The sequence below is a fragment of the Cricetulus griseus genome, chromosome 2, assembly GCF_003668045.3.
Source record: "Cricetulus griseus strain 17A/GY chromosome 2, alternate assembly CriGri-PICRH-1.0, whole genome shotgun sequence".
Lineage (NCBI taxonomy): Eukaryota > Metazoa > Chordata > Mammalia > Rodentia > Cricetidae > Cricetulus > Cricetulus griseus.
In genome coordinates, this window is record NC_048595.1 from 407,571,765 (window position 1) to 407,643,853 (window position 72,089).

At 37.4% G+C, this 72,089-nt stretch overlaps 1 long non-coding RNA gene across 2 annotated transcripts; it reads left to right on the forward strand.

Annotated features, from left to right (window-relative positions):
• The first annotated feature begins 24,183 nt into the window (after positions 1 to 24,183).
• On the forward strand, positions 24,184 to 27,955 carry LOC103158736. Of its 2 annotated transcripts, none has more exons than XR_003481490.2 (2): positions 24,184 to 24,262; positions 27,457 to 27,955. It is a non-coding gene; the product is annotated as an uncharacterized LOC103158736 (long non-coding RNA). The 2 variants fall into 2 exon arrangements; XR_003481491.2 differs by having other exon boundaries at positions 27,565 to 27,955.
• Positions 27,956 to 72,089: the final 44,134 nt, after the last annotated feature.

Below are 72,089 nucleotides of genomic sequence, written 5' to 3' on the forward strand. Positions count from 1 at the left end.
ATGAAATGATGAAATTCAGTGCTAAATTTCAAACCATTTTGAATGGGTTCATCTAGACCCAGAAAGACAAACACCACATGTTCTTTCTCTTAAGTGGATCTTTGCTTCAAATATTTAGATTTGTATTTTACTTGAAGTACTTACAGAAGGCATGAAAATAGAAAGAGTTCTCCCTAATATAGTGGGGAGAACTTAAGGAAAGGAGAATAACAGAATACAGGTGTCATTAAGAGAGAGATGGGAGTAATGACAGAAGGCTTACATACGGAGGAATAGTGAGTGTGGAAGAGGAAGAGTAGGGGAAGATATCTAAGATGAAACTGTTTGAAAAAGGGTATACAGAAATCTATATTTTATGAGGATCCAAAACCATACACTTATACAGAATTTAAATGTATGAATGTTTCTCAGGGAACACTGTTGAATCAAAAGCCTGTTGCTGAGTGTAGAACACCTTCTTTAGAGATAGTAGTCAGGGAATCCACAGAGACTCTCAAAACAATTCAGGTTCTTGCTTGTGGTTGCCCACCCAAACTTGATGGCAACAATCTTGCTGAAGACATCTCAAATTTGGATCACAGGAAAATCAAACTGTTACAGATCCACAAGCTTCCCCTATACCAGATAACTTTCCTAATCCTGGAAGGGATTTATAAGCTTATGGGCTAAAAACAAAACAAAACAAACAAACAAACAAAAATGGCCTTCAGTCTTACCCTAGTGTGAACCCTGTAAACTACAATAATTATCAACATTTCAGGATATACCAATGGGTATAATAGTTGCATGAATATTATGGAAATAACTAATCACTTTCTGATTAGAGCTAAGTGTCCAACTTTTTGCTTATCTCTTGGTGATAAAGAAACAAAGACAATATAAAAGAATCTTGTGGTGGTTTGAAAGAAAATGCCCCCCATAGGCTGATAGGAAGTGACATTTTTGAGAGTGTTAAGAGATTGTGGCATTGTTGGAGTAGGTGTGGCCTTGTTGGAGGAAGTGTGTCCCTTGGGATGTGACTTGTTGTTTCAGAAGCACAAGTCAGGTCCAGTGGCATTCTCTTTCTGATGGCTGCAGGTTTATATGTAGAGCTCTCAAGCTCCTTCTACAGCACCATGTCTGCCTGTGTGCAGCCATGCTTCCACCATGATGACAATGGACTAAACCTCTGAAACTAAGCTGGCCCCAATTAAATGCTTTCCTTTATAAAGGTTTCTCTGGTCATTGTGTCTCTTCACAGCAATAGGACATTGACTAAGACAAATACAGTATGAAAAAATACAGTGTGCAACATATTATAAGACTTCCTGGATCACAGATTTACTTTTAAAACATGTTGCTCAATAACATGATAAAATTTAGTAAATTTTACCTTCATTAAACTGATAAATTTACTTTTTACCATCTACATGTGTTTGCATTTGCCTGCATATAGGGAAGTTATGCCTTGTCAATGTGTTGCTTGCTTCTGTTCTTTTAATGTAGCTCTCATATATTTGTATTCAAAGGCAAAATACAGTCAATTCTGCATGTGAAAAGAACTTGAAGTAATTTCCTTTCACCCAGCCTGTTTTGAATTTTAATATTCTCTCTAAGGGTGCTGGGTTCATTTCTTTCATGTTCATTGCCTAATCTTTTGCTACTCTCTTAGTGCCCCAGTGGAGGCAGATGGCTAGAATTTGGATTTGCCAGCATCTTTGTCAGAAGACTCTTGGAGAGCAGTAATGGGAGATCAGAGTTCAGGAAGAAGAAAGAAGACTTCTGTAAATAAATGTCTCCAGAGAATGTTGATTTGCTTCTACTATTTCAGCATCTGCCAGGAATTTCTCCAAGAATCTAACTTCCACTCAAAGTATCAACAGTCACATTTTTTGTTATAGTAACAACACTACTTACTTATGTCCCTCCAGCCCAGGGTAGCTTTCTGTTGATTAATTTTCTTGGGTTTTGTTGATGTCTAGATTGCTTTCTCACTCTTGATTAGAATCTCAGCTTCTTTTGTTAACAAAAACAACCATTTTCTCCATTCAATTACATTAAGTCTTAAACACAGTGACTGCCTTTTATTTCCTTTATTGGTCTTTAAGTAATAGTCTACATTGTATTTTAATACTGATTTGCATATCTGATTCCTCTAGGGTATTACCAATCACAAAGATTTAACAAATACATGGAATTATATTTCTGAAGGAATTTGGTAAAGTTTTATTTTAATGGAAAGTTAGAGCACAATCAAAAACCTTAATTAGAAATGTGACAATTTGCAATAAACGTAAGAGCAGCCATTTAATGCTACCCAGCTGGAATTTATCTCTACATGACACTGATTGAGGGTAAAACCACAGCACAACTGACCTACTCCTACACTAAACTACCCCAAATCCTCTTGGGATAAATAGCAGTCATAACGTTTGACATAGGTGAAAATATAGTACTCAGAGCAGAACAGTAATATAACAACTGCAAAAGCCTGTAATTTATACCACACTTTGTAAAATGCAGACATTCTGTGATGGTTTCCATGGCAACCATGCATACAGAGAAAAGTAAGATTACAGATGAAAATCAGCCATGACTGAAATAACGAAAGCATAAAGGGTAATTCTGAAAATCTGGGGAGGGAGATTTTTTTTAAATGAAGGATTATAATTGAAATCAGAATATAAAATATGTACTTGTTATTATAACCTGTCAATAATGTAATTAATAAGAAACACTACTAGATGAAGCAAAACTAAGTATTATTCAACACAAGCAAAATTTATATCTATAATACATGGAACTCTACAAGAACCCAATTCTCAGCCTCAATTCCAAGTGAAGAAGCAAACTTCTGGGATCTCAATATTCCCCCTGACTCCCAGATACTAGTCTCTTTCAGTTCTCCCAGAGACACGTGTCAACAAAGCTCAAGTTTGGCCTTTCTGCAGTTATTATTATACACCTTGGAAAACTAAAGGTTAATTTAACAGGGTGAGTGATCTAGAATTTATTGCTTTCATGTATCATCTTCCTGTTAAAAAGCCTGGCCTTCAATAATGCTGTAATTCTCCTATGGCATAAAATAAAGGACAAAGTAGAAGACAAAATAAAGCACATACATTAATCTAAATTAATTAACACTCTTTAAGGTTCTGTTTACTTGCTTTACCAGATTAGCACTAAAACAACTTAGCAATAAATAATGTTAACAACATCATGTGAGTATTTATGAAATAAAATTTAGACTAAGGAAAAGAATCAAACAAAGTAAATAAAAATATAGTTAAGTGATTGAAATGAAGCTATTTAAGATTTGAGACTGAGGATGTAGCTAAGCACTGATCACTTATTTAGGCTCTGGAAGCATGATCCAGGAACAAGGTTTAATAAGACAAATATAAAAATAAACAAAAATATAAACTTGACTCCCTCATCACAAAACATGAATTACAAACTAAATTTTGTCTTACCACAGAATAGAACTGTACCTGCATGCCAAGAGAATTTCAGTGTCCAAAGGCAGACACTGATCTTGCTGAAGGAGATGTAAGAAAAAGGTTGCCCAGATAAGGAACTTTACATAAGTGTAGTCTGTTGAGATGAAAGGCAAAAGGAACTGCACATAAGCACTGCACTCTGGTTACTAAAGCTGTTTCCCATGTGGAAGTTAAAAACTGATGCAGCTATACTCTGTAGGTCATCCCCAGCTTACAGCGTCCATTCAATACATAGCTGTTTGATGTTTTTGATGCTAAAGCAACAAAGTAAGTAGAAACTAAACTTCAGATTCTGAATTTTGACCACTTCCTCAGTTATGAGGCTTAGCATGACACTCCTTGGCACTGCTGAGCAGTGTGAGTGAGCCAATGTATTCAATCATCCAGAGTCAGGACAGTGATCAAGACACACACTCCTCAGTAACCTGTGACACATTCTGGAACATTGGTCTTAATCTTCATTTTATACTATCACCTTATGAAAAGTTTACAAGTTATAGATCATATTATATGTGCACTGAAATTAAACAGTAAGTGTATGTATGTTAAATAGCAATAGCCAATTTCTCATTATTAAAGTAGGCATTTACAAACCAGTACATGAAGCAGGCAAGATTGATCCATGTCATAATGAACTCTACCAATATCAGCATGAGCCATATTTAAAATAATACAAATACATATAAATATTTGCTACTTACTGACTCATTTGTACTTTATTTTCTTATTTGGTGATAGTGGAGGTTGAACCTAGATGTGGTGGTTTAAACAGGAATGTCCTGCATATTTGATTGTTTGGCCGTTAAGGAGTGGTGCTACCTGAGAGGAATCAGGAGGTGTAGCCTTGATGGAGGCAGTATGTCACTAGAGGTGGGCTGTGGGAATTTCAAAAGCTGAAGCCAGAACCAGGGCCTCTTTCTTTCTGCTGCCTGCAGACCCAGATGTAGAACTCTCAGATTCTTTTTCAGCACCATGTCTGCCTGCATGCCACTTTGCTCCCTGCTATAATGATAGTGTACTTAACCTCTGAAACCATAACCAAGCCCCAATTAAATGCTTTCCCTTATGAGTTGCTTTGGTCATGGTGTCTCTGCACAGCAATAGAAAAGTGACCAAGACAACAGGTTCTCATGCATATGAGGCAAGAACTCTGCCACAGAGATATACTCCAGCTCACATATATTTAGAGATATGTTTATATATGTGTGTGTGTGTGTGTGTGTGTGTGTGTGTGTGTGTGTGTGTGTTGTAAAGTGAAATGTCCAGAATGAACACTGACTGAAGGTGTTCAGATCTTTATTTCTGTTATTAAGGCAGGTGGAAGGACTCTCCTCTACACAGAGCTCTGAAATAGGAGCTAAGCTCTATTAATCATGGTTAAATACAACTAAGTACTAATGAGTTCTATTAGATTTGTTAGCTCTGTGCTGAGCTTCCAAAGAGTTTTTATAGTTTAGGTTTATGGTTAAAACTCTTAAGCTGGGCCATTAGATAGATGTCTTCTTTTTTCACAGTAAATGTGTAAGTAATATTTTATTTATATGTCAACCTGATTATTTTTTCTTTCCTTACATTTTCATACATACATATGCTATGGATTGATCAAATTTGCCTTTTTTTATGTCTTCTCCTTCCTCCCCAAATCCCTTCCCAATCCTCAAAAATCCCACTTCTGCTTTCAGTTCCTTTATTTTCTTTCATTGAAAATCCATTCTTTCCTCATACACTATATCCTGAATAGTTTTCCCCTTTTCTACTCCCCAAGTTTTTCCCCACCTTCCTTCCCCTACAGATCCTCTCTTTTTCTGTCTCTCATCAGAAAAGAATAGACTTCTAAGAGATAACAACCAAACATGACAAAATAAGTAAAAATGAGATGTAACATAAACTATCATATCAAGGCTGGACAAAGCAACCCAACAGAAAGAAAAGAGCAGGAGAAAAATGCACAGGAATCAGAGAACCACTTGTTCACCCACTCAGGAGTCCCACAAAAATACTAAGTTGAAATCCCTAATATATACACAGAGAACCTGGCAAAGATCCCTGCATGACCTATGCTTGGTGAGTTCATATGATCCTTGTTGATGTATGAGTTGATTTAGAGGGTCTTGTTCTCCTGGTGTACATCATCCCCTTTAGCTCTTACACACTTTCTTCTTACTCCTCTATGGAGTTCCCTGAGGTCTAAAGAGAGGGATTTGAGGAAGCCATCCCATTTAGAATCATGTGTTCCCAGGGTCTTGCTCTGTTTAATGTCTATCTGTGTGTCTCTGTGTCTGTTTCCATCTTCTGCAGGAAGAAGCTTCTCTGATTATGTCTGAATAAGGCACTGATCTATGAGTATAGCAGAATATCATATATAGGAGTTGTTTTGTTGATTTTTTTCTTTTAAGACCAGTAATGTTTGATATTACTCTAGGTTTCTGGGCTATCTAGTCTATGGTTCTTGGACACTCATATAGTGTTGGATATGAGTTCCATTTTTGGAGTGGACCATAACTAAAAGCAAACATTAACTAGCCACTACCGCGAGTTCAGTGCCACTGTTGTCCCAGAATATCTTGCAGACAGGAAGGATTGTAAGCCAAAGGTTTGTGGCAAGGTTGATGTTTATGTTTCTCCTTTGGTGGCCTTCAATGTACTTTCTTGCTCCAAAGACACTGGACTGTAGAGGTAAAGGCTTCATATTTGAGTTTTCATTGTTTTAGTGTTTCTTATGAACCACTAAAACTGTTAAGTTGCATCATTAGATAGACCTCTTCATATGTGTGGCAGCCTAATGCATGGAGCTGTTACCAAAGCAGAGCTTTTACTGGCAACCAACTAGACAGCAGGATGCAATTATGACTGAAGACACACTTCAGTCAGCATGGAAATCAGCATTCCATGTAAGACAAATCCTTTGCCTTCAAGAGAGGAAAGTTTTCCTCTAGTAGCCCCAAAAAGCATGAAAGATTATGTTGAATAAATGTGTGTGTGTGTGTGTGTGTGTGTGTGTGTGTGTGTGTGTGTGTGTGTGTGTGTGTGTGTAATAGCTGCTTATGCTACATATCATGTAAGTCAGGGAAAAATACAAATCTATTTTATATTTGCCATAAAACATCTCTGACAAAACTTGGTTAATAAGATGTCTCCTCTCACCACTTAGAAACTCTTATTTTTCCAGCTGTCAGGGTCAAATATATTTCAAAAATAGCCTCCTTCCTCCACAGATGTAACTTTGCCCTTCATAATGAGTATAAACTGTGTGTATTGATAGTCTAAGCTTCTAAAACTTTCTTTACTAAAAAGAAACACTTGAGATTTGTTTGCTAAAAATTCTGCTTCTCCATCTCTGCCCCAAAGCATCCAACACAGAGCTTCAGTGTTGGTGTCATCCATTTGTTAAGAAATTCTTCAACTGATATGTTGTGATCAGGGAAACTTGTAAACACTGGTGTAGTTTAAAAATCAAATGTATTATAAAATGCAATATTGGCATTCTAATCATAGCTAGAAAAAAATAGTTACTCACCAATCTAACTTCCTTGCCCTCTCATTTTTCTAGCTAGCACAAAAGATATAATCTCAACTTCACTAACCAAAACTTTAATTGTACCAAACACAATATTGAGCAACAAATAGCATGTAGCAAACATTCCCATGATTCTCTTCAATCCACTCTTGTATGCATCCATTTTTTCACCCAACCCTCTAGAGGTAGCTGTAATTATTTTTGCTGATGCCTCAGAGACAAATACTCCATCTTTGTCCTTGTATAATTCCTCTTACAGCTCCATGTCTCATGCACAGTTGGAGAACAAAAAAATATCTATGGAATGAATTGGTTCAGGCTAACCTGCTAACCACTATTCCAGTTTTGTCTACAGATTTACTATTTTGATTAATTGCTTTCATTTTTTCATTCCCAATAGATTGTACACAATGAAGTGTATTCCATATAATGTAAAGTGGAGAGTAAATGGAAAAATACTCTCATACACAAATAAAAATTAAACTAGTCAGTGGAACTAAATGGAAGTTAAACTAAAATTTAAAAGAGTTGAGGAATTTGAAACAGCTTTCCAAAATTGCTTTTCTATATCATTCAAATATGTTGACTACATTGTTCTAATCTGTTATATTTCTGAGTAACACAGTATCTTTAGGTAGGCACTGAGACTTTTCCTTGAATAGAAACCATCATTAGTGCAAGTCTAATTTAGTTCCTTGCTGAAGGTGATACAGGTAGCTCATTTATTCCTCATAGTAAGAAGTCCTTTTCACTGCTCCAGCATCTTCCCATGATCTTGAAAGTGCAGTGAATAATGGGACCTGGAGAATGGGGTCAGGTCAGGCAGAAATAGACAGATTATTTTTCAAGTAACATACAACCCACTCCTTGGGAGAAAAATTGTATCAGTGAAGTAAAAATAAACTAGTTTCCTCCTTTTTAGTAACTGGTGGATGTAGGAAGATTGCTTGACAACTATATTTTTGCACATGAAGATGGGAATTAAGCATTTCTCTATTAGTGATACACTCACAAATGTATTTTACTATGTTCTATTGAAGGTTTTAACATCCCTGGGAATTTCTGAAGAGAGAAATCAGACACCAGGAAGGTGGCTCTATGTTCTGAGAAAAAGCAGCAAACAAATTCTCTTAGAACATTTGTTCACCACTTTTGCCCATTTCTATATAACCTGCCAATAACTCATTTCTCCTTTGTATCCTTGGGTTTGTGAAGTTGTAAAGTATATGTTAAACACTTGAATGGCTGCATATAAACTCATTCCTATAATTTAATAAAAAGTTTGAATGAATATTTAATCCTATTCCTGTTTTCTATAATTTAACTGAATTATGCAGATCCTAATATCAGTGGGATGGGATTGGGTTAGGAATTAAATCATAAAATGAATTAAATTAAGTGTAGTGCTATCACCTTGTAGTTGTCATTTCTTATGCTGAGATATGGGCATAATTAATTAAGAATTTAAAAATTAGATTAAGAAATTAAATTAAATTTTAAAATCATATTTAGACTTTTAAATATGTATTTCTAATTCTTCCAAGTATGAGTGTACATACTTTAATGGGCTTTTTATTTTTTACAGAAATTGTAGTTAGATTTTCTGTACTAAGCCAAGAGATAGGCCATATAAGGCAGAAAAGAATAGAGGCAGAAGGTAGTCTATCCAGTGTTGGCATGTCATAATGAGCCAGCTGCAGTGTGCATGAGACAGTCCTGCTCAGGAGGGTTTCTCTAAATTGCAGCATCACTCACCCTGATTACTATAACCTGATCAAGAGCCACTAACATAAACTAAATTTATCCCAATTTAGAATTAGATGGAAAAATCTTATTGAGATGAAATTACTCCCATGGAGATTCTAAAAACAACCTTGTGGAAGACTGGGTTAACTATGATGGACCAGCAACTTGAGTTTTGTACTTCCTTGCTAGCTAGCCAATCATTTGTAATGAAGAAATGAGAAGTAGTTACTCCAAATTCCTCATGACTTGTCTGAGTTAGGGGGACTTCTTCATTTGTGCTAGCTTCTCCTAAAATACATGTGCTAAAAGAAAGATCCACTTAATAATTTTCTACACAGAAATTTAACATCAACAAAGACTTTTGTAACCAATGAATTTACCTCAAAAGTTGTCAGTCTAATTACAATTAAGGAAGAATGTTATCATATTGCTAAAATATACTTTTTAAAAAATTTGTCTTTTATTAAATTTGTTCTTAAATAATTTCATACATATACATAATGCTTATGATGACTCTCACCCAGCCTGCCTAACACCCCTGTAAGCCACCACTCTCTTCCTCTTGAATCATTGTTCATTAAGGATTTGCAGTGACCCTTTGGAACCTACACAGCAGTGGGCACATAACTGAACACAGGGATTCCTAATCTCCCAGAATCTCTCAATATGTAGTTGAGAGGGCTGGTTTTGTGTGAAACCAAGACAAAACTACAGGTGTTCTGAGTTAATGATTATACTGTATCAATCCCAAATAACTGCTTATTTTATTAATGTGATATCTATTCTTTCCCCAAAAAATAGTCAATATACCCTTTGGAATTATAGATCTGTTTCAACGTTTTCTTTTCTCAGCTCTGTCTCATCTTTACTTCCCTTACTTGTCACCTTTCCTTGTGTGCGTTTATTTATAAAGAGTGAAACAACACAATTTAAAGTAGCTATAAATAGATAAAGCAGTAAAGAATAATGAAGTTGTGAAGTTCATCCTTCAAGTTTCAGAAAACATAACATCATTATTAATCATAATAAATATGTAGGCTCATGGAATTTCAGTGAGAATGTGGAAATAAAACCATGCACACAAAACCCATTGATTACAACAAGGATGATAATGACAGTCAGTGGAGAAATACTTTAGTTTCAGAAAACAATTCTAAGACAACTTGAACCACAAAAACAAATGAGGCTGAACTTCTGCTTCATACTATGTCCAAAACGTAACTGAAAATTGACAAAGAATATAAACATATGAGTTAAAACTTTTCAAAACTTTCAGAGGAAAACAAATGGAAAATCATCTTATTGTTAGATCTAAAATTAAAATTGTCATAACCTTAGATCTATCAGTGAGTTTTTAGGCTTGAACCAGAGCAGAACAATATCAACTAATTGCAAAATTGAAGTTTTAAAAACATCAGAAAGTTCAGCAAACAAAAAAATATTATTAAGAATTTTAAATGCTCAACTAAAGAATTGGAGAGAACATTTGCAAACCATATAACTAATAAGGACCAAGAATATAAAAAGAACAAAGTAATATCGCCAAGCCATCAAGTTAAGTGTTTAGCTGATTTAGTTATTCTTGAAGAGGTTTTATTGTTTGTTTTCTGATTGGAGAATTGTTTGACTAATTTTAAACTTTGATAAAAGTTTTCACTTAGTCACTCAGGTAACCTACAACTCAGGATTCTCCTGTCCCTGCCTCCTGAGGGTTGGCATTATAGACTTACTGTAATAGATCTTTCTACCCTAGACATTTTTGGCAATTAATTAGGAAAACTTGAGTTTATAGTATATAAGAATAATAATTTTCATATTTTAATATTAAGTTAGTATTTAAAAAAATAATTGTGGCAGCACTAAATGGAAGTATCTCTGACCATTCTATTCTGTAATAATAAGGAAAATTTAACTATGGAAGGATGTTCACTGTATAAGAAACTCAATAATGCACCTTAAATATTTACAAAAGTGTGTCTTGAGAAAGGTGCTGCACAATATTGTAAAGGAATTCTGAGCATTGTTTGGCTATTCTAGAAATTATCTTATTATTTGAATGTTAATCAAATCAGGATGTAGCAGAGAAAGTATTTTGTTTACCTCTCTCTCTCTCTCTCTCTCTCTCTCTCTCTCTCTCTCTCTCTCTTTGGTTTTTCGAGACAGGGTTTCTCTGTGTAGCTTTGGAGCCTATCCTGGCACTCGCTCTGGAGACCAGGCTGGCCTTGAACTCACAGCAATCCACCTGCCTCTGCCTCCTGAGTGCTGGGATTAAGGGCGTGCGCCACCAACGCCCGGCTAGAGAAAGTATTTTGGAAAGCAAAAACTTTGTAAGGTGCATTTTGAAATAATTAGCCAAATTTCACATTTGATACTTCAGATACTGGTAAAATTCATTTACAAGTATATTTCAACTTGAATAAGAAAACTGCTTCAATTTTTAATTTTAACTTTCAAATTACTTTATGTCATAAAAATACTGAATACATGGTATTATTAAATCAGTAGTATAAGCATCACCTGTTTCAGAAGCACACATATTAAAAGTAAGTCTTCTCTTTGGCATGTCATGTAACAAACAAAGTTTGAGTATTACCATGACAGGTTCTCTATTCTCATAACATGTGTGTACAGTATATTTCATATTTAAGCAATAACTGGATTTTACCATTGTAAGATATGTGTATGATTACTTTTATTCTCTTTGATTTTTCATATTTTAACTAATTACTATAGTTTTGAGTTTTTCTGATTTACTGTTCTTTCATGGGTATCATTATGTATGAATATCTAGTAGCTTTTCTTATTAACTATATCTCCAATTGCATTTTTAAAGAGCAATAACAGTGTCATACAGATGCCCCCCTTCTTACACATGCCAAATGAGCATATTAAATAAAATAGTGTCTTTTACACAGAAAATGTATTAATGCAGTTTTCTCATTTTGATGGTTCTTAAGTATTTTTTTTTAGAAATGAGGGCAATAACAGGTTGCTGCATTTAAAGTATTTTATTATATTCTAATTGTGATTAAGGAGTGTATTTGCAGTTCACCTTATGGGCATAGATTAAAGATGTGAAGTAGCCCACAAGAGACCTCATTAGCATGGTGATTACAAGTTAATCAGTACTAAAAAGACCACAGAAATAATGAAACAGAAAAACAAATTTTTGATGCATTCATTATTAGATTTTCGTGGCTTTTAAAGGTTTAAAATTATCAGGCTAATGTTTGTGGCTTTCATCTCTCTGCATTATGCTATCCTAAGGGAATAGTTCTGTGCTTTAGGGTAAAACCACTGAGGGAGAGGCCTCATTGGGTCATTATTTTATTGCAGTTTTTTTTCAAACCAATAAACATTTAGGAAATGAGTACCGGATCAAGATGCACTATTAGACACTGTGGTGAACATACATACAAACAAGACTGCAGGTTGAACACAGGAAAACACATTAAACAAAGCAAATATGCTATGTGAAACAAAGCAACTTTAGATGGGGACATGTGAGAAAAATTGGAAACAGTAGAACTCAACGTAAATCTTGAAGAATAAGATCTTAGAAGACAGCATAAAATGGCATTTCAGGAAAAAATCATGAAAGACATAAAACATAACTTTGTGAGATAAACAAAGTGGAACTGAGAGAGAGAGAGAGAGAGAGAGAGAGAGAGAGAGAGAGAGAGAGAGAGTGGCTCAGTGCTTCAGAGTGAGTATCGCCCTTGAGTACCTGAGTGCAATTCCCAACATCTATGTCAAGTGGTTCACATTTTCCTGTAATTCCAGAGGATTCAACCCCTCTGACCTCTGTGCAGCCACATATGTATATATCCATTTGCATAGAAACACATACATGTACATGATTAAAACCTAAAACAAATTATTAAAAATAAATATAAAAACAAAAAGAGATAAGACTTTTTACAAAATCTGGGCTCATGATAGAAATCATCAATCCAATGACAAGGAGTTATGGTTTTCCTTTCCATACATTGTGTAGTCTAAAGGAAAGTATTTTTGAATAAGCAAGTTGTATTTCACTTCGAGATGTTTTAAAAAAAATCACATGCTTGTTTAAATATTGAAAAGTAGGATGTGAAATTCCCAAAAGCCCAATAAAAACTTATGTTACAAATTTTGGAAAGTAGAAGGAAATAAAGCTAGCTCCTTTTTGCACCATCTAAAGTGCTTTAAGTCTTTTGACCCCTAGAAATGACAGATGAGGAGATATGTTAGTAGATTACATTTGGTTTTTAAAAGTACACTATGGCACATGAAAACAAAATGTAAAGATGTATGCATTGGGACTGGGTTCTGTAAGTCAACATACTGAGTGATTGTGGTTTTCTGTAGTAGTCTCCATCTGTTGCATTAAGTTTACTTGATGAGAATAAAGACTGCACTTATCTCTGTGTGTAGGGACAAGACTCCCACACTTAAAATTCAGGGAATATTGTGGAAGGGGAGATAGAAAGACTGTAAGAGACAGAGGATCAGGGAGTTTGCTATAAGATTGTGTCTCCTAATAATGTCAGAAGCTACACCTATAGTTTCACCAGCATGACTGCCTAAACATGAGCTCAACAAGGACACCACCAACAAACATGCCAAACTACATGGGGAAAAGCCCATGAAACATCAACCCTACCCAAAGAACTACAGGCAATTAAGTAAGACTAGGAGAGACAGCAGTGGTCTTCCCGAGGAAAGAGTGTGTCAGTTGGTTGACCAGTACCAATGGCTAGTTCTGAAAACACACATACTGGTAACATTATATGGACTCATGAACTCAATAAGGTTGTGTGTGTGTGTGTGTGTGTGTGTGTGTGTGTGTGATATATATATATATATATATATAATATATATATATATATATATATATATGCATACAGTAACAGTTGATGAAAAAAGAGGCCTTGAATTTAAAGGTGGGCAGGGAAAGTTATATAGGAGAATTTATACGGAGGAAAGGGAAGAAACAGATGTTATAATTAAAACACAACCTCAATAATAAAAAAGAACAAAACAAAAATGGTGTGAAGAATATAGGCATTGTGCAACTGCCCCGTTCTAATACTTGCAGTCTACATTTTATACATTTCCCAGAGGATTTTCATATTCACTATTGTCTCATTAGTGTAAAATGTGTACTAATATTATTAGCATCCTACCTTAGTGAAACAAATTAGATGATTATTCCCCAAATTAATAACCAGCTTGCCCAGTCAGACCGAACATCAAGCTCCCCTATAAATCTGACTACTCTCATATATCCATGTTTAACCCCAAATTTATCCAAATGGCCATAAAAAAAGGAATAGAACAACAGTGTCCTAAATGGTACTCCTCACATACCACAACATTTCTGTCAATACCATCCACCAAGACTTCATTGGGATCACGGGAAAGATAGATATAAACTTGATCTCTAGGTCCTTTGCCTGGTGTGAAATATTTGAAGTAACATTGAACAAAAAGTTTCTCTGGGGTAAATGGTGCTGAATACATAAAATAATTTCTTTTCTTTTGGAGAGATGTCCATCAGAGACGATTAAAATTTTTGAATCCCTTTTCCATGGCACACTCCCACGAAACATAGAACTTGTACCACTATGAAAGTTTGGAAAAATTTTGGCTTGAGTCCAAAGGAATTAGTGAAATACCAGTCTGCTCAACAAATTGATATAATCTTTATGATACATTCCATGGAATGTACCTGCAGTGATAGCCTTTCGATGAATCACCTTGAAAGTTAGCCAGAAATATTGATTTGTGAGTAAAGTACTGAAAAACACTCTTGACTGCATACCTAAACCATTTCTTGTAACTAACCATCTCAACAATGCAATCAGTGTCTTCTTCCCCTGTGATTGATTGGGACTATCTCCATTGGGTCTGCATACCATGTAAAAAATATATTATTCCTTAATGTTTAAGTAGAAAGTCAAAGACTATTATCACCTTATAGACAGCCACAGAGAACAGATAGGATTTATAAAAATCAATTTCCCAATGAGGAAATTGAGGCTTAAAAGGTTTAATAACAAATATAGTCAAACAGTGTGATACTAACAGCAAGGACATGAACTCACTCTCTATGCTGAATTATTCCCTAACTATACCACAAGGTGAACAGTGGAAAACACCTTCAGACACTCATAGCCTGCCATATCTTCAACTTTGTAAATAAAAAGAATACTGTCTTTCTTGACAAGAGAAAGTATCAAAAGGAGCAGGGACTCTTTAGAGAACAGGAAAATTGATATGTTTGTCCCAAGCAATTTTTAAGACACAGGAAAATCCCTCATCTTAGTCATGGATTTGATGCTATAATCCACCCAGTTCTGTTACCTAACAGGTCAGTTTCCACTCCTAATCTACTTCTTACTACAGAGCACCAAATAAAAACTACGGTTAGGGAAATTAGAGATACAGGTTTCTTTGAGTTGTCACCAATGCATAAATTATTCCCACACCAGAAAAATGCTTATTTCTTAACTTAATCTAAGATCCTGACCACTGAGACACTAGGGGTTTCGTACTTCATTTGGAACCCAACTACACTTGGATATTATCAGTGTGTGAACCAGTAAAGTATAATAGAACTCTGAGAAAGTACACTGTGAAGTCACTTCACATTATACAGAAGATAGCCTATGTGCCAGTCATCATAGAGTTAAAATATGCACATGGAAATGTTAAATATTCTTACTCTGCAAATAACCTTCTATGTCAGATAGTCACCAAGACTCCATGGATTCAATGGCTGACCGGCACTCCAGGGGACCCAGCATACAGTAGTACAGAGAGCTATAATTTATTACAGCAAATGGATACTAAGAAAGATGAAAAGCCACACATGTAAAGTCCAGGGACGATCAGCCACATGCTTCCCTGAGGCCTCTCCCTAGAGTAAACCAGATGCTGTTAATTCTGCACAAACACGTTTGTGACAAGGTGTCTGGAGTGTTTCCAAGCAGAGAAGCTCATTAGAAACCCAAGGCCCAGAGTGGTTATTCCCATGGGCAGGCAGTCTGCACCTGGCAAGTATCAAAATCCCAGATTCTGAGAAAGTAAGCAAGAGCTCTAAACAAGCCATTTGCTTAGACTTAGGGAAATCTGTTGTTAGGGTTAGGCAGAACAATTTATCAGTGAGCTACTCTTACCTGTTAATGACAGGAAATCGAAATTCCCAGATGTCACACAAGGCCAATCTTGTAAACAGGACTAAAGGTAATCAGCTTCACACCTGTTACATTAAAAGTTTGGCACAACTTTCTCTGAGAAAAAAATATGAGAAGACAGAGCTGCATGCCGGCACATCAGGAATCATGGAGAATAGCATTAAGCCTTTCTTGTTGATTAAAGAAAAGAACCTATAATGTTTCCCTTTCTTCTGGACTCATATAGTAAAATACCATGACAGCTAAGAGGTTATTTTTTAATATATATGAGCATACAAAATTGTTCTTTTGCCTAATGAATGGGCTAGAGGTCAAAATTGAGATGATAAGAAAGGTGTAGCTGCACAAAGCTGTTTTTAATAATGTGCAATATATTTTGGTCTCTAGTCATTATAAAATTCCATCTGTGTTCAAAATGAGGGGGGAAACATGAGGATTTTAATAATCTCATTTCAGTATGGTTCTTCAGCAGGAATGTAGCAGAGCTTTCCATATGTTTATATGTTCTCATTTGTCCCCTTACAAATGAGAAATCATACTTAAAAATAATTTTCTTCTAATGTGTTCTTTGAAATGTTTATATATACATATATATATAGATACAGATATAGATATAGATGATAGAAAGATGGATAGATAGATGGCAGATATTCTGCATTCTGATCAAACTCACCCATTACCTCTCTTTTTCCCCTTGCACACCTACAATTTCACCTTCTTCCAAACATTCCCCTCTCTGAAATTCTTGTCTTTTTGCTGTTTATTTTTGTTTTGTCACCTACTGATGTGAGCATGGGTGTCAATATATCTACTGGAGCATGGGCAAGTTACCAGTTATCAGTTGCTATTAATTGTCAATAGCTCTTCGGGGAGGGACAGGGCTCCAGGAACCTCTCCACCATCTATGATTAAATGTTGAAGAATGGGTTTCTGAAGATGCTATGTGGTTAATTGTAGCTTCTGTGAGCTCGAGAACTTCTGGGATGAATAATATTGGCCAATACAGACCCATATATTTGAATGCTTGAGAAGTGGCATTAGGATGAGTGGGCCTTGTTGAAATTGATGTGGCCTTGCGGAAAGAGGTGTGTCACTTTAGGGTTTCTAACGCTCAAGTAAGGCCCAATGTCTCACTCTGCCTGCTGCCTGCAGATCTAGATGTAGAGCTCTCAGGTACCTCTTCAGTACCATATCTGCCCCACTATGATGATAACGCACTAAACCTCTCAGCCTGTAAACCAATGAAATGTTTTCTTTTATAAGAGTTGCCATGATCACAGTGTCTCTTCACAGTAATAGGTACTGACTGATACCAATTCCATGGTCATGCTATACCCAGAAAATGTATCACAGCCCTCCCCTGAATCATGGGCTTCTGCTTTCTTTTGGCACAGTCTTGCTACATTCTTTGAGAGTTGGAGAGGGTAACACTGATATGCCCTTTAGGACTGAGCACTAGACAATGATTCATTCTCAACATCCTCACCAGCCTGTGAGTTGCTTCATTAACCACAGTTTGCTGGAAAAGGCTGAGAACAGCACTAGCCTATGGTTATAAACATATATTTAGGGGCAGCTTGACAGCATGTCCATTTAGCAAAAAGAAATAGTTGGTACCTCACTAGGACCTATGACCTCTCTAGTCTTTGACTAGGTACACAGAGCCAGGAACAACCCCTTCTGTGGAATAATCATCAAATTGAATTAGAAAGCATCTGGTTACTACTGTAACACTTATGCTGCCGTTGAACCAGTGAGCACATCTTATGTGACATTTCGATTTGGGAGTATTCAAGGTCCACATCTTAGTAGAACCAATAATGTCCTGTCTTTCTACCCCAGCTGCCTTCATTGACATCTTTTAGTACTACGAAAGATAGCCAGGAGTGAGACTTCCAGACTAATTCCAGTATGATTTCTCTGTGTACTGCGATCATAGTATTTATTTTCATCAACAGGGTCTTACCATCTGGTTCAGGTGAGCCCCAAGAGCAACAGCATTAATCTGTGAGAAATCACGCTTTCTTGATTCAGTGATGTGTTTTCGCTCGTTACTATTCACGACTTTCTATAGCACTGCACATCCCTTTGTATTGATGCACAGTGGCGTATTTACCCAAGCATCAATTTCTACATGTCAGACTGTCCTAGGTGAAATGGGATAAGAAACATCCAACTGTCAGGGACCTGACATTTTGTGGGAAAAAAAGAAAAGAATAAAAGCAAAGAAATCAGGTTGTTATAAGAAGCAGCAAGTAACATGGAAAAATACACAGTGTGACAGGCAAAACAGAAGTGCTTTACCTATGAAGACAGATAAAGATCTGAGCATGCACTGAAACTTTACCAATGTAAATGAGCTCAATGGAAGACCTGGAGGTAGTGAGCTCTAAGAAGCATCATCAGTCACAGCAAAGACAGGCAGCCCATGGGAGTACTGATCCCGGACAAGGATACGTCATATGTTTGGATGCCGGTTTACAAACATTTAATGATGTTGAATCCAGAGAATGACTTAAACCTTAAAAAAATCACTCTGGGAACAAATCAACATTATGTGAAGAGGCACGTGTACCAAAGGTCACTGTAACAATGCAAGTGAAGAATAGAGACTTAATGTGAAATCAACACAAAAGAGTTGGAATTAGCTGGTCACACATGGAAAATACATGGAAAAAGAGCAAATAGTAGTGTCATTCTTGCTCCAAGTGGTCAAGCTATGAATTGCAACGCATAGATTCAGCTAGATTACTTATTTGCAAAAACATTTTTATAAATCTGTCGTTTGCAATAAAAATTATTTTTCCCTTTATTTATATATTAATCATATATTTTGTTCACATGTTTTTTAAAACATGTATTTGATCTGTCACTTTTTGTTTGTCTGAGTAACAAATTTCCAAAATTCATCATGCATTTTTTTCCATTAAATTTGTGGCTTTATTTTTAGGTTGGTATTAAATTTGTTTTTTTTTGAATAAAATATGAATAATGAGTATCTATTCTTCCACTTCCCCAGTTACTGCATACTCACACCAAAGCAATTTATAAGATAATTTGTATTTTATACACTAATTCTGACTTCACTTTTATTTGATATTTAGCATCATTTTATTTGGGCCTCTTACTGCACTTTGCATTTATTCCCATTTATCTTCCTAAACATATTTAGTATCAAATAATTTTCTCAAATACTGGACCTTTATACTGTAATACTGAATATGAAAATTATGTCCTCATCTTTACAGGTTTTACAGTTATTAATTTCTACATGTCAGACTGTCCTAGGTAAAATGATCACGATTTCTGGGCTGTCTCACCTACACCTATGCTAACTGTTGGCTCTATTGTGCTGCCCTGGAGGGATGCAGGGCCTGCTCTCCTGAGTGTTGCCACTGGTGGGAGTGGCACTCTGTAAATATTCTTGAGTCAGAACTGAACCCTGGTTTTATCTATTTCTAGACAATGATGTTTTGACATTGTCTATTCTACTCTGGACTTGCCAAACTCTCCTTCTAAACTGCAGATGTGTGTATTAACCAATTCTTTTTACATTATTCATTCCTTTTTTATGTTATTTCAAAGTCAAAATGTCATTAGTGCTTATGAGTCAGATGTTATCTTTGTGTTATCAGATGCTATCTTCTCACCTCCATGAGAAGTTTTATACCATCAGAAAAATCTACATATTCCACACTAGCCAAATATTCAAGCAAGACAAAAGTATAAAATTAGTAAGAATTGTCTATTTTTGCCCTGTTTTCTCTGCTTTAATCTATGATATTTTCTAATGACCCTAGCCTTCATCCTTTCTTTCTCTGTTTATCCCTTTTGGTTTTAGCTTCAGCATTTACTTCCTCTGATATTTAGGAGAGGCCACCACTCCTTAAGAGCCAGCATTGTTTCAGCAGATGGCTGAATTTCCACCCACTGTACACAAACTAAGGTAAGAACACTCCACCCTGACTGACTCCTTAGAACGCAATAGGTACCAATGGCCACGGTCAACATTAAACAATACCCCCTTGATAGATACGGGGCATTTACTGCTCCAGAAAAAGAATATACAACATTCAATGTCACAAATTACATTCATCACCCAGTGGTAAAGTAACATCAAACTGATTCAAATGTTTAACAGTTTAACAGTACTGTGTGCTAGGATTTATTATTGACTAAATATCTAATGTCCCAAATTGGATCAGTGTAGGAGTGTGAAGGATGGTAGTGGTTGCTATGTTTGTTGTGTTTTATATGGAAATTTGATTTGAACCTGCAGGAATGAAGGAAGAAGCCAGAACAGAGAAAGCTGCCCTTAGAAAGGTGGTCATAGGTCTTCATAAGCTAGGGACAGTTACAGTTAATACTGCTCTCCTGGCATCATTAATACTGACTAGTTCTACTCTCTACCCCATTCTTATCCAATAGAAAGACATTGGATTAATGATGAAAATATCTATCCAGGCTATCCAATTTGACAGCTACTAACTCTTCAACAGTGACTGAGGGCAATAACTCATTATTATTTAACTTAAGTTTAACTTTAACTAACCACATATACCTAGTGATTGCTGTTTAGAATGAGACCCTAAATTGTAATGGCTTAAATAATACATCATATAGTCATCATAAGGGTAGATAGATGCATTCTGTAGACAGAAAACCTAATGAAAAGAGAAAGAGAGGAAGCAACCAGAGGAAGGAGAAGTCTGAAAGAAGCAGTGACAAGAAGACTAAGTAACCAAACTTGGAAAACTTCATGGAGAATATGTGAGTACTTACTGTATGCAAAACCAGGAAAATATGTTGCATTTTTCTGAAAATGGAAATCAGCTTTGGAGTCACAAATTACTGCCTTTATTTATTAAGAGATATCTAACACTTAAAACAAACATCCCCAGCTGTGGAAGCAGGACCACAGGCTCTTGCAGAGTTTGCCATTTCATGCATGTTTTATCGTTGCTTCCCCTCTCCAGTTCAAGTACCCAGTCACCTCACTTGCTGCTCCCTGTGTTTGAGGCTAATTAGCATGCCACTGGTAAGGGAGGAAAGTGACCTTTTCTTTAATTTCCCCTCTTCTATTCAACAAGGGCCTGTGAAGTACTATGCAATTAATAGTAGCGTAGTGAGAACTAAAGGTTTCATTTGATGGTTTAAGAATGGATTCATTTCACAAAGAGGAAATGAGTTACACTCTGTTAGCAGTTAGTATGCACTCCACACCCATGACTAATTGAGCCATTTTCTGTGTTTTACATGAATGACAGAACAAGAGATTGTTTAATTTTTTTTCTTTTTTGAATTGTGTTTGAATGTAGCTTTTCATCAAGTCATAATTATGAGTGACACAGAGACAGAATACATTACTTAAGCACTTATTGGCACTGTATGTGACCTGTTTATATTTGCTCCTATTTAAGGACAAATAAAATTGCTCTGTTTCAGATATGAAAAGCTATTTTTAAGTGTTTCTAGGGACTGAGACTTCTCTATTTTGACGAACATTTATTTCTTTTCAGCTAAATACTCCCATAAATTTAAGCTAGCATGTTTTCTGCTTCTATGAACATCCTATGAGAATTAATGTTATAACTTTATTATTCCCTTTAGAAAATATTATTTTGCAGCAGAGGGGGAAAAAAACCTCTTTGTGTTTGTGTTTTTCTCTTCTCTGAACGTCTACACAGGCTGACAAAATAGTGTTGCTTTCAGTGTCTCTTGTAAAAAAAAAAAAAAAAGTAAAATACAAATACTGGACCCAAAAACCACACAGCTGGTCTTTTCAATTTTCTTAACTACTGAATTGGATTAACTGCATGATCCGAGTCAATTGATTGTGCAGAAATCAATGGCTGAGAAGGCCAGATCGTCTCTCCTGGTTGGCCTGTTTCCTAAGCCTCTGAGCATGTGATATTCACTCTGTGCACCATCAACTTTTAAAATAAATTACTTTCTAAGTGCTCAAGTTATAAACTTTGATGAATGGTATTTGTCTCAGTAATATTCAGTAAATGAGTAACAAATACAATTTTGAAGTTTGCATTCAAAATAGCATTTATTCTGATTAGGCTTATTATAACCTGTCTGGATAATCAAGTTATAAATGGAGAAAATAAAATCTGCCTAATTTCTGTACTAGCTATCAATCTTATAGTGTGTTTTTAGAATTTCCCCACACATGAAAGACAAACTGACAATCTCTCTCTCTCTCTCTCTCTCTCTCTCTCTCTCTCTCTCTCTCTCTCTCTCTCTCTCTCTGAGTGTGTGTGTGTATATGTAATGCCTCCCCAAAATATTTCCTCATACAAATCCCTAGATTTTGTGACTAACATTGGGAGATAAAATATGTATGTGGAATTGCATCCCTGAACACTTGCCCTTTATCCTAGGTTACCTGTTATATCCAGAGTTCTTAAAGTATATGACAGATGCAGAAAAGGAAGCAAGAATTATGTTAAGGGAGAAAGAATCCTTATTTCATCATAACTGAAGAAAGAGGGTCACAAGCCAAGCAGTGGAGCTGACTCCTACAGTCTAGAAAAGGCAGGAAAATGAATTCTTCTCTGGCAGTTCCAGAAAGGAAGACAGCAGTAGTGACACTCAGATTGTAGTCTTGTGTGATGGTGTTGGACTTCCAACTTACAGATCCCTAAGAAAATAGATGTTTACTATGTAAAGGCACTCTAACTGTGATAAGATCTACTGACTCCTAAAGTTAATATGGGGTATGCATGCATATTTACATATATGGAAACAGTATCTTTTTGAATACATACGGACATCCACACACATGTATATCCAACAATTCAAGTGTAGACTGTAGTCTGTATGCTACCAGGCTCATTCTTTTAAGACTATTATAAGACATTTTATAATTGTTACATAAAATGAGAAAATTATTACCACCTAATTAAAATTACTTTTCAAATGGTAAAGTGTTGAGTGTGACATGAAGACCCTTTGTACCAGCTGAATCAAAGCACAGTCATTTGGGTAGGAAAACAGAAATCATCACTAGCTGGTCTTTTGGCTTATATGAAGGACTCCATGTAAAATACCAGGACTGAACAACATTCAAGGAGCACATCTTCCACTCCCTCCTGGTAGTCATTTTGACCACTTGGAAAGAGTGGCTGACTGACCTGCTTGAAAAAATGAGAAGAGACATAATCATATTGTCCACATTATCCGGAGACAAACAAAAACAGTGTAATGTGAACTGTTTCTTTTTCTCTTCTGAGCCTCCTTCTTCCTTGCAGAGAGCACATTGGGTCAAGCAATTCCTTAAATGTTTGGAAACCTGACATGAGTCTTCTGTGCTTACTCACAGCAGTTTTTCTAAGAGATCATCTGACTGAGGGAAGTCCATTCTGTCTAGGAATGTCCTGTCCATTAAAAAAAAAAAATTGCCACCTGATGGGGAATGTACTTCTGTGTATGTTCATCTTATTGATTGTTGAATAAAGTACTGTTTGGCCAATGAGGCAGCAAGTTAGGTGGGACTAGGAGTCAAGGAGGATTCTGGGAAATGTAGTAAAGAAGTGATGATCCAGGCAGGAAATGACATAGCAGGGAGACTCATACATAAAGAAGGGAAGAAGGAAGTGGACCCCTTCTCTCTTCCTCCAGAGTCACCATGTGATCCCAGGATGCCAATGGAAGGCGTCCAATAAGATAAGTCTTATAAAATATATAGATTTATGATAATTAAGACTGAGCTAACAGATAAGAATCCTAGTCATTCGCCAAGCAGCATTTGTACCTAATAGAATCCTCTGTGTATCATTTAGGGCCCTAACACAGCGGGCCGAACTCAGGCAGCCGGCAGAAAGCACCCATGTGGTGGTAGGGCTCAGGCCACTTTCGGTGAAAAGATTTGTCGTAACAACCACCTTTTCATTTTGTAAAGAATATCCTGTGGAATTCTAAGTTTTATTAGACATTCAAACATTTGTGGAGTTTTAGTAAAAAGAATTTTTACTAAAAAGTATTTATTGGTTTGATGTTTGGTGTGTGTGTGTGTGTGTGTGTGTGTGTGTGTGTGTGTGTGTGTGTGCATGTGTTTGTGTATGTGTGTATACCTGTGTGTGTGTGGCATGTGGCACTTGTACCACTGCATGTGCAGATGCCAAAATGTGAATGTGAGGCTCAGAGGACACTGTGCAGGAGTTGCTCCCTTTCATCTCCTGAGTTCTGGGGATAGAACCCAGATCATCAGGTTTGACAGCAAGCATCTGCTTATAACCCCTTATTCTGACTCTTACACATCAATAGCTCTGGAAGCCATCTGAAATGTAATTTGCTACACCACTTGGACATTCTGATTCCATTGGTATCAGGTAAGCTCTAATTATTTTTTGAAAACATCTCCAAGAGTTTTAGGGTGGATCAACTCTAAATGACTGGTATTAATTAGCTAGCTATTGAAAGTCTGGAAAGAATAAATCACATAACATGATATGGTTCACAAGTCAGCATTAGTCTTCCACTGGGGGAGAATTTAACAGCTGTCCTTTGCAATATTTGTGATTTTTCTAGAAAATATTACTGTAGAACAACCTTGAAGGGTCAAGTCATGTATTAGAATCATTGGCTGACAAAAAGCTGTTATAGCTCAACACTATCTCTTCCTTGGAGGAGGTGACAGACAATGGCTAATTGTACTCCAAATCAGAAATTACCACACTGTGTTGCTTTGAATGAGAGTAGTCCCCATAGTCTCATATTATAAATACTTGGTGCCCAGTCAGTAGAGCTGTTTGGGGAAATAATTAGAAGGTGTGGCCTTGGAGGAAGAGTGTCAGTGTGGGTGGGCTTAGAGATTTTAAAAGCCCACACCACTCCAGTTAGCTCTTTCTGGGTCATTCTCTGCATCTTGACTGTGGATTAAATGTGAGCTTTCAGCTACTACTCCAACATCATGCCCGCCTGCATTCTGCCATGTTGCCTGGCATGATGGTCATGGACTCACCCCTGAAACTGTAAACTGCAATAACAATAACCTCCGTCTTGAATAGGCTGCCTTGGTCATGATGCTTTGTCATAGCAATAGAAAAATAACTAAAACACATATCTTATTTCTATTTGTGGAATACAAATGAGAAAATCCAAATTTTTAACACTTCAGCACAATTGAAGCACTAGGTAAACATATTTTAGCATAACCCTTCTATTCTTTTCTGTGTCCTTTTGTCTACCACCCATTCATCCCTTTCTGTTTCAGACTTTTTCTTATACCCTAATTTCCTTCTGCTGAGATTCTGGAGGAAAATGAGAAAACTTGGCAGATAAGATAAATGACTCATTAGTCAGCTTTTCATCAATGTAACAAAATGCTTAAGGTAATTAACTTATAAAGAGAAGAAGCTTGCTGGACATGATAGTGCATTTATATAATTCCAATGCTATATATAAAACAATAGAAGGAGGTAATGAATTCATCATGGCTAGATGGAGTATACAAGCATTGGAGAAGTAAGAAGGATAAAAAATATTGCAAATATAGTATTCATATATAAAATTCTAAAAATAATAAATTAATCTTCCAGTGAGTTGAATAACACTGATTTATTTTCCTTCTTCCTTTCATAATATGTTAGTAATGTTACTAATATTCTCTAATATAAAGCAAATGTTGAATTCTTAGAATAAGGCCAACTTTTTCATTAAAAGTTATTACTAGTTTTTGGTTCATGCTTGGCACTGGATTTTGTTAGCTGGCCTGTGACTCTTAGGAGAACCTTTATCACCCTATGTGATATAATTCCATTTAACTTACATGCATTTATATGTCTGTGTTATATAATATATATAATATTTATAATATATATTTGTGTATATATATATATAGCTTATAAAATACTGTTTCCCTGTTATATGTTCCATTGATTATGTGCAGTAAATAGGATAGCTACTTCTAATTTTACTAAAAATATTAAAATCCAACTTTTCATAAGAAAGTGCCACATTCAGCAGTTCATATGTATTTTCCTCTGCGATTTGTCTTTGCTTAAATGTGGGTAGATATATGGGGTAGGGGAGACAGACCCAGACAGACTGAGATGTTCTCCAAAGATCTCTGCTCTATAGGCATTCTGCTAGGTTTTTCAAAGCACTATGCTCTGCTGAAGGCACCAAAGGAATCAAATAATCTTTCTAAAGTGCATGTTTCATCTATTGCTGATCCAGTCTTAGTGTACAATGAAACCATAGAGAACAAAGTGACCAAGGTCAAATTCTTAGTCTGAAAATAGCTAATATTTTGGTGGTTTGGGGGGGGTTTTCTTCACAACATGCTATAGAATGAAATTAAAAATTGAAGAGAACTGCTTTGAGACATTTATAAGAAGAAATCCTAATTTTAGCAGTTCTGAGCATGCAAACAGCTCAGCAATGTAATGTAGTTATTTGAGTTTCTATGTTAATGGAACCACCAATTGCCATGGTGCTGTGATCTGTAAAACCAGGGAAACCATCTTCCCATACTGAACCAGCCCTTCCAACTAGACAAGGCTTGAGACACCACCTGAAACCCAAATCCTTCAGAAGCGATTATTCAAGTTTTTTCAATTAGTTATTAATATCTTTGTGAAAATATGACTGTTCCCGGTGAAAATATAAATATTCCCTCTTCATTGAGTGATTAGTAGAAAAAAATATGTTTTTAAATTTCATATTTACAAAATCATGAAAATAAAATTTTGTTATTCAGACATTAAATGAACATGTTCTTGTCTATACATGGACCTCAAAAACTTAAAACATAGGAGCCAGAGAACATGATTGGCAGTCATACAGTTTGTCTAACCATTGCTAGGCCATGCTACTTCAGCTGACACATTTACTATATAAGCATAATAATAATTATTATGTTATTACAATATATTGTGTATATATAAGAACTTGTCAATTAAAATTATAACTAGACATTCCCATTTATTCAAAGGAGATTTAGTTTACTATTGCTAATGCCCAATCATCTGAGACTTTATCACAGATTTCAAAGGCTAAATCTTTAGTGATTTAATATGCTGCTGTGCCTTGAGCAATGAGTGAGACATGCCTGATTTGCTTCAAAGTTAAGTGTGAGTTTCTGTGAGACTATTTAGCAGGCTGTGGCTTATTGTGTAAAATGTCAGGGTTTTTAAGTCTGATGAGAAGTCAGTCCCTTAGGATCAATTAATTTAAAATTTATTAAGCAGAGAAGAAATCTATCACTAAGGGGTATTTTCGAAAAGCACAAAGTGTATCCAGGAAGGCTGACTCATACTCATCTTGGTTATGCCCTCATAGAAACTCAAGAGCTCTAAACTATGCAATGCTTCATGGCTCCTGTAGGTATCTCTGCTAGCTTAGTACGTCACAACTATTCATTGCCTGTGTTCTGATTAGCTTGACCCTAATGTACTTCTATTTTGGGGCATCCACTATCATATTAAGAACCATGATATGGGGGTTAAAAAAATCACTATCATTTTTCCTTATTTTATTAAAGAGGTCTCTCATCGTTTTCCTATATATTTCCCCTATCCAGAAACGAAAATATTTATGTCACTTTCAGTGGAGTTTGTCTTTCATCTCTCAGTGGCATTTCAGGTCACTAAGTGCTATCCAATTTATTTGTATTCCGGTGCCACTCCAGTGAAGCATGCCTCTCTGTCAGCTGAGTGTAAGATGCAGGTGCTCAGCACTTGGAAGCCATGCCATGAACAAATCGACGGTATCAGCAGCAGCCAGCCATCCTGTAGACAATTTCCAAGTAACGACTGGAGAAGAGTTCTCAAAATTTTTTAGCAGTCCTAACTTCAGTTTTCCCTGGAAAATCTGAGATCACTTTCTTGGACTTTGTTAAACTGTCATATTTTATTCCAACTCTCCTTAATCCTATTGAATATCTATTTGGTATTTTATTTCCATAAGTAGTTCCTTTATCACACTGAAAATAGAGTCTGGTATAATTATGATTCTTATAAACAATTATCTTTAATCATATTGATGATGAATTTCAATAAAATGTTATTTCTGAAATTTCTTATGATTGAATATTTTATTTTTAATATAAATTTTAGAAGTTATTATTAAAATCAAACTTTAGTTATGACTTAACTCATGTGTCTAAATGACTACTGCTTTAGTTTTATGATGCCTGGAATCTGCAGAATAACTCATTATTACAACATACCTAGGATAACATAGCATGACATAATAACCTATTGCCTATTTCACTTTTTACTCATTTATTCATTACTTACTCATTCATCTTTAAGGTAGTCAAAAGTGTAGGTATTATGTGACTGATAAATCATACTTTAAAATGTCCTTTCCTGTTAGTGAGAGGGGAACTTCAAAAGTATTGCTTTCCCAGCTGCCCCCATCATGTGGAGAACTCTAGATCATTAGACTCATCTATGATTTGTTCAGTGGAATGCACGGCAGATGCCAGAGTGTCAGGCCCAAGTTCTTGCTGTAATAGCCTTGGCACACTTCCATTGCTATTGAGGCTGGTGACTTCTGGACAATGAGAGACTTGAGGCAGTCGCAGTTCATTTTCCCTGTGTCTTCAACATGTCCCTCTGTTCCCACCTCAAGAAAGCTCACCCTCCGTTTCTCCCATGAGTTTCACCAAATCATGGCATATCAAGTTGAAATAAATTTCAGCATGTCCCTATGTATTAAGGGTGGGCAAGGTGACCCAGTACAGCCTGAGCTTTGGGGAATTTTATATTTCAACAATAAAAGAAAGGGACCAGATTAAGTGGCCACCATACTTGTGGGAAAGAGGAAAGGTGTGAGGCTTTGAAGGAAGAGCTAGAAGGATTGCAAAGAAATACATTCAAAAGTTAGACTTACCTGAATTGATAGAAAAATCCCCCCCAGATTCATGACACATTGATAAATACCCATTGTCACTATTACCATCTTTCAAATGTGGCTAGCACTGGATAGCACTAGCATGCCAAGAAGTAGATTCAATAGTCTTGTTAAATTAGACTTGGCATGGTTCAAAGACTTCCAGAAGGTTAGGAAAAAAGAGAGGAGAGAAAACACATACAAACATAATAGTACTTTCTATATAGTTCCAGGAAGATGATGTGGACCACGATGCTTCCACTTCAATGAAAAAATGTCAGAATAGAAAATTATATTCTAATGGAAGAGAAGAAAAACAGTAACTGAGAAATTGAGGAAGGGCTTATAGAAAGATAATAGCAAAATCTGAAGAGTCCTGTGATTGCCTGTGGCTAAGGGGAGGAGACAGTAGAGACCATAACTCTGGAGTGTGAAAGCTGATGTGATCAATGTGGGATGCATGGAACAGCTCCCTCTGGAGCTCAAGGGAAGAATGGGTATGATCTTTGGAGGCTGTGGAGAAGGCAATTCCAAGGCTTCACGGATTATCTGTGAAGAAGTTAATATGACCAATTTGAAAGGACAGTAAGATTCAGAAAGAAAATATTGACCTAGATAATATGGAAATTAAAAGAAAACTTAAAGGGAAAAATTCTCCAGCTTTTATCAAATCTCTGGAGAATCTGCAAAGCCTTAGATGCAAGTTGATATTGATGTTAGTCTGTGTACAACCAAAAGGCGGGTGTAGAGGCACACGTGGTTAGATTCCTTTGAGTGAAGAAAGAGCACGAAGAAACATTGGAAGCCACTCTGACATGTTGGTAAGGCAGGCTGTACTCAATCTAAGATCCTACAATGACTCAGGCATAATGCTTATGCTTACTAGGAAATTTGAAAATGCAAGGCCTATTCTTCACTTCAGTTCACCATAGTGGAATTTCAGTTCACCACAGTGAAAATGCCCTTCAGATTGGTTTTTCTATATGTAAAATGTTAAATATTTAACTCACTTATATGAGTTCTACTTAAATGCTAAACTCAGCTATTCTGTGTTACAAATTTTATCATTATAGCTCCTTTAGTGATTTGCAATTATAACCCACATAAAACATGATTTCCTCTGTTAATAAGGCACTGTTCTATTTACTTTTCTCAAGCTAAGCTAAATGTCACACATAGGTCAACAAAATAAATCTATAAATCTCAATAGACACAAATGCTTATTTTATTAATGCCAACTCCAACTTCAAATTAAAATCGTATGGGATTGACATTGTGTACATATTTCAGATAAAATAATTTTGCATTTTAATATCAAATACATAAGGAGAGTAATTAAAGCATTCGCTGCCCTTTTCTCCTGGTTTTATATGCAAGGATTTGGAAGATAATGATTAAAATGAATTTGCTCAACACAAACACAGACATCATAAAAATATGAAGATAGATAGACAGATGGGAAGTGAATAGATAAACAGATGGTCACATTATTTTGAAAAATAAGTAAAAACTTGCTTGTCATTCAAATAAACACTCAAAAGCATTTTTTAACTTTGACTTTGGATCAGAGATAACAGTGCAAGCTCTGAATCTTTCAACCCTTCAAAAATCACAAATACAAACTCCAAGATTTTGTACTTCAGACCTTCAGGAACAAAGAGTGAAAAGAAGAAGCCAAAATATTGAATCAATACTATGGGCGCACAGGCACACAGACAACAGGAAAATGGTGAGGGGATACACCAAGTGTTGTCTCAGTACTGTGGGCATACGAGTGTACAGACAACAGGAAAGTGTGGAGGGATACACGAAGAAAAACATGTGCAGCTTGATTAGGTTCAGAGGACATTCAGCAGAAGCAACACTGGAGTTTAACAGTGGCTCTGTTAAAACTATACAGGTATGTTAGACCAATAATCATATAGGTCCCCTTCAATCTGGGAATATTTTACTTTCTGAAACTCATCAGGACTAGTTCATATACTATGCTAGAGCTAAGGCATAGGTAGAACAAATATATATATATATATATATATATATATGTACATATATATGAATATCCTATGAAATATGACATAAACATATAACAAAGAAAGAAAACCCTGAAGCAAAAGAAATGAATCTAATGTATATTAACAGCAAAAATGACCAAGGCTTGCTGACCTAATACTAGATTTATGAACAGATTTTCAAGTAAATGAAAGCATAATATAGATAAGACTGCCCTTGATGAGGATACACTGTCATGCTTGTGTACTTTATTTCTAGATAATAGAGATCCCTAATAACTTTGGCAATGACTAACTGAAAGGATTCTGGCATTATGCTGGCCTGCCCTGTTACCTGGCAAAATGTACTCAGGCAGTACTCTGGTCAGCCCAGGGTTCCATGAGTACTAGTCTGCAGGTGTAAAGGACCCCTTTAAAACACAGACCCCCGCCCAATTATGCTCCCTTACTCTCTCACTCTCTTACCTTCTTCTTCTTCTTCTTCTTCTTCTTCTTCTTCTTCTTCTTCTTCTTCTTCTTCTTCTTCTTCTTCTTCCTCTCTCCTCTCTCTCTCTCTCTCTCTCTCTCTCTCTCTCTCTCTCTCTCTCTCTCTCTCTCTCTCTCTCTCTCTCTCTCTCTCTCTCTCTCCCTCCTTTAAACTGGTTAATGTGTCTCTCCTGCTCGTGTTCCATCTAGCATGCTTTGTCTTTATTTAAACAAAAGAACAACACTAACAAACTCATAATTTGACTAGGAGTAGCAATTCTGAGCCTATGATTCACAATCGCAGGCCTATGAATCCGGGCACAAAGAGAAACCACATGGACCAATGGCAGGTATTGTATGGCTACACGCATGGTCCTGCCAGAATTCTGTAGAATCTGAGATGCAGTGGATGTGTAGTGCATTGGAACAAGATACAAAACTTCTATTTAATTGTAGTTTATGTTGTTCTTTTGCTGCAGTGGCAAGCTATGAAACACGAACCACAAAACTCAACACACCCACGTGGAGTTTATTGGAGGAAGGGAACAAGGTGGGAGGGAGGGGATTAGATATTGGCAAGCCAGGAACAGAGAGAAGGTGTGAGGGGCGCTTGCGTAAAAGGGAAGCTAGCACATGCGTACTGAGTCCTTACACAGCCCCTTAATGTGTGCCATAGCCATGACATGGCCACAAAGGTATGCGTGTCTGCCCATTGTTAGAGGGCGGGGTCAGAATGATGCTGAGGTTCCAACAGCTTAAGTATTATTTTATTGTTTATCCAGGGTAAGAAATATTGACAAATGATGTATTTGTAAGGTATGAAATGAAATACCTAAGAAATCTACTAATAGCTATGAGACCATATGACAGAAAGATATTATAGCCCAAGAGAAAATCAAATGCAGTGTTTATAGCAATAAAATAGGAATCTTAGTAGTCTTCCAAGTTACCAGACATTAAAATACTTACCTATTGAATCTCCCTAGGAGAGGAAAATAGAATAGATTTTGTGAGTAGTTGGTCTTAATAATATAAACTCAGAGACCGATATTTTGATTAAAGCTGAAGATCAGAGAAGCAAAGCAGCCAGCCACTAGCTCTTACCTCTATCTCAGACAGAAATAGGCAATCCTGTCTTCACGAACCCTCAGACTACAATCTCCAACAAACCTCAGACTGCACTGAGCTCCTGTCCCCTCCTGCCTTTTATTCCTCTCTAGTGCTAGCACTAAAGACCTGGGATCCCAAGTGCTGAGACTACCTTTGTGTGATCTCTGTTTCTCCTTTAGATTGGATCAATGTTGTAGCTCAGGGTGGCCTTGAATTAACGAAACAGTCTGCCTCTGTCTCCCAAGTGTTGGGTTTAAGGGTGTATGCCACTACTTCATGGCCTCTGTAACTAATTAGTATAGCTGGCTTTGCACTCTGATCTTCAAGAAGCTTTATTTGTTAGATCATAAAGAAAACATCACCACGCAGAAAGCGTTTTAACTTTCTACATTTTTTTTTGTTTTTTCGAGACAGGGTTTCTCTGTGTAGCTTTGGAGCCTATCCTGGCACTCGCTCTGGAGACCAGGCTGGCCTGGAACTCACAGAGATCAGCCTGCCTCTGCCTCCCAAGTGCTGGGATTAAAGGCTTGCGCCACCAACGCCCAGCATGTAACACATCTTTACATAGTTAAAATAATATCCAGAACAGAAAGATCTCAACTATAAACTTCTAAATGCTATAAATATTAGTGGGTTAAAATAGTGAAAAGCTTGTATGGCTACTGAGAAGAATTCATGGATGATACAAGTAATAGAGGTAGTAAAACTGCCATTGTATATTAAGTGATCAGGAATTTTGGCAATTATTGTTTACATATGGTGATCTGCCATGGATATTCTTTGCACTACACACACTGTTTATGGGTGGGAACAGTTTGCTACATATTTAAGTAGAAGTTTGATTTCATTTCAAAAATACTTTCCTTTAAAAAACTGTTAAAATACCAAGAATTACAGAGATAATAATACAACTTGTTTGCGTTTTTTCCTTCAAGGAATTTTTTAAGAAATATTAAAGTTGCAAAAACAACTTGTGCACTGACATGTTCTTCTCTCCCACTCTAGAGCTAACTGCACCATCTCCATTCACGTTCTTCAACAATACAGCATCTTATCAGATGAGATTGGGTGTATAGGAGAGATGGCTCAGAGGTTAAGAGCACTGGTTGCTCTTCCAGATAACCCGAGTTCAATTCCAAGCAACGACATGGTGGTTCACAACCATTTGTAATGAGATCCAGTGCCCTCTTCTGGCATGTAGGCACATTGTATAATATATATAATGATAAGTCTTAAAAGTAATCAATACAGAATCTTAAAAATGCTTTTCCATCATGCCATCATAAAGTACGCATTGTTCTACAGCTTTTTAAAAACATAAGTCCAGGCATCGATAACCTTGGTATACAAGCCACACAAAAACACAACTAAGAAAGAGAAGTACATAACAATATCCCTCTTGAACATTGATTCAAAAATACTCAATAAAATACTGGCAAATAGAATCCAAGAACACATCAGAGAAATCATCCACCATGATCAAGTAAGCTTCATGCCAGGGATGCAAGGACGTTTCAATATAAAAAAAAATCAATGTAATGCAACTTATAAACAGACTGAGAAAGAAAAATCACATGATCATCTTACTAGATGTTGAAAAAGCCTTTGACAATATCCAACACCCCTGCATGATAAAGAGAGATAAGGGATACATACATAACCATAATAAAAGCAATATATAGCAAGCCAACAGCCCACATCAAATTAAATGGAGAGAAACTCAATGTGATCCCCCTAAAACCAGGAAAAAGACAAGGTTGTCCACTCTCTCTATACCTCCTCAATATTGTCCTTGAAGTTCTAGAACAATAAGAAAACAAAAGGAGATACAAATTGGAAAGGAAGAACTCAAATTTTCACTATTTGCAGATGATTTGATAGTCTACATAAGTGACCCAAAAAAACTCTACCAGGGAACTCCTACAGCTGATAAATACCTTCAGTGGCAGGATACAGTATTAACTCAAAAACATCAGCAGCCCTACTATATACAGATGATAAATGCATGGTGAAAGAAATCAGAAAAACATCACCCTTTACAATTGCCACACACAACATAAAATAGCTTGGGGTAACGTTAACCAAAAAAGTGAAAGACCTGTAGTGCAAGAATTTTGAGTCTTTAAAGAAAGAAATTAAACAAGATACCATAAAATGGAAGGACCTTCAATGTTCTTGGATAGGTAGGATCAACATAGTAAAAATGGCAATCTTGCCAAAAGCAATCTACATATTCAATGCAATCCCCATCAAAATCCCAACACAATTCTTCACAGACCTTGAAAGAACAATTCTCAACTTTATATGGAAAAACAAAAAAAAACAGGAAAGCCAAAACAACCTTGTACAATAAAGGAACTTCCAGAAGCATCACCATCCCTGACTTCAAGCTCTATTACAGAGCTATAATCCTAAAAACAGCTTGGTATTGGCACAAAAATAGACAGTAGATCAACGGAATAGAGTTGAAAACCCTGAAGTCAACCCACACACGAATGAACACCTGATTTTTTTCTCTTTTTATTACTATTATTATTATTATTATTATTATTATTATTATTAATTCAAGTTAGGGAACAGGCTTGTTTCACATGTAATTCCCCTCTCCCTCTCCCTCTCCCTCTCCCTCCCCTCACCCCCATTCCTTCTCCCCCACCTCCAACCTACCCACTACCCCATCCACCCACCAACCGGGGCTCCACCAAGTCCACCAAATCTTCCTGTGCTGGGCCTAGGCCCCTCCCCATGTGTCCAGAGACAGAGCGCATCCCTTCAAGTGGGATGGGCTCTCAAAGTCCCACACACACACCAGGGCAAAACGCCAGTCTACCTCCGGAGGCTCCCAGGAGTGCAGGGGCCTCCCCATTGGCATCCATGATCAGGGGGCTGGATTAGTCCTGTACTGGCCTCCCAAAGAGCATCTGGGGTCGATATGCTTTCCCTTTTTCAGGCCAACTGTTTCTGTGGGTTTCTCCAACCTGGTACAGACCCCTTCGTTCTTCATTCCTCCCTCTCTTCAACTAGGTTCCAGATTTCAGCTCAGTGTATTTCTGTGGATGTCTGTCTCTGCTTCCATCAGCCACTGGATGAGGATTCTAGGATAGCATAGAGAGTAATCATCAATCTCATTCTAGGGGAAGGGCTTCTAGGCCATCCTCTCCTCCACTGCCCGGACTGTCAGATCATGTCATCCTTGTAGGTCTCTGGAGATCTCCCTAGTTCCAGATCTCTTCTCGGACCTATAGTGGCTCCCTCTGATATGATATCTCTCATCCTGCTCTCTCTCCTCTATTCTTCCCCCAACTCAATATATCTGCTCCTCCATTTCTTCTCCTCTACTCTTCTTCTTGTGCTCTTATTGTGGCAGCACCCACTCCCCTACCCTCATGCTCTCAATTAGCTCGGGAGTTCATGCCACTTCCCATTCCTGGGGTCCATTTATACCTTAGAGTCATTCATGATTTCTAGTTTCTTTGGGGAAGAGGATTATAGGCTGGTAAGCCTTTGCTCTATGTCTAAAAATCATATATGAGTGAGTACATACCATGCTTGTCTTTTTGTGATTGGGTTACCTCACTCAGGATGGTTTCTTCTAGTTCCATCCATTTTCCTGTGAATTTCAAGATTCCATTGCTTTTTTCTGCTGAGTAGTACTCCATTGTATAAATGTATTACATTTTCTCTATCCATTCTTCAGTTGAGGGGTTGCTTCCAGGTTCTGGCTATTACAAACAATGCTGCTATGAACATGCTTGAACATATGTCTTTGTTGTATGAACTTGCATTATTTGTGTATATGTCCAAGAGAGGAATTGCTAGATCTTGGGGTAGACTGACTTCCGTTTTTCTGAGCAACCGCCATAATGATTTCCAAAGTGTTCTTTCAAGTTCGCACTCCCACCAGCAATGCAGGAGTGTTCCTTTTTCTCCACATCCTCTCCAGCACAGATTGTCATTGGTGTTTTTGATTTTAGCCATTCTGACAGGTGTGATGTGGTATCTCAGACTTGTTTTGATTTGCATTTCTCTCATGGCCAAGGATTTTGAGCACTTTCTTAAGTGTCTTTCAGCCATTTCAGATTCCTCTGTTGGGAATTCTCTATTTATTTCTGCACCCAACCTTTTAATTTCATTGTTTGGTGTTTTGGTGGCTAGCTTCTTGAGCTCCTTATATATATTGTAAATCAGCCCTCTGTTAGATGTGGGGCTGGTGAAGATCCTTTTCCCGTTCTGTGGGTGGTCGTTTTGTCTTACTGACTGTGTCCTTTGCCTTACAGAAGCTTCTCAGTTTCAGGAGGTCCCATTTATTGATTGCAGACCTCTGTGTCTGTGCTTCTGGCATGATGTTCAGGAATCGTTCTCCTGTGCCAATTTCTCTTCTAGAAGACTCAGTGTGGCTGGATTTATGGAGAGATCTTTGATCCATTTGCACTTAAGTTTCATGCATGGTGACAGGTATGGATCAATCTGCAATTTTCTGCATGTCCGAATCCAATTGTGCCAGCACCATTTGTTGAAGATGCTATCTTTTTTCCATTGTATGGATTTAGCACCTTTGTCAAAAATAAGGTGTTTGTAGGTGTGTGGGTTAATATCTGGGTATTCAATTCGATTCCATTGGTCTATCTGTCTATTCTTGTGCCAATACCAAGCTGTTTTCAGAACTATGGCTCTATAGTAGAGCTTGAAGTCAGGGATGGTGATGCCTCCAGAAGATCTTTTATTGTAAAGAGTTGTTTTGGCTATCCTGGGTTTTTTATTTTTCCATATAAAGTTGAGTATTGTTCTTTCAATGTCTGTGAAAAACTGTGTTGGGATTTTGATGGGGATTGCGTTGAATCTGTAGATTGCTTTTGGTAGGATTGCCATTTTTACTATGTTAATTCTGCCTATCCAAGAGCATGGGAGATCTTTCCACTTTCTGGTATCTTCTTTAATTTCTTTCTTTAAAGTCTCAAAGTTCTTATTGTACAGGTCTTTCACTTTTTTGGTTAGTGTTACCCCCAGATATTTTATGTTGCTTGTGGATATTGTGAAAGGTGATGTTTCCATGATTTCTTTCTCATTGAGTTTATCATCTGTATACAGTAGGGCTACAGATTTTTTTGAGTTAATTTTGTATCCTGCTACCTTGCTGAAGGTGTTTATCAGCTGTAGGAGTTTCCTGGTAGAGTTTTTCAGGTCACTTATGTAAACTATCATGTCATCTGCAAATAGAAGCTAGAATTCAGCAACAATACAAATGGCAGAAAACCTGCAAACTTTTGGAAAATGAATAACACCCAATTTCACCATTCCTGGGTTGAGGAAGAAATAAAAAAACAAATTAAAGACTTCCTAGAATCTAATGAGAATGCAGACACAACATACCCAAACTTATGGGACACTCTGAAAGCAGTGCTAAGAGGGAAGTTCATAGCACTAAGTGCCCACATGAAGAAACTAGAGAAAAGTCACATTAGAGAACTGACAGAACAACTGAAAGCACTAGAGCAAAAAGAAGCAAACTCACCAAGAAGGAGTAGACGCCAGGAAATAATCAACCTGAGAGCTGAAATCAATAAAGTAGAAACTAGGAAAACATTACAAAGAATCAATGAAACAAAGAGTTGGTTCTTTGAGATCAACAAGATAGACAAACCTCTAGCCAAACTAACCAAAAGGCAGAGAGAGAGCACATTAATTAACAAAATCAGAAACAAAAACGGGGATATAACAACAGACACTGTGGAAATCCAGAGAATCTTTAGGTCATACTTTGAAAATCTGTACTCCACAAAATTCGAAAATCTAACGGAAATGGACAGTTTCTTGGATAAATATCACTTACCAAAATTAAATCAAGATCAGATAAACAGTTTAAATTGACCTATAACCCCTAATGAAATAGAAGCAGTCATCAAAAGCCTCCCAACCAAAAAAAGCCCAGGGCCAGATGGCTTCACTGCAGAATTCTACCAGAAATTCAAACAAGAGCTGATACCAGTACTCCTCAAACTGTTCCGCACAATAGAAGCAGATGGGATATTGCCAAACTCTTTCTACGAGGCTACAATCACTTTGATACCCAAGCCACACAAAGATAAGACTAAGAAAGAGAACTACAGACCGATATCCCTCATGAACATCGATGCTAAAATACTCAATAAAATATTGGCTAATCGAATCCAAGAATATATCAGAAGAATCATCCACCACGATCAAGTACGCTTCATCCCAGGGATGCAAGGATGGTTCAACATCAATGTAATCCACCATATAAACAAACAGAAAAAGAAAAACCACATGATCATCTCACTAGATGCTGAAAAAGCCTTTGACAAAATCCAACATCCCTTCATGATAAAGACCTTAAAGAGAACAGGAATAACAGGAACATATCTAAACATGATAAACGTGATATACACCAAACCAATAGCCAACATCAAACTAAATGGAGAGAAACTCGAAACGTTTCCTCTAAAATCAGGAACAAGACAAGGCTGTCCACTCTCCTCATACCTTTTCAATATTGTACTTGAAGTTCTAGCTAGAACAATAAGACAAGAACAGGGGATCAAAGGGATACAAACTGGAATGAACACCTGATTTTTGACAAACAATCCAAATATATATGCTGAAACAAAGAGAACATCTTCAACAAATGGTATTCAACACCCTTAGCCATCAGGGAAATGCAAATCAAAACAACTCTGAGATACCATCTTACTTCTGTCAGAATGGCTAAAATCAAAAACACCAATGACAGTTTATGCTGGAGAAGATGTGAAGAAAGGGAAGCACTCCTCCACTGCTGGTGGGAGTGCCAACTCATACAGCCACTTTGGAAATCAATATGGTGATTCCTCAGGAAAATGAGAATCAGTCTACCACAAGATCCAGCAATTCCACTCTTAAGCATATACTCAAAAGAAGCACATTCATACAACAAGGATATCTGTTCAATGATGTTCACAGCAGCAATATTTATAATAGCCAGAACCTGGAAGCAACCTAGATGCCCCTCAATTGAAGAATGGATAGAGAAAATGTGGTACATCTACACAATGGTGTACTGCTAAGAGGAAAAAAAAGACAATGGGATCTTGAAATTTGCAGGCAAATGGATGGAATTAGAAGAAACCATTCTGAGCAAGTTAACCCAGTCACAAAAGGACAAACATGGTATGTACTCAACTTATATATGGATTTTAGACATAGAGCAAAGGATTACCAGCCTAAAATCCATATCGCCAGAGAAGCAAGGAAACAAGGAGGACTCTAAGTGAGACATACATGATCCCCCAGAGAAAGTGAAAGGGACAAGATCTCCTGAGCAAATTGGGAGCATGGGGGAGGGGAGGGAAGCTAGGAGAATGACAAGGGGAGGAGGGGTGAGGAGGGCATGAGAAAGCAGGAAGGTTAAGGAAAGCAAGGATAGAGGAAAGCAAGATGAGAGATACCATCATAGAGGGAGACATAGGTTTAAAGAGAAATCAGGCACTAGGAAATTGTCTGGAAATCTACATAGATGACACCAACTAACAATCTAAGCAATAGAGGAGAGGCTATCTTAAATGCCCTTCCCTGATAATGAGATTGATGACTGACTTATATGCCATCCTATAGCCTTCATCCAGCAGCTATACACTGAACTGAACTGGAATCCAGTTGCAGAGAAGGACGAGTGATGAGCAAAGCGGTCCAGACCAGGCTGGTGAAACCCATAGAAATAGCTGACCTGAACCAGTGGGAGCTCTTGGTCCCCAGACTGATAGCTGGGAAACCAGCATAGGACTGATCCAGATCCCAGGAACATGGGTGTCAATGAGAAGACCTTAAAAATCCATGGGGCCCCTTGTAGTACATCAGTACTTAGCATAGGTATGGACTTTGGGAGCCCATTCCACATAGAGGGATACTTCCTGAGCCAAGACACACAGGAGACTATCCCAAAGGATATGATAGACTCTGAAGACCCCCCCTTATGGAAGGCCTCACCCTCCCTGGGGAGCAGAAAGGGTATGTGATAGGGTTTTAGTTGGGCGGGAGGGTGGTAGGGGAGGAGGGGTGAGAGAGGGAACAGGGATTGACATGTAAAAAATATTGTTTACAATTCAAATTAAAAAATGGAAAAAACATGAGTCCAAACAGTATTTTCTTGAAAACAACTGTCAGATCTTCATGATCTTTCCCAAATCAACCATCTTTGTGAGGAGTGAAAGAGCAAGAAACGCTAACCGAATTCATCACAATGGAAGCACATCACCAAGTCCTATGCTCTGAACTTTTAATGTCCTTTATTCTCACACATAAAAAAGTTTTATGGATATACTCTTCCCACAAGCAGAAATGATCATAAATACTTTGACTTTAAGACCTTGAACTTTTAAGGATATTTTATTTTAAACATTTTTCTTCTCATCTCTAGTTCACACTTCAGAGACTTATTAAAATCATCCTACTAATTTCATTTTGCAACCTATATTGCTATTACTAGTATTATACTATACTTCATCTTCACCTTTTTCAGAGTAACATGAATGTGTTATTTAATCATTGCTTCTGAATATTACCATGACCATATGTTTTTAATTCATTTTTCCATAATTGGCTTCACAAAAATTATTGACAGATGTTATTTTAAAGGCTATTGGATAACTATTTTCCTTGACAGTAGACTTATCTTGGTTTTTGTCTTAAAGGTGGCTCAAATAAGCTCAATATAAAAATTTATTGTCAGTTTTCCCACTATCCTAAGCTTTTATATGCTAAGGTTCTTTTTCTTAGAACAGTTTTTGGTACACAGTAAAATTCAGAGTAGCCATAGAAGATTCTGTCTCTCTCTCTCTGTGTGTCTCTCTCTGTCTCTGTCTCTCTGTCTCTCTCTCTCTCTCTCTCTCTCTCTCTCTCTCTCTCTCTCTCTCTCTCTCTCTCTCTCTCTCTCTCTCACACACACACACACACACACACACACTCACACACACACACCCTCCCTGTTATACACAGCTTCCACCAGACTGGTGAATTTTGTCTAGCTACCCAGACTGCACGAACACTCCATTACTGCCCTGAATCTTACATAAGAGCTCATGCTTTATGTTTTGTCTTCTGTGGGTCTAGTAAGGGAAATGTATTAAATATCCACCACTAATGTGTCTTCTATGCATTGCCTATTCATCCTTTCTTCCTCCCTAACCCCTGGAAAATACTGCGTATTTTAGTATCTCCATATTTTGCCATTTCCAGAATGTCATATATTTGGGAACATATGGTATATAGTCTTTTTGACTGGGCATCAAATACTTAGTAATATGCGTTTCTTTTCATGGCTTCAAAATACATTGTTTTTAGTGTCTGTGTGTACCATACTTCATCCATTCACTCACTGAAGAAAATTTTCATTGCTTCCAAAATTTAGTAATTAGGAACACAGCTGTTGTAAACAGTCAGTGCAATTATCTGTGTGAACTTAAGTTTTGAGCTCCACTGGGCAAATATCAAGTAGTATAGTACTAGACCATGGAAGAGAAATATGTTTAATGTTGCTAGGAGCTGCCAAACTGCCTTACAGAGTTGCTGAACCATTTTGCTTTTCTGCCAGCATTGAAAATTTCTGATATTGTATATCCTCAGAAGGATTTACATTATAATTGCTCTAGTCTTGGACCGTTCTAATATTTTGTAGAGGTGTTTTGTTATTTTACTTGGTATTTTTATGATGGCATAAAATGTGGGGGAAAGATATATATGCAAAGATAACTTAAAGTCAGTGTTGCATCCTGAACTTATGGGTGAGTCAGGTTAGAAGGAGACAATATCTTCAGATACAATGTGCATTTGTGATAGTTATTTTTCTCTCCACTGAGTGCAAAATCTGAAGCTGTCAGTCTAAAGGACTGTGAGGGACACTTTTCTGCGATATAAACAAGAAGATCCTAGCAGGGAGTGCATGACTAACTCAGCAAACATGTTACAGAGGACATTCAGTTATCTCAGTGTGGCTTAAGCTTCATATCTAAAATTTTACTCTATAAACCTCTGGTACATCAACACAAACTAAGAAGTAATTTACATTTTAACATCTAACTCAATAACCCTGAGATCCTATGCTTCTACAAAACTTTTACATCTGTTTACATGAGTGTTTTAGGAAGTTTTCGATTGGAAACATTACTGTAACTGCAGTGATACAGCATGTGTAGCTCTAATAAAAGCAGATGTCTACAAAAGTTTTAATCAACAATCTAGAAAGTGATTCTTCAAATATGATCCCCCTTCAAGATGAATGCCTATCTTTTCCTGGCTGGCTAACACTACACTGTCAACCTTTATAGATGTCCCTCAGTATAGGGATCTGAACTTGAGCTACATACAGTATTATTAAAAAATATAACTTCTTACTTAACTTCACACTCTATTTTAACTACTACAAATTCTGTAATCGCCTATTTCATCTTTCTTTACTTTAAATTTAATAGCAATTAGCTTCAAACTCTGCCACCACCCAACACCACCAGCAAATAAATTTTGTAAATTTAAACCCACATGTATCAGACTTCAAAATGTTGAGTTGAATTTTGGCTACATGTAAGTATTGAGATGTATACTAATAATGGGCCACTTAGTTTGATTTTTAAAATCACTTTTCAATATATTAACATAAAATAAAACTACAATATCATCTCTGTTGCTGTTTTTTGTTTGTTTGCTTGCTTGTTTGTTTTTGTCCCACCAGGTCCTGACGCTTCAGCCCCAAATGAACACACAGACACTATATTCATTATACATCAGTTGGTCGATGGCTAGGGCTTATTATTGGCTAGCTCTGTCTTAATTATTAACCCATAACTACTAATCTATGTATTTCTACATGGCCTTATCTTACCAGAGAATGCCTGGCACGTCCTATCCTTCTGGTACCTCCATGGTGTCCTTCAAGGCGCCTCTCTGCCTACCTTTCCCTGAATCCTCCTCGTCTCCTAGTCCCGCCTGTCTTCCTGCCTTTACTGGCTATTGGACAAACAGTGCTTTCTTCATCATCCAATAAGAAAAACATACAAACAGAAGGACATCCCCATCACGTTTCCAAATCCTAAAGTAGATTTGTAAATTCAATTGCTTCTACGAAATTATCAACATGTATAATAATATTTAAGATAATTTAATAAAGCTTACTTTTGTTCATAAATTAAATAGCATCAAATATTTTTCCTGATTTCTGCATTTGACCTTTAGGATCCTTGACATGAGACATTCATGAGATTGAAATGTCTTTTGGGAATCCAAGAGCTGGAACCAATAAGCATAGTGAGACTTAAATTCTCTTAAATTTAATTTTTTCACATAATACATTTTACCATGTTTTACCCCACCCTGAACTTCTCCCAGAAGAGCCTCCCATCTTCTTATCCACCCAACTTCACATTTGAGATATAGGTAAGTAGGTAGATAGATAGATAGATAGATAGATAGATAGATAGATAGAATATGCCCTTGATTGTGATTGATACACACAGTGATAAACCAATGAATCACTGAAGAAAACAGATTTTTCCCCTTGCCACCAGATATCTATTGCAACAACTTCTTGGTTAAGGGTGGGTTCCCAGGCTACTTTCAGTAATAGAGTGTGTTAGTAAAGGAGTTTCCAATTTGGAATAATACTACATCAACTGCTGAACTTTGAAAACTGAAAGAACCTTTTGAGAATCCCCCATTAATGGCACAATTGTCTTCAATAAATAAATGAAAATACTAAATATACATTGATCCCTTATTAATCATGTAAGTACAAATATGAACACCCTGGTTAGAAACCCTCTGTCATTAATTCCAACTATTTCCAGAGTTGACTATGACTGATCAAACAAGAAGACAGAGCAATACTTTTAACTGGTTCATTTGTTTTCTTAAATAAAATGTTAGAGTGAAAGAAGAAAGGTTGCAGAAGATGAAATACTTTGAATTCTGGAAACCATAATCATTTAAATAGAATTGCTCTTTTAAGTGTTGACAATCTGTTTCAATACTGTCAAAAGCATAAGTATGAATGTAATTATTTTCAACCTAAAAAGAAAATTTCCAATCTAACTACATGTAATTACTCTCAAGTGTCTGTTTTTCTGTCTGCCACCTCTTTAAGCAACCTTATAATCTAGAAATTAACATTTTACAAGAATACAGAAATATGTGTTCAGAGGCAATGGGAATTTGAACACAATGAGATTGATTTTACCCCAATTATGCCTCGCTTAGCATCATGAAAGGATTACTGTAAGTGCAAGAATAATAAGGATAATTCTAATTATTTGATTCACCTAGCAAAAGATTTTATTACAAAGCTCCAATTTTTAAAAATGTGAATAATGCCAATGACCACATAAGAAATAATTTTTCAATCAGGTAATTTCTAAGTTTTTACCTTCAATAAATTTTAGGAAGTTTAGGTTAGATGACTTGGTATTTAGTTAAGTATTAACATTGCATGACAAAACGAAGTTCTGAATAATATTACCTCAGCACAACTTTCATTATCATCTCCACATTTATTGGACATTCTTCAGAGCTGAAACATAGGTATGCAAACCTCCCACTACTATATAACAATAAGTAACCTATTCATGAATGTTTGCATTAATTTAACACTAAATAGTCTTACCTTCTTAAATAAGAGACACATTCTGAAAAATTATTATCAGTAAAACTATGAAATTAGTAATGTGTCATTTGAAATATATTTGCTGTTAAAATTACTGCAATAATTCAACACTTAAAAAGTGTCTTTAACACTTGGAACCTTGGAAACCCTGGAAACTGTGTGATGTATTTCTTTTATTTTGTAGCACCCCCTCCCCCGAAAAAATAAAATTTGAGTAAACATGAAAACTTCTAAGTGTAAAATAAATTATATTACATATAAATTCTGCTGAAAAGATAAAGCAAAATATAAAATGAAGAAGAACAATCCTTGCTCTAAAATCTTAAGAAAAGAAGCCATGCAATACCTTTAGGATTTAAACTGCCCTCATGAATGGATTAGCCCATTTGTGTAATTTATTGGTCAAGTTAGCTATGATGAGAATCACTTGATCTAGGCCCTTGTAGGATTCCTCACTAGTTAGCACTTTGAGTAGCCTCAGGAACCTGTAGCAAATGCCTCACCACACACAGTTCCTGGGCCTGGGAACAGAATCACATGCCAAAATATATACAGCCTTTTCTGTATAACTTTCCCAGTAGGTGCTATTGAATTAACCAAAGAAAATGGATTGAGGGGATACTGGTACCACACTGGAGAATGTGGAGGACATCCATAAGATTAGGTTTTCTAAATTGCAGATTTAGTTAATAAGCTGTTTTAGTAACAATACTGTGCCTCATTGAAAAGTTGGCATTTGGAGTAAGAAGAATAACAGATAACTGTAATATTCTAAGGATAATGAAAGGGGAAATAAAAGGCTTGAGAAAAAGGAGCATGGTGAACATGTTCAAGAAACACTAATAGTCCCCTGTATCAAGAATGGAGGAAGCAAGAGAGAAAATACATCAAGGGTGAAAGAGAGGTTTTCTTTGTGTTCTGTTTTGTTTGTATTTGACTTGATGTGTTTGTTTGTTCAAAATTAAAGCTTGAAGACCTCTCAGTCCTATATTATAAAATACAGTACTAGACAACTATCCTAATTCCTAGATTAGATGCCTGCTTTCTACACCACCATCCATTTCTGAACTGTCAGCTGATTCAGTTGTTCAATTGGATTTTCATATGTGTCTCACTCTTCACTTATATAAGTATATTTTCACTTTAATTCGGGGTTGTTTGTATTTGGTAGAAGACACATTCTTTTTCCTTTATCCTTGACAGTATCTTGTATTTTGTCATCTTTTTAAATTGTCCACAATTAAAGATTAAAATAAATTAATATGAATATTTATTTGTGACTATTTGTGCCCAGGAATCATTTCACTTATACATTTCATACACCTAAGAACTATGCTACACTCCTCTATGTAAAATGTATTAGATCTATGTTTTGGTAATGAATGAAAAACTTCATAAAAATGTAATATATTTTAAGTATTTCATATTTTCAATTTTTATCAAGTAAAGCACAAATACATAAACAATTTCAAAATTGTTTAAATAATTGAATATTCCGTATTTGATGTGATCATTTGTGAAAAGAAATTCTTCAAAATTAAAGGCTTTTGAACACCAAGTATTCAGCTATATATTAATATTCATTCCAGAATTCATTTCAATAATTAGCAAGCAACAATATGCTTGATAACTCAATTATATAATGCTCTGTGGAAGAAGAAAAAGCTTTTCTGGCTTGAGTTTATTAACTGATACCAGTGTCAGCAAAGGGATGGGTATAAACTGTGCATCAAAGAGTCATCCATCACAAGAACTCTGACTTGTTTTTCTCAAAATGGCATTCTCATATTCTATTCTTGATATTGTCATCAGTCAGAATATTTGAGCTGTGGCTCTGAAGTAGTATGGAAAGCATAAAATTGAATGAAATCTCACATGCAGTTTTATATGTTGGAAAGAGCAATTGGACATTGCTAAGGGAGGGAGACAAACACCATGTACCTGAGGAAGGCAATCGGTTGTCTATGAGAAAATTCCAACTCCTAACTCAAGTGCCTTAATTTTAGATGGTTTCTTAGGAAATAAAAAAGTTCCTTTCTACAATCTCAGTGGTAACAGGTGCCAATAATTTTTCAAGTGATAAAAAATGCTGAATAATTTCTGATTGAATAGGCAAACCTTGCTGAATATAGTCAATTTTCTCTCTAATTTCATGGATAGTTACTGTCACCTCTGAGAGAAACATGGAATGTGGAGTGTGGATACTCAGAAACAACTCTCCCTTGGTGTCTTACTTTGATGGCTTCATTCTTTAAATTGTGAGTGTATTGTTAAATTAAACATATCACACAGTGTTTAGATGATTAAAGATCCCTGTGCTGCTTCATAGTCAGAAAAAATCAATTGAAGAAACTTCTTCATAACATCACTTCTCACCCTTTTGGCTAAGATCAAGTGAAGAAACTTCCTCATGACTAATGAGAATATTTAAAATATTCAGGAGTGAGCTTAATGTTCTAGTTGTCCCTTGTGCCAGCTTTCTTGTGCTGCTATAATTATATTATATCCCATTGGTCACTTTTCTGTACCATTGGAGATATAAACAACATTTATTTTTCACACTTCTGGGACAGGGAAGTCAAAGATAAAGTTGCCAGCTGATTTTGTTCTAGTGAGGACACTCTTCTTGCCTGCTGACAGCCACCTTTTAATTACCCTCACAGCATGAGAGACAGCCAGAAACTTGACAGAGAAAATACAAAGAGGAATACTTAAGAATCCCCATCTTCTTATAGCCATGTTATTTGCACCAAGAAGACCCCACCTTAAAGGCCACACATAGCCCTCATTCTGCCTCAAATGCTCCATATCTAAATATATTCATAATAGAGTTAGAGTTTCAGCATGTAAATTATGTGCAGGGTGGATTTATAGCTTCCCTGTGAAACAAATTATATGTATGTGGTATGTGAATAGCCTTCATTCTTTCTCAAATCCTTGATTTCCTGTTTATATCTTCATATTTAGAAGAATTCATTGTGAGAAAAATGATGATTGTTAATGTAGCATAAGCATAGGCAATGTTCAAGACCTTTCATGTTTTAAACTTATGTATTACCCATAAAACTCTAGGAGACTAACAATGTTACCAACAAAAACCTGATCATCAGAAATATGTCAGTGACACACACACCTTAGTGGGCTTAGGTAGGAGGAGATTGCCAGTTCAAGGTCAGGCTGAGTTACATAGCAAGGCCTACCAAAACCAAAGGCATAAAAACTGATTATTTGGAAAAGAGAATAATTCAGTTCCAGAAAAAAATGCATGCAACTTAAAGGACCAGGTTTCAAAGTCACATAGCCTGGACTACATCACACTTGCTTCTCAAATACTGGTAACATACTTACACTATTAGGATGTTAGATATCAAACAACTTGTCTTATTATGGTCATACATATAAATAATAGTTGGAAAAATCAAAAGCAATGTTTGTGCATAGAGGAAAAATATTTAAGATGTTCACATCTATGTATTGACTTACCTTAAATATTTATATTTACATTTCCCAAGATCAATGTGAATTGCTTATGTGTCAAATAAATATGAATACACATGTATCCTTTATATCAAATAATAGACAAAAGGTGATAGACATTTAATGGGAGCATTTGCATACACAATCTGTGAATTAATATTTAAATGTGTTATGATTCATTTTATCTCATCAAAAATAATTGGAAGGGGCTTTCCAGTATTGTACAATTGATTAAATATTACTGCCTTGGTAAATCATTTTCATTTACAGCTGCCAGACACTGGTGACATTTAGGAGAGTACTGTGAATAGCTGTGACTGTTTCTTAGCCCTTAACAGAAGCTTTAATCTCCACACTGAGACAAATTAGTGAGTGGCACTGGTGTTTTAGTCACTTTCATTTACTGTATGTAACTCAAATGTTTATTCACAATCAAAAGTAACTACTCGTGAATATAGTCTTCCAGGTGACACAATGCAACCATCAACATGTGGGTTACAAAGGCCTTTCCAGATGCTGAAAGCCTGTGTACATGGGTTTCTCTGGGTTTATACAGAGAGCACCATAGAACACAATGTCACAAATTTTCATTTATACCCTGGGGCAGACATTGTTAATGCCCAACCTATCACTAGAACCTGCCATTCTCTCCTTTGTATTGTCAGCTCACAATTTCTACCAGTGTTCTCTCATGGTCTTCAGGATTTGTCCTAAGGCAGCTCTCAACATTCTTAATTAATGATTTCCTTGGCCAAATGCATGCATAATAAAGCATCCTATAACCGTGTGCCTAATAAACAAGTAACAATTCTTTTACCCTCATGTTTTCTAGTCATAAATGGATGATGCTTATTCGACTCTTTTAACCAAATAATAAAACAGTTCTTCTAACACCACTGGTGCCAGACTGGGGGAAGTGGCAGGGGAGGGCAGGAGTTCTGACATATAAGTAACAGTGATAGTGACAACAAATTTTATTTGAAAAATCCAATATTCAAAAGACGGCTACCCATTGCCATAAGAGAATGTGCTAAATCTATATGAAATTGACAATGTGAAGATCCTACCATGTGTATAGAAGAAAAACCAAGTGAAATACACAACCAGAGTCAACCAGAATCAATGTACCTGTTTCACTAAAGCTTAATTTGGGTTCATAGACAGAAAGAGTGTTTGCAAGCAGTACTCAGAATATTACAACTTACATAGGTAAATGCTGGTTGTTGAATCATATGACACAGCCATTTTGGTGACTTGGAGCTATCAAGTATTTCCTAATGGTTCTGACTAATACTAAAGTTGTCCATGTATAACCTGAATTTTTCTTTATAATAATGAAGACAAATAGTGGGAAACAAATGGTGGGGTGGGGAACGAGGTGTCATTTGATGTCACATCATTTATCGTCTTTGCCTGAATAAAATGTGAGCATTACTTCTTTCTCTGTTCTTGCTTACATCTCACAGTCTCCGGGAGACTGTCAGGGAGAAGATTAAAAACTGGCACTATGAATCACAGCTTCTTTAATACCTCGTTTTCTAAACACTGTACTGACAAATGATGAGCGTATTATGAACTCCTCAGTTCAATAATCCAATATTCCACCAGTTGTTAGCAAAAGTAGTGTGAAACAGAACACATTCTGAAACAAACGCCAAGGTTAAAAATACTGTCTCCAAGTCTATAAACTTATTACATGCTATTACAAAATGCCAACAGTTTCCGTTCCCTGTACTTTCATTTTTCTCTAAATCGATTGGAATTACCATGTTAAATCTGTGTCTCTGAGAGCTCAGCATGGAAATAAGCAGTCGGATTAAACACAGGAAGGTTGGCAGACTCCCACAATAGAATTACTGCTCTTACCGTCCTAAGCACTTCACTAGAGTCCATGTGTATTTAAGGGGCTAACAAATCTCAACACACTGCCTAATGTTCAGAGAAGGAAAGCCATTATAAAAGTTTTTCCCTCCAAAAGTTTATGTTCTGATATTAAATGCAATAGACATATGTCTGCTTTTTAGAATAAATTTGCTTTAAAATAAGATTTCACAGGCAGTACCAGATTGTCACATATACGGTATAAATGACAATGTTTGGATTCAGAGAAGGGAAGACTTCATTACAATCATTCCAGAAAATTCTTGCAGATAAAGTGTGATCTGTTCTTCTTTTAAGGGGCCATTCATACTTATATGAGGAACAGAGTTGGAGGATACAGGGCTTAGGTCCAGGTGGATGCTGGAAGGGGTTTCTCATGGAAACAGTCTTTCCAAGGAGGGAGCACTGGCTTATCAGTTAAGGCAGCATGTGGCTCTTCCAGAGGATTCAAGGCTGGTTCTCAGAAGAAAGCCTTTCCATGACTACTGCATGTTACTCATGCATGGAGTCTGAAAAAGCTTATCGTCTAGCAGTCCACAGTAGAGGACGGTTGCTCAGGGCTGGAGAGGATAGAGGGCAAGAGAGCTTGGAGTGGGCAAGGTTCATCAACAGACAATGAGTTAGAGTGCAAAAGCAGGTTTGTTAACAATGATTGCTATTCTTTTGCTTAAATTACAAATAAAAGGGGCGCAAGATGGGACACAAGACTAAAAGACATATTAACTTGTTCATTATAGGCCCGGCAGAGTAGAGAGACTGAGAGAGAAGATAAACAGGGTTAATGGCTGACCACCGTGGGTCCCCATAGAGAGGCAGAGAGAGCATAGGTGGAAGAAGAGAAGAGCAGAGAAGGAGAGAGTAGAGAGAAGAGTAGAGAGCATAAATGGGCAGGGGTCTGTCTTTTAAAGGGGTCCTTTGCACCTGCATGGAGACTTAGTTCCCATGGAACCCTGGGCTGCCCCTGATACTGCCTGTGCAGATTCCAACAGGTAACAGTTAGGCCAGGATAATGCCTGAACCTTTCAATCCCACCTTTATTTATTATTTTAAAAAGATGGGGTGTTATGGCAGATTAAGGAATAAGGGTGTCAAATTCTCAAGACTGCTTCCTGCTGACGTGGGGGCTATTGACCATCTTTGGGGGACCTGAGAAGGTTGAGGTGCTGCCACGTCCTGGGGTAGCTGGTTGTTTCATCGCAGTCCAGGCTGTAAGGAACTCCCTGGCACCTGTTAGACCTGTTTGTTTGGATCTAATTCAGCTCCCTGGAACTCACAAGAATCCTTAGAGTTTGTGGAAATAAGTATTAGACACATTAGCAGCATATTCATGTTAGAAGCAACTTGGCTGGAAGCATTAACATTTTAAAATTGACAGATATTTTTTAGGACAATGAAAAGCATCTTAATCTTGACCTTGTAGTTATGATCCTATAGTGGTATTGTAGAACTTTACTATGAACAATAGTATGAGAAATAGAAAAATCAGAACATATTTCATTCTTTTTAATGTCTCAAATCACTTTATCATCACTTAAACCTTTTTATCCTCAGACCTTCATAACTTTAATTCATACACCTTACATTACCATCTTAGACCTTCCATTCTCAGACCTTCATAACTTGCATTTGTCCACCATGATAGACCTTTCCATCTTCAGACCTTTGTCTTAGACCTTCCATCCTCAGACCTTTATACCTTACATTCCCAGACCTTCATATGCCTTACAATTTCCTATCTTCACACAGATAAACCCCAAAATACCTGTTCCTGAAATCTGTTTTGCTTTAAGTTGGCAAGAATACCATTTGTCAAAAGCATCAGAGTTCTTGAAAGGATAGGATTTTACCTGAATTAATGATTAAAGAATAACAGAGACTTGCCATTATGCTGCATGGGCAGCCAGCCCCAAGGTCTTCCATCCATAGTAGTGGGCTGCAGGACACCTGCCTTCTTGCTGATAGCATGTGACCTGTGGATTATGGATTACATGAAGGCGCCCTACTGTTGGCCCGAGCAAAACAGGGAAAGTCGATTCCATTGTCCTCTTGTCCATGGTCTGGAGTGCTTTCTAGAAGTTGAAGTGAAGGGCAGGGTTGCTCAGTGACTAGCATTGTCACTGACTGGAGATGAAGTTTCTTCAGTGCCCATCAGTCTTCTTGGAGGAAATGGGGTGGGGTCATCAGCTGGCCTATCTCTCTGTTATTGAAAGCTTTTTAACAAAACATTTTAAATGCCATGTTCTCTAGATCTCTGAGCACTTGAGGACTGTCTGCCTGTTTAGTATCTCAGCAGTCAAAAGTCTGCCTTTAGCTAGAGAAAAATCCCTTTTTGTAATAAAAAAGCTGTACATTTGTAAACAGCTTACAGGATGAACTGAGTGGTATAAATATTTTGTTAATTTGAAATAGACCTTTATGATTTTAAACTTTCATCATCATTTAGAGATACATAGCAATTTGGAAATATGAGACAGCACAGTCTAATTTAAGTTGTATATAGTTAGATAGGTATAAAGTTAAATTATAGGTACTGAGACAAGCAGCACTGGATAAGAGTAAAAGAGGGAACCAGAACGTAATCTCTGATTTGTAAATTGTAGCAAACAAACAGGAGATTGAAAAGGGACAGAGTAGACTTAAACACAGGGCCCTGGAAAGACACAGTATTCCATAAACGAGCCATGAGCAACAGGGCCAGTGAAAGAAGAAATCACAGACAAAAAAAATAAATAAAAAGCAAAAAAGAATCTGACAGAAAGCAAAAGTATGACAGCCAGGTTTGCTGGCATAGGCTGCTGGAGTGGGCATGCCTATCAGTAGGTCACATGACCAAGATGGTGGCCCCCAGGGCAGACCACATGGCCAAGATGGCAGCAACCATAAGCTCCTTTTTTGTCTGTTTACCCATCTGTTGGCTGCAACCAGAAAGGTTCCTTATGCATTTCCCATGGGTGAGGCAAGTGGAAAAACTGGCAAAAGCTCTTCTCCGGATGCACTTTGGCCCATGGGAGTTGCCAGGGGCCTGGCCCTGAAGGGGGACTCCACTATTCCAAAATCAAAAAGGACCCAGGGTCCGAAATGAAAAAGCAAAAAAGCACCTCTCCTGGAGTGGGATTCCAAACCTGACACATGGAAAATTCAAGGCATATTTTACCAGATTGTAGTGAACAGGCAGATGAGTGGGTTCCAAAGATGCTTAGTTAAAAAGCCGTGAGTTGAAGTGTACAAAGTTCCAGCATTATGCCACTGCAGGCAGGAGGAAGTGCCAGAAAAAACCGAGATGGAAAGTGGGTTATGAGTTCAGATTTTAGGATCCCCAAAATTTCCTGTGCCCCTGGCGGGAGAGGTTCTATGGGGAGCCTAAACGGAGCTGACTGCCATGGCTGGGAGAGAGGGAGAGAGAGAGAGAGAGAGAGAGAGAGAGAGAGAGAGAGAGAGAGAGAGAGAGAGAGAGAGAGAACAGGTGGGAGAAAAGAAGAGCAGAAAAGGAGAGAGTAGAGAGATGGACAGGGGTCTGTCTTTTAAAGGGGTCCTTTGCACTTGCGTGCAGACTTAGTTCCCATGGAACCTGACCAGGGTACTGTCTGAGAGGATTCCGACAGGTAACAGAGGCAGGCCAGCATAATGCCTGAACCTTTCAATGATAGTGTGCATAACTTCATAAAGCTAGAAGGAAGGATTTTGCACATTTTTATACATTTCCTCATGAAGAAGTTATAAATGAGATACACATTTACCCTGGTTTAAATAAAACATCACAAGACACCCACTGACATGTACAATTTCTAAGTTTTCATGCCAGTTAAAAAGAAACAAAGAAGAGCCTGGCATTGATCCCAGCACTCAGGAGGCAGAGGCAGGCGGATCTCTCTGAATTCAAGGCCAGTCTGGTCTTCAGAGCCAGTGCCAGGATAGGCTCCAAAGCTACACAGAGAAACCCTGTCTTGAAAAACCAAAAAAAAAAGAAAAAGAAAGAAAGAAAGAAAGAAAGAAAGAAAGAAAGAAAGAAAGAAAAGAAACAAAGAAGGTAGGTGAAGGAGAAGGGGAGAAGAAGGATGCAGAGGGCATGAGGGAACAGAAAGGTTGAGGCAGGGGAAGAATAGAAGAAAACAAGAAAGGAGATACCATAATAGAGGGAGACATTTTAGGTTTACAGAGAAATCAGGCACTAGGGAAAGGTCTGGAGATCTACAAAGATGACACCAGCTAACAATCTAAGTAATGGAGGAGAGGCTACCTTAAATGCCCTCCCCTGATAATGAGATTGATGACTGACTTGTATGCCACCCAATAGCCCTCATCCAGCAGCTGGTGGAAGTAGAAGCAGACACCCACAAGTAATCACTGAACTGAACTGGAATCCAGATGCAAAGAAGGACAAGTGAAGAGCAAAGAGGTCCAAACCAGGCTGGTGAAACCCACAGAAACAGCTGACCTGAACATTGGGGAACTCTTGCTCCCCAGACTGATAGCTGGGATACCAGCATGGGACTGATCCAGACCCCAGGAACATGGGTTTCAGTGAGGAAACCTCGGAAATCTACGGGACCTCCTGTAGTAGTTCAGTACTTATCGCCAGCATAGGTGTGGACTTTGGGAGCCCATTCCACATAGAGGAATACTCCCTGAACCAAGACACACGGGGATGGGCCTAGGCCTTATCCCAAAAGAAACAATAGACTCTGATGACACCCTATGGAAGGCCTCACCATCCAGGGGGAGCAGAAAGGATATGTGATAGGTAGGGTTTTAGTTGCAGGGTGGTGGTAGGGGAGGACAAGAGGGAGAAGGGAACTGAGATTGTCATGTAAAACAATATTGTTTCTAATTCAAATAAAAAATCTGCAAAAAAAAAAAAGAAGGAAAAAAAGGTTTTGAATGAATTTATCACTACATATCACCATGACTTTTAATTTCACCAGTGTTTCCTATAACATTCTGGCTTAGAATGAAACTTGGGAGTTTCCTGGCCAGGGTGGGGGTGGGGAGGTACAAAGGGAGCAGAAGCGGGGATCAGGGTTCAGACAGCCAAGAGCATAAAGAGCTTCCGTAAGTCAGCTTCAGAGAGACTGCTCATTTTATTGTTCCAGAGGCAGGATATATAAGGGTTCTTAGGGTTACCAGCTGGAAGGGCTGATTGGTCATAGAACAGCACCTTATTATCATACGGGCCAGGTGGGAGGGAAGAGCAAGACTTATCCTCTGAGTCATTCAGCATTTTCAGGGACCTCTGTGCAGCAGGGTCGATCTCCAAATAAGCTTAGGGTCTGAACTTAGAGAGGCTCCAAGTAAGGTGAGTGGAGAAGCGGAAGCCCTGCTGAGAAAGGGAGTCCTCCATGTTGGGCTGAGCTCAGAGAGCTATCCCAACATGGTGGACTGCAACCTTAACAGCAGAGATCTCCAACACAATTCACAGCCAAAACTTCTTTGGTGTTTCCTCAAAATTTCAATTGAAAAAATTTATTTTATATTTTCTGGGTCAATGGTAGGGTGGAGGATAAAATAGTCAATTAAGAATCTCTGTAAGTTAGCTATTGCTTTTATTTTTAGATTTCTCATGGATTAACATGTAAAAAATAGTTTAGGTTTTATTTCTGAATCTATACAAAAGCATGGGAACTGTTTTAAATGAAAAGAAAATTAGGTATTTTCATGTTCTGTATATTACTTAGTTACTGTCTCCAATCATGGTTGGCAACTTCATATATAAGAACCAATCTTAGTCAAAGGCATATGGAAATTTCAGGTGACTTTTACTCCATACTACTCTCTACATGTGGCTAGATCCTCTCCTCAAAATTCAGTATACATGAAGCGAACACTTTACCAGATTATTACATTTCCTGTTTTGTGACAATAACAGAAACTTCCGCTTTTAAGTAAAATGAACTTTATGTATGCTTGTTCTTAAACACATCCATCTGTGGCTTGAAGCAATGGCCAAGGCCTATTTTCCTGACTCTGCCCTGCTTCCCCCACTGATGTCACTGCCCTGCTGCCAGGGTTTGAGAAACTGAGGGAAGGAAAGACGGTGTTTTGCTGAGGGGAGAAAGACTGAGTGCATAGTCCCTCCTGGGGTCCCAATACCTGAAAGAAATTTATAGGCTTCTCATAGATAGAAAGGTAGATAGATAGATAGATAGATAGATAGATAGATAGATAGATAGATAGATTCTATAATTTAGACATTATTTTCTGATATTTATTGTAGAGGAAACCAAACCTGTCATTGCAACCATAATTTTAAACCCACTTCTCATAATGATTTCTCTTTAAAATCAGAAACACTGTCTCCTGAAACTTCAAATCCAACTCCAGATGGAGGCCTAAATTCTATTCAAGCTTCAAACCATGTCAACCCCATATTCTTGTCCTAGAGCATGCTTCCTGGTAAATGCTCTGATGGGTTTCTTGGTCTGAATTCTGGAATTTTTTCCCTTCAGATCCTCAAAGGACTTCAGTCCTAATCAAGTGCCAAACATACCCACTTCTTTATAACTGACAAGATTCCACTTGTAGCACATTTTACTACTGCTACTCTCACAGGCCCTCTGCCCTTCCTTCTTGGGCATTAAATACCTCCTTGGAATGATATTCTATCTATAAAAATCACCTATAAAGGAGTCCAGACACATCTCACCCTTGTCCTCCCCCTGCCCTCCACCTGTACCTGAGGTGAGTCTGGATACTGCCCCCAAACTCCCCCATCAACCCCTGCTCGCTTCTTCTTGTGCCTCCACCTGGACAAGAGTGGACCTGCCCAGATCTCCCATGCTCTTGGATGGGTAGGATCAACATAGTAAAAATAGCAATCTTGCCAAAAGCAATCTACAGATTCAATGCAATTCCCATCAAAAATCCCAGCACAATTCTTCACAGACCTTGAAAGAACAGTACTCAACAGTACTCAACTCAACAAAAAACCCAGGATAGACAAAACAACCTGTACAATAAAGGAACTTCTGGAGGCATCACCATCCTTGACTTCAAACTCTAATATAGAGCAATAGTCCTGAAAACAGCTTGATATTGGCACAAAAATAGAGAGGTTGAGCAATAGAATTGAATTGAAACCCGATATTAACCCACACACCTACAAACACCTGATTTTTGACAAAGAAGGTAAAGTTAAACAATGGAGAAAAAAGGATCTTCAACAAATGGTGTTGGCATAACTGTATTCAGACATGTAGAAGATTTCAGATTGATCCATATCTATCACCATGCACAAAACTTAAGTCCAAATGGATCAAAGACCTCAACATAAATTCAGCCACACTGAACGCCCTAGAAGAGAAGGTAGGTGGTACCCTTGAACAAATTTGTATAGGAGACCACTTTCTGAACATAACACCAGTAACAAAAACATTGAGATCGACAATTAATATATGGGACTTCCTGGAACTGAGAAGCTTCTGTAAGGCAAAGGACACAGTCAGCAAGACAAAACACCAGCCCACAGAATGGGAAAAAGTATTTACCAACCCCACATCTGACAGAAGGCTGATCACCAAAATATACAATGAACTCAAGAAGCTAGCAACCAAAACACCAAACAATGCAATTAAAAGCAGGAATGCAGAACTAAATAGAGAATTCTCAACAGAGGAATCTAAAATGGCTGAAAGACACTTGAGAAAGTGCACAACATACTTAGCCATCAGGGAAATGCAGCTCAAAACCATTCTGAGATACGATCTTACTCATATGAGAATGGCTAAAATCAATAACACCAATGACAGTCTATGCTGTAGAGGATGTGGAGAAAGAGGAACACTCCTCCATTGCTGGTGGGAGTGCAAACTTGTACAACCACTTTGGAAATTAGTATGGTGTTTTTTCAGGAAAATGGGAATCAGCCTACCTCAAGATCCAGCAATTCCTTTCTTGGGCATATACCCAAAGAATGCACATTCATACAATAAGGACATATGTTCAACTATGTTCACAGCAGCATTATTTGTAATAGCCAGAACATGGAAGAAAGGTAGATGCCCCTCAACTGAAAAATGGATAGAGAAAAAGTGGCACATTTACACAATGAAGTACTACTCAGCAGGAAAAAAACAATGGAATCTTGAAATTTGCAGGCAAATGGATGGAACTAGAAGAAACCATTCTGAGTGAGGCAACCCAGTCACAAAAAGACAAACATAGTATGTATTCACTCATATATGATTTTTAGGCATAGAGCAAAGGATTACCAGTCTACAATCCACACTGCCAGAGGAGCTAGGAAACAAGGAAGACCCCAAAAGAAGAAGTCATAGTCCCTCGAAGAAGGAAGAGGGACAAGGTTCCCTGAACAAAGTGGGAGCATGGCGCATGAATGGAGAGGAAGGAGGTGGGAAGGGAAGAAGAAGAGGGGGAGGAGAACAAGAGGACTGAGTCAGGGGAGTAATAGAGGAGGGTAAGAAAGGAGATGCCTTGATAGAGGGAGACAGTACAGGTATGGAGAGAGGTCTGGCACAGGGTAAATGTTAGGGGATCCACAGGGATGACTCCAACAAAGAATCCAAGCAGTGGTGGAGAAAATACCATTGATGCGATTCCCCTATAACCAGGTTGGTGTCTACCTTGGTTACCATTCCTAGAACCTTTATCCAGTAGCTTTTCGAAGCAGAAACAGGCACCCACAGCTAAACACTGAACCATACTCCTGGAATTCAGTTGTTCAGAGGGAGGAGGGATGAGCAATGAAGCCAAGACAGGGCTAGAGAAACCTGCAGAAACAGTGGACCTGACCTGCTGAGAGCATGGAGACCCTAGTCATAAAGCTGCAGAAACAATATTTGACCAAAACAAAGCCCTCTGAATGTGGGTGCCAGCTAGGTGCCCAGGGCAGTCTATGGAACCTCAAACAGTGGAGTCAGTCTTCAAACCTAGAGCACAAATGGACTTTGGGAGCCCATTCCCTATGGAGGGATACTGTTGCAGCCCAGATACAGCAAGGAGGCCCTGGGCTCTCCCCCAAACGATACGACAGACTTTGAAGGTCCCTGGTGGAGGGTCTTGCTATCCCTGGGGAGGAATTGGGGGCTGGGGGAGTTGGCAGGGAACATGGGAGGATGGGAGGGCGAGGGAAAAGGGAGTTGGATATGTAAATATGAGTGGTAATTAAAGAATTTAAATAAAAAAATAACCTAACTGAACTACCACTTGTCTCTTGCTCATCTGTTTAACAGGGTTTATAATGGAGCCATGACTAGGGGTTACAATGCATTCTCCAGTGTTGCATGTAAACTGGTCCTAACACCTGGCTTGTATGCTTTATTGGATATTATCAGGCAGATCTACAGCCCCTGCCTTTAGATGTGGCTGTTTCTGGTTTGGTCCTAGACTGCCAGGTCCATTTTGATAAGCACTTGCTCTTTAACAGCAAGATCCTATGTTGGTGACCCCAGCTGCCACCATTTCTATTTGAAAGATTTTTCTAAATATTTTATGGTAATAGTACTGTATATTACTGCTTTTCATTTAAAAATTTGACTCTTCACAAAAAAAATGAATGTGATAACACATGCCATAACAATTCAGTTCTGAATTTAGAGTATTTGAACCCTGAACTGACTAAAATGGTTACTGATGATAGACATAGTAAATAGCATAGTGCGTACTAATAGAGTCAGTATATCTAAAAGACCAAGGGTAATATATAATCTTAAGTAATATAGAGTTTTACCTAAACAGGTTAATGATAAGGAGAATAAAATTCTCAGCACACAAATCATAAATAAAAGTAAGTTGGTTCACTAGAGTAAACTTGGCAATATCACAATAACTTCATGACTATTCACTACTACCAAACAAAACAAAACAAAATAAAGCCAAATAATCAAGACACAATTTATATCTAAGTCAGCTCATTATACCTAAAGAAGGAAGCAGCATACACTAGGTGACATAAATAGGAGAAATGTCTTTATCACATTTTTGGAGGTCACAATTCCCAGGTCAGGATGTCAACACAGCAAGGTTCTGGGGAGCACTGGTTCCTGGGCTGCAGGCTTCTATCCTCACTATTTCCTCACAGGAAGAAAGAAGACAAGAGAGTTCTCTATGCTCCTTTGTAAAGACACTAATCCCATTCATGAGTACTCATGAGTACCCAAGAGAAATGAAAACATATGTCAAAGGAAAGACTTGAATGGAATCATTACAACAGCTTTATTCATTACAGCCCAAATCTGGAAACAAGCCAAATGTCCACAGAGAATAGAAAAGATGTACAATCATAGAATGAAATAATTGTTGGCAATACACCACCAGGAACCACTGATACAACAAGGAGGATTAATCTCAAATGCAGCCTATTTAGTGTGGGTGAGAGCAGATTAAAATATGTCTGTACAATAAGATCAAAATACACACAAGAGACTGTGATAGGATGACCTTGAGCTCTAAGATAGCCTGGGCTACATGTGAGACCCTGTCTCAAAAGAAAAGAAAAACAGTAAAACCAATGTCATCTGTGGGGAAGCTGTGGAGTTGGCTGAGAGGGAGTGTATGAACACTTCCATAACATGATTGAGGTGTCAGCTATTAGCTTGTTAGTTAAAACAGTACATATAGTGGCCAATACACAGCAAAAGTTATAGTGGAGTTCTCACATTTAACATTGGGAATTTGATCTCAATTTACAAATTAAATCTTGGAAATACCTTCCTGAACTTGTGTAATTACGGGAAAGATAGTCTAGACTATGACCAGGGTATCAGCTCTTTAACTGTTCTATTGAATGCCCACTGAATGCCTACTCAATCAACTACTAGGGTCAAACACGAGGGATCTGAGACCACAGTTAAGCACATAACAGTCATTTTATTATTATTTATTTATTTTTATATTATATTATTATATATTTATTACTATACATGTGATTGACATAAAAAGGGCTGCACATATTTAATGCGCACAACTTTATATATGAGTTTAGGGATAAGTTTAAACCTATGAAACTGTAACCTGTCACCTTCAAACCTTCCTTGCAGAGACTGGGAAGATATCCAGTGGCTAAATGCTTACATTGCACATGTGAGTTCTGATCCTCAGAAATCATGCAAATGTCGAGTACAAATGGTGGGACCTTAACTCCATCCTCAGAAATCAGAGAAGGGGCCCAATCCCTCATGCTCTTCCCTAGTGCTGAAACATAACACCAGCAGCAGCCTCCCTTCCCCTGCTGCCCACATCTCCCATGGATCTCACAGACTATTCTCTCCTGGATTCCCTTCCCCTACTCATCACTGTATCATAGTCCCCACTCAGGTGGACACCCTCTGCTCAACCATAGACCACACCAAGCAGAAAACCAAGTGGGCTGGACATGGACTATCTTGGTTCTCTCTGTTCCCCTAATCCCAATCCCTCAGTCTCCTGGAAAGCACTGCAACAGATTACCATTTTCTGAGGCCTCTCTTCACCCCTGCCCACATCTCCTATGGATGCCATATTCCTTCCCATTCTGGACTCCCTCCCTCCACTCCTCTCCACAGCCCAGCCTGCAAAACCAGTAGACATACCCTGTGAACACACCAACTGAGCAGGCTAGTAAAATAAGCAATACACTCTGAAATTCCAGAGAGGAAACAGAAACTAAGGAACAAAGCACCCACACAACAAATGCTAGACTCAGAGACTTTTAATCTCAGAGTCATGGGTTCATGACCCAAGTTGGGTGCCATTTGAGGACAGAAGGTTCTGTCCCTCCTGTTCCCACAGATATTTAGTACCAAATAAACACACAGAGGCTTTTACTAATTATAAACTGTTTGGACTATTTCTCAGGCTTCTTATTGGCTAGGTATCTCTTAATTATTAATCCATTGCTGTTAATCTATGCATCTCCATGTGGCCTTGGCTTACCAGAGAATGCCCAGGCATCCTTCCTTCTGGGTAGCTACATGGTGTCTTCCTGACTCCACCTACTACCTCTCTCTATCTCTGTTTGGATTTTTTGTCTGGTTAAAACCTGCCTGTCCATTGGGCAAAACATCAACCAATGAGAGAAATATATATTCACAAAATACAGAAGGACATCCCCATCAAACCACTAAATCAGAACCTAGATCTTTAATCACCCCAAATCCAGATGCCTAGACGCCAGCATAAGAACACCATCAATAACAGCTAGATCATCATGTCTCTATTTGAGTCCTGACAGCAGTCCCTGAAAATTCCAAAATAGATGAAACAAAAGAAAAAGACCTTAAAACCACATATATGAAAACAATAGAAGTCCTTAAAGAGTAAATGAATAAATCCATTAAAGAAAACCAAGAAAAAAAACAGTCGAAGTAAATTAATAAGACTATTTCAGATGTGAAAACAGAAATAAAAGCAACCAATAAAATACAAACTGAGGGAAATCTGGAAATGAAACTTTAAGAAATTCAAACAGGAATTAAAGAGGTAGAATACAAAAGATGGAAGAGAAAATCACAGTCATTGAAGAAACCATAAAAAAATGGATACATCAATCAAAGAAAATGTTAAATCTAAAAAAATTCCTGACTCAAAACATCTAGGATATCTGGGACACAATGAAAAAGATCACACTTAAGAATAAAAGGAATAGATGAAAGAGAAGAATCCCAGCTCAACGGCCCAGGAAATATTTTCATATAAGAAAATTTTCCTAACCAAAAGAAGAAGATGTCTATAAAAGTACAGGAAGTGTGCAGTACACTAAATACACCAGACCAGAAAAGAATAGTCCACTTGCCACATAATAATCAAAACACCAAACATACAGAACAAAGAAAGAATATTAAAAGCTGCAAGGGGGAGAAGACCAAGTAACATATAAAGACAGCCCTACTATTATTAAATCTAACTTCTCAAAAGCCAGAAAAAGCCTGCAAGGGCCACTACAAACTTAAATACGCAACAAAATTCTCAGTCACCATGGATGGAGAAAATAAGATATTCCATGATGAAGTCAAATTTAAACAATATCATGCTATTGACAAATGAAGGTGCTACATTACACTACACAAGGTGCTAGAAGGAAAACTGCAACCCAAGGAGTTTAACTACACCATGGAAACACAGGAAATAAATAATCCCAGACCACCAAAAGAGATTGGGTAGGACACTACATGTTCATCAAAGGAAAAAATCCACCAAGATGACATTTCAGGATAATAAGAATAAACTGATTTAAAAAATATAAAAAAGCAAGAAGATATTTCAATTATTAACATCTATGCCCCAAACACAAGGGCTACTACTTTTGTAAAAGAAACACTACTACAGCTTAAATCATATATTGGCACTCACACACTAAGAGTGGGACACTTCAATACCTCACTCTCATCAAGGAGAAGGTCATCCAAACAAAAACTAAACAGAAATACTGGAGCTTACAGACATTACAAACCAAACTGATGAGCATATATTTGTAAAACATTTCACCCAAACACAAAAGTATACACATTCTTCTCAGCACCTAGTGGAGGTTTCTCCAAAACTGACCACATGCTCAGACACAAAAGAAGTCTCAACAGATACAAGAAAATTAAAATAACTCCCTGTATCCTATCAGACCACCACAGATTAAAGATGGACATCAACAATAAGAAAAACATAGAAATCTTGCAAACTCATGGGAAACTAAAAAACTCTCTACTGTTGTGCCCAAGTCATGAAGATCCCCAAAGAGACCAGGGAGACAGACCCACCAATACAAATGCACAAGGTTTATTGATTGTTGTATCCTACCGTGGGAGGGACTCCATCTAGCAAGCTGATGCAGCTGCCTCCAAATGGAGTATCCTCTTAATCTACTGCTATGTTTTTTAGAGGAAAATCTGCAGGGTTATATCAGCAGGAAAGGAGGGGAGCAAGTTGGCTCCTGATTGGTTGGCATTTGGGGAGCAATCAAGAAATTTTTCAAAGTCATGTTTTGGCATGGAATACCTGTGTACACATTATTCTCATAAGTTGGTGCTAGAAGGGAACATTCTGTGGTTTCTATGGCTTGCAGGTGGCCTATTGTTTCAATATTTTCAGAATTAAATTTCCTGGAGATTACAGGGAGTTTCTTTTGCAGTCAAATAGTCCCCAAGATCCAAGAATCTAGGAGGCTAGCAGGGGTCTGGAGTTCCTTTGTGTTCAGTTTTGGCCCTAGGCCTGTTGCATACAAGTTAGTCTCTAGGAGCTAAGGATGGGGGGAAAGGTTGATCTGGAGTTTCATCTCTTCTCTTCATTTACCAAATGAAATAAGAAAGATATTAAAGACTTCCTACTCTCCAATGAAAATGAATTCGCAATATATGCAAATTTATGGGATACAATGAAAGCAGTGCTAAAGAGAAAGTTCATAGCACTAAATACCTATGTGAAAAAATTGGAGAGATCTCACACTAGCAACTTAACAGCACACCTGAAAGTTCTGGACAAAAAAAACAAAAAGAAGCACTCTAACAGGGTTAGAGTGCAAGAAATAATCAAACTGAGAGATAAAATCAGGAAAATAGAAACAAAGAGAATACACAAATAAAATCAACAAAACAAGAATTGGTTCTTTGAAAAAACTCAACAAGAAAAACAAACCCTTATCCAAACTAAAAGACACATTGAGAATATCCAAATCAACAAAATCATAAGCAAAAAGGGAATATAAAACCAGGCATTCAGGAAATCCTTAGACTCATACAGATGTACTAAAAAAAAACCTGTACCCCACCAGACTGGAGAAAATCTGTAAGAATGGATAAATTTCTCAATATGTACTACTTACTATAGTTAAATCAAGATCAGATAAACAACTTAAGTAGACACTTAACCCCTAGTGAAATAGAAATAATCATTGACAAAAAAAAAAAAGCCCAGGACCAGATGGTTACAGCACAGAATTCTACCAGACATTTAAAGAGGAGTTAACACTACTACTCCTCAAATTATCCCAGAAATTAGAAACAGAAGGAAAATTACCCAGCTGATTTTATGAGGCCACAGTTCCCTGATACACAAACCATATAAAGATTCAACAAAGAAAGACAATTACATCCCAGTTTCCCCCAAGAATTTCCCTCATGAACACAGAGGCAAAAATACTCAAAATACTTGTATACCAAACCCAAGAACACACCAAAAAGACAATCCACCATAATTAAGTAGGTTTTATTTCAGAGATACAGGGATTTTTCAATATATGAAAATCAGTCAATGTAATCCACTTTTATAATTATACAAAATGTAATTCAGTTTATATACAAGGTGAAAGAAAAAACACATGATAATGCCATTAGAGACAGAAAATTTATTTCACAAAATCTACCACACCTTCATGAGAACAGTCGAGGAATGATTAGGGATACAAGGGACACACTTAAACATAATAAAGGCAAATTATATCAAGCCTATAACCAACATCAAATTAAATGGAGAGAAACTCAAAGCAATTCCACCAAAATTAGTTATAAGACAAGGTTGTCTACTCTCTCCATATATATTCAGTGTAGTAGTTGAAGTTCTAGCTAGAGATTAAGGGGATATAAATTCAAAAGGAAGACATAGTCAAAGTATTATAATTTGCAGATGATATGAAATATGCATAAGTTATTTCAAAAATTCGACCAGGGAATTCCTGCAGTTGATAAAATTTTCAGCAAGATTACTGGATACAAGATTAACTCAAAAAAATTCACTACCCCCTCTATATGCAGAAAGAATGAGAGATAAACCAAGGAAACACTTTTCATAATAGCCTCAAATAATATAAAATACATTTGGATAACTCTAACCAAACAAGTAAGAGACTTCTAAGAAAACAACTTCAATTCTTTGAAAAAAGAAATTTGAGACTTTATCAGAAGATGGAAAGATCTCCCTGCTCAAGAATCACTAGGATTATCATAGTAAAACTGACCAACCTATCAAAAGCAATCAACAGATTCAATACAATTCTTTATAGACCTTGAAAGGACAATTCTCAACTTCTCAAACATTTTCTCAATTCTCGAACAAAAATCCCAGGATAGCTAACACAATCCTGAAGAATAAAAGAACTGCTGTAGGTATTACCATCCCTGATTTGTTGTACTATGGAGTTATACAGCATGATATTGGTACAAAAACAGACATGGGGAGTGCACATACATAAATCCACACACCTATGAACACCTAAATTTTGATCAACAAACCAGTAATACACACTGAAAAAACAGACAGTATCTTCCACAAATGATGCTGGTCATCTCATTGTCTGAATGTAAAAGAATACAAATAGAACCTTACTTATTCACCCTGTACAAAACTCAATTCCAAGGGGATAAAAGACCTCAACATTAAATCAAATATACTGGAAATGATAAGAAATTGGGGAATAGCTTTCCATGCATTGGCATAGGAGACAACTTCTTAAATAGAACACCAATAGCACAGGCAATAAAATCAGCAATAAATAAAGAGGACCTCATAAAATTGAAAATCTTCTGCAAGGCACAGGACACCATTAATCAGAAAAAAACAGAAGCCTACAGAATAGGAAAAGATTTTACCAACTCTACATCTAATAGAGACTAATATCCAAAAGATTTTTTAAAAAACTCAAGAAACTAAACATCAAACCAAATAATCCAATTAAAAACTAGGGTACATATCTAAACAGAATTCTCAATACAGGAATCTCAAATATCTGAAAAACACTAAAAGAAGTGCTCAACATCATTAGCCATCAGGGAAATACAAATCAAAACTATGATGAGATTCCATTTTATTCCTGTCAGAATGGCTAAGATCACTAGTGCAAGTGGCAGCCCATTCTTATAAGGATGTGGAGCAAGGGGAACACTCCTTCATTTCTGGTAGGAGTGCAAATTTGTACAGCCACTATGGAAATCAAAATTCAGTTCCTCAGGAAGATCATAATCCATCTACTTAAAAATCCAGCTATGTTACTTTTGGGCATATACCCAAAGATACTCCATCCTACCACAAGGACAATTATTCCCAACTATGTTTATTGCAGCTTTACAACCTAGATGTCCCCTCAGATGCAGAATGGATGAAGAAAATGTGGTACATTTGCATAATGGAGTATTATTCACCTGTTAAAAAATTTGGCATCATGAAATTTGCAGGATAGAACTAGAAGAAAAATCATCCTGAATGAGGTAACACAGATCCAGAATGATAAATATGGGATTTATTCATTTATAACTGTATATTAGCTGTTATGCAAATGATAATCCAGCTACAATTCAACAGAGAAGGTAGGCAAAGAGGAAGACTATAGTGGGAACACATGGATCTCCTTGGAAAAGGCGAATAGATCTTGAGGATGGACTAGTGGAAGGTGGGGATTGAATGGGAGAGATCAGGTGGAGTTGGGGAGACAGAATTGAATGAGAGAAAGTAAGAAGAGTTGAGTGGAATTGAGGAGCATTTAGGGGACAGTATAGGGCAATAGAAACTTCCTAGATTCTCTGAGGGTGGTCCTATTGAGGACTTCTAGTAATAAGGCATAAGAAGTCTAAACTGGTCATTTCATATAGCCAAGCAAAGCTTCTAGTGATGGGACTGGTTTATTTTCAGTTGAGTTGTTGCCCAAGAGGGTCCCACGGTGATCCTCAAACAACCCAGACTGACAGAGGTTTGCTCTCTGCAAACTAACATCAGTGCTCCATTGATCAGGACAACATCTACACAGATCATTGAAGGTGCAGAAGTTGAGCTGATGCCTGCACAGAGCCTTCACTCCTATGTTCTAGTCTGGCTCAGGAAAATACTCTGCAGGCTACTGAAAGAGAAACTTGAACACCAAGCCAGTCACAAAATCTTTGACCAATGATCTGTCCTGCTGACAAGATGTGCTGGGACAATGATGGCACAGAATTTGTGGGAGTGTTATATCTCTGACTCTTTTGACTCCTCTTAGGATTCTTCCTCTTGTTGGGTTGACTTGCCTGCTTCAGTGGGAGGGCTTTTTGCTTTGTCTTAATGTATTTTGTAGTGTTTGGTTGTTGTCTCTTGGAGTCCTTCTCTTTTCTGATTGTAGAAGGAAGGGGAGAGGGTCTGAGGGAGAGGGAGCTGGAGGGAGTGGAGGGAAGGGAAATTGTGGTCAGCATGTATTGTATGAGAGAAAATTCTGTTTTAAAAATAGCCAATTTATTAGCACATAATTTTCATACTATTTTCAAAAAGAAAGAGGAAGCAAGAATGGAAAGTAGAGATGGAAGAAGGGAGGGAGAGAGGAAGGAAGGAAGGAAGGAAGGAAGGAAGGAAGGAAGGAAGGAAGGGAGGAAGGAAGGAAGGAAGAAATGGAGGAAGGAAGGAAGAAAGGGAGGAAGGAAGGAAGGAAGAAATGGAGGAAGGAAGGAAGAAAGGGAGGAAGGAAGAAAGAAAGAAAGAAAGAAAGAAAGAAAGAAAGAAAGAAAGAAAGAAAGAAAGAAAGAAAAAGACTCCCAGGTCATACTGGCTATCAATACTGACCATATCAATGAGCTCTGGGTTTGAGAGACACTGCCTGATTCAATAAGGTAAGTTCCTGACATAAACCTCAGGCTTCCATGTGCATACACACATATTCACACCCACACATGCATGTGCCCAAACACCTGCAAACACACACACACACACACACACACACACACACACACACACAACACACAAAAATTGGATTATTTTTTTAAATCCCCCTTCCCTTCTTAATCTAATTTTTGTTACAAGTCCTCTTAACAGGATATCTATCTCTTAATGAAATTCAAATATAAAATACATACTTCTTAACTTCTTTGGTAACATTATTAACCTATTATACCTTAGTAATATTAGTTCTCAGAAACATTACCAAATTATGGTAGTTAAATCCCTCTGTCTTTTGCTCTATGAGTGTGATTTGAAACTGGAGATTTAAAGCCAAGCTTTCCTTTGAAGAGGAAAAAGGACTACTACTTCTAGCCTCATCTCTGGATGAGGACTTGACCAAAACATACTCCACAGGATGTCCTGAGGACGGCCCTGGTGAGTCATTTTAGACTCTCAGATAATCCAACATAAAACTCAGCCCTCACACTAACTAGAATCATTAGGAAAGAGGATCTTCTTCTCCTTGAGTTCAGATATGAAAGCAAGAAGAAAGAATTGAAAAACAGGAAGACATCATTGAAGAACCTGGATCTACTGTGTTCAGAATTTTCATTGTAACTTTTTTACTAAAAGCAATTTGAGACAGATTTCTCTCACTTGCAAAAAAATAAATTTTGCTGACATAAAAATAAATATTTTACACATAGTAGTAGACTTTAAAGTAGCTTTAAAAGGTAGCATTGAACCCAGGTATGGTGGCACATGCCTTTCATCCCAGCACTCAGGGGGCAGAGACAGGTGGATCTCTGAGTTCCAGGCCAGCCTGGCCTACAGAACAAGTTCAAAGACAGCCAGAGCTACACAGAGAAACTCTGTTACAAAAACAACCTCCCAAAAAAGTATGCTTAGATACTTATTTCATTCAATCAATACTAAAGGAAGAAGTTTTATAATATATGTCACCACCATAATAACTGGAGTCTGAACACTTTCCAAGTCTTTATTCTGCTAAGCAGTGGAGCAGACGAGTCCCTGATGTGAAAGATATGTGGTTCCTGAACTAACCTAGGCTCTCGATAAACATAAATTTCCTCTGTATTGTAATTTTGCTGTTGTTACTATTGTTTGTCATTGTTACCTGTCCTCTATGACTACCACAGCTTGGGAAAAAAACTGCAGTAAGCCAGGGTCTGGCATTTTCTAGTTCTAACTGCTTTTCATTGCTTCCATAAATCCCCCTTATATAGTTTCCTTCTGTGTCTTATAAACAGTCATTTTAGTTCATCAAATTGCTATAATATTCCTTGAGGATTCTCCCAAATATTAGTTTAGAATCCTAATATCCTTTAAAGCAGTAGAAACCTTTCAGTATAAATAGATTCTAATCTCTGGGGCACACAGTTTTATTTGATTCCTGTAGAGCTGTCTTTCAAATATTTTTTAGTCTGTGATTAATTTCTTAACGCACATAACAATTATTTCTAATACCCTCTACCACTGCCAGTGCCTGTAAAGTCATGAGCTACTTAAACAGTAATCATAATCATAGCATTACCATCACCAATACTACCATAGCCACCAGGACCACCACAACCATCACTACCACCACCACCACCATCACCACCACTACCAGCATTACCACCGTCACCACTGCTACAATGACCATGACCATGACCACCACCACAACCACCACCACCATGACCATTGCCAGGACCACCACCACTACCACCACCATAGCCACCCTCAATCACCACCATGAAAAACAAACATGAAAAAAATAAAGATTTTTATTTTTATACAAGCACAATTGCAAAACTTTAAATAGATGATGGATATTGAATCCATCCCTGTTGAGTAAATGTGGTTCACCACAGCAAAGATTTCCTGAGAGAGTCAACTGTTGGCTTTTCCCCACAGGATAGATTTACTTCCCTTATGAAAGGATGGGTAATGGTTCTCTCAAGTTTGCTAACATATTAGAAATACTTTTCTCAATTGCCTATTTTGTTTCTTTCACTAACTCTCTGTTTATTCTTGCTAAACAAAATGCTTGGATCCCAACAGAGAAGCATTTTGAGACCCATTTAGCTATTGTCTTTAATGCTGAGAAAAGGACCCCAAAAGGGCAAATTGCCTGGCATCCACAAGAGAAACCAGCTGTCAATGGAATCATTGATAGGTTTTAGGAATTAATTAAGCAGAAGTTCAGAATAGGAAATTAGTGTTCTGGCTCTGCCTCCATCAGATCTTTTCAGTAAGGCTTCATTATCCTATAATGAAAACAAAAGCTGCTTCTATTGAAAATAAATGGAGTAGATCATTGAAGGGCTTATTTACTTGTTTGTTTATTTGTTTATTTAATTTTGTGGCTTTCTATTTATGGAAAAAGACATGGTGAAATATGATAGAACTGTATTGAGAGGTGAAGACATCGGTGTCACTAGGACACGTTTTGGAACACAGCTATAACTACAACTGTAGGTGTAGAAACACCAACTGTGCACTTGGTATATTTTCCAACTTGAATATCAAATCCTGACAGGTTTCTATGTGCAAATCTGTTCCCAAGTTGGTGGTGTCTTTTGGGGACATGGTGGAATCTTTAGGTGATAGAACCTCATTGGCAAAACTAGGTCACTGAAGACATGGCTTTGAAGGTTGCACTTGCTCCAGGGTTACTGACTTTCTGTGTCCAGTCAGCCATGGTGTAAGGAATTCATGCGGCCAGGAAATTCTGCACAAGTACATGAAACCAAACAGCCATGGTCTGAAACTGTGAGCTGACATAAATCTTCTGTCCCTTAAGTTGTTCTCTTGAGTGTTTGTAACAGTGATGAGAAAAATAACTACTGCAGAGAAGCTGCTCTCTCATCGGGCATCTGTGAAACCACCAAAACAGGTACTCTGCAAACACAATCAGGTCTGTTCCAGATTTCTTTAGCCAAGAGGAGTTAATATACTCAATAAACAATAAACTACTACTGAATGCTGTTTGTCTTATCCTCAAGTATTCCACCACCTAAATTAGAAAGTATAAATATTTGTATATTGTTACTTATCTGTATAATCCCTTCAGGAGAAAACTACATTTTTGATCCCTGCATTTTCATTGTATAATATTCTCTCCTCTAATACTGAACATATCCTTGGCCCACCTGGACCTCATCTTCTCCTTAGATATGAAATATATTGGGCTTTGTG